The sequence below is a fragment of the Heloderma suspectum genome, chromosome 1 (assembly GCF_057233095.1).
Source record: "Heloderma suspectum isolate Gila_16-S chromosome 1, 16-S_ref, whole genome shotgun sequence".
NCBI classification, from domain to species: Eukaryota; Metazoa; Chordata; class Lepidosauria; order Squamata; family Helodermatidae; genus Heloderma; species Heloderma suspectum.
In genome coordinates, this window is record NC_139458.1 from 318,675,624 (window position 1) to 318,747,712 (window position 72,089).

General features: G+C 42.4%; 2 protein-coding genes across 7 annotated transcripts; both read right to left on the minus strand.

Moving 5' to 3' along the window:
- Positions 1–529: 529 nt before the first annotated feature.
- POPDC1 (popeye domain cAMP effector 1) lies at positions 530–28,269 on the minus strand. Of its 3 annotated transcripts, none has more exons than XM_084827194.1 (10): positions 27,988–28,269; positions 27,104–27,159; positions 23,913–24,146; positions 21,864–21,988; positions 18,258–18,445; positions 14,534–14,642; positions 9,320–9,487; positions 7,996–8,137; positions 6,106–6,208; positions 530–3,573 (listed from the first exon to the last, which is right to left on the minus strand). In XM_084827194.1, exons 1-9 carry the CDS (start codon positions 28,179–28,181, stop codon positions 6,141–6,143), a joined length of 1,284 nt encoding a protein of 427 aa, XP_084683320.1. In that variant the 5' UTR covers positions 28,182–28,269; the 3' UTR covers positions 530–3,573; positions 6,106–6,140. The 3 variants fall into 3 exon arrangements, with proteins under 3 accessions (XP_084683320.1, XP_084683321.1, XP_084683319.1); XM_084827195.1 differs by lacking the exon at positions 6,106–6,208 and adding an exon at positions 25,933–25,983 and having other exon boundaries at positions 27,988–28,264; XM_084827193.1 differs by lacking the exon at positions 6,106–6,208.
- Positions 28,270–31,420: 3,151 nt separating this feature from the next.
- Positions 31,421–58,762, minus strand: POPDC3 (popeye domain cAMP effector 3). 4 transcript variants are annotated; one of them, XM_084827196.1, is made up of 4 exons: positions 57,786–58,041; positions 38,657–39,409; positions 36,708–36,816; positions 31,421–34,900 (listed from the first exon to the last, which is right to left on the minus strand). In XM_084827196.1, the coding sequence occupies exons 2-4, from the start codon at positions 39,145–39,147 to the stop codon at positions 34,625–34,627; spliced, it is 876 nt and encodes a 291-aa protein (XP_084683322.1). In that variant the 5' UTR covers positions 39,148–39,409; positions 57,786–58,041; the 3' UTR covers positions 31,421–34,624. The 4 variants fall into 4 exon arrangements, with proteins under 4 accessions (XP_084683322.1, XP_084683323.1, XP_084683325.1 ...); XM_084827197.1 differs by lacking the exon at positions 57,786–58,041 and adding an exon at positions 58,300–58,762 and having other exon boundaries at positions 31,423–34,900; XM_084827199.1 differs by having other exon boundaries at positions 31,423–34,900; positions 57,797–58,041.
- Positions 58,763–72,089: the final 13,327 nt, after the last annotated feature.

Consider the following 72,089-nt stretch of genomic DNA (forward strand, 5'->3'; position numbering starts at 1 on the left):
ACTGAGGGAACAAAAGACAGGCCTAACTCAGCCTTTGGTCTGATCCAGCATAGCTCTTATGTTCTTAAGGAATCTCATCCTACTCTTTGAACAGCACGCACCTTATTTCCTTATGTCATAGAATCATAGAATGTAAACCACTCCCTTCACATGCATCTTCATTTTGTTCATCTTTTAAGTATCTCTAGTGTCAGTGGCAATCCTATGCCACAGGAAACAAGCTAAAAGGTTTATATCAGGCAAAGGTAGGCAGACTTCAGTGTTGGACTGATATCACATTGGGATAGTTCCATGGTTGCCACAAAGTTCTGAGGGCCTCTCAGCATAGATATTGAAGACCTATAATAAAATAAGCCTACAAATGTCAGCAACGGGTCCTCTACAGGCTGATGAGTGAGAATGCGGTCAGCACATCGTAAGAATGGCCAGACTATTCCCAGTTCACAATATGATGTATACCCAAAGATAGTAGCATCTAGTGTTTATGGCTGGTAAATGAGATGTTCACAAATACATACGTCTAAAAAATGCAGCTGTCCTATATGTTTTAATAGTTTTATTGTACAGAAAACTTAGATGAATCCCTCTTATATATACAATAATTTTCAAAAATTATTTGCTTCAATTTCAAAAATTTAGTCCAGTATTAACAGATTTACTCTGCAGATGTGATACAAAGCAAAGGTGAATTGTAACGGCACAACACTAAACTCATAATTGTTCTTATAAGCCACTTTGGTTGATCCAGTCCATCACATTCATTTTTTAAATGTTTGTATAACCGTAATGGAAAGCAGTGTTTCCATAATGAAAATTCCAGCAAAGGTGCATGTCTAGCTGCTTTACAAAAGCGAAATGACAAAACAAGGCTGCTCCTGAAGAACATGAGTTTATTTGTAAAGCTAGACGTTAGTTTTTAGCTACTGAACTTCACAGACCCCAAAAGCTTCAGTTGTGTAAATATGTAACCTCTAAAAAGTTCCCAGTTTACATAAATAAGCATTTGTTCTTTTTAGAGACTTTTGCTAATGACAAATGTATTATGTTCTCCCGGTCTTATAGACTTTTCATTACAGTGCCTGCCAGTATAAACCCCATAACATAGAGGTTTGTGGTTTATTTTCTGAATCTGCTATTTCTATGATGATATTAAAAATTCAGCTGAAATTAAACACTTTCAACTCCTATTGGTTTAACATTTTGCAGTTTAGAGCAATAGGACTGGATGTGTTTTTCTTTGGCTGAATGTACTCCTTAATTATCTCCCCAACAGATGTGAATAGAATCAAAAGGCACTATGCCACACTTTCCATCAGCATATATGCCACAGAATGCAATTTACCATTGCTGCCAATAATATTACATGTATTTAAAGCCCCAATGAATGGTAGTACTGGATAGATTCTATTTTCAGAAAAGGGATGACATCATAAATATACATAAAATGTTTCCTTATTTGTACATAACTTTTGGAGTAGCCTATATCTAGTCAGTATCAATGGCAAACTCCCACTAATTTTAATGGTTGGTTATTAATTTAAGCACATTTAACTGGGGGTAAGTCCCACTGAATTCAGTGAGTATTGGGTTACATTGAAAGCCTCTTTATTGTAGTTTAGGACTTAGGTCCAATAACAGTAAGGTAAAAGGTAAAGGTGTCCCCAACCAGTCGTGTCCGACTCTAGGGGGTGGCGCTCATCTCCATTTCTAAGCCGAAGAGCCAGCGCTGTCCGAAGATGCTTCCGTGGTCATGTGGCTGGCGTGACTGAACACCGAGGTGCACGGAATGCTGTTACCTTTCCCGCCGAAGCGGCACCTATTTATCTACTTGCAATTTCTTGCTTTCGAACTGCTAGGTTGGCAGGAGCTGGGACTGAAGACGGGAGCTCACTCCGTCACACAGCACTTGGGTCTCGAACTGCTGTCCTGCCGACCTTCTGGTCTGCAGTTCAGCATCTTAACCACTAAGCCACCGCGGTCCCTTCCCAATAACAGTATGCACCACTTATTCAAAAAATACAATCCTGTCACTCCTAAACATTACACATACACAAGGGCTAAGCAAAATAAAATGTAGTTTTACTTTATAGTTGTAATATTGGTTGTCTCAAGGGAAAAGCATGGTTAAAAGTATACTTCTGTTCAAGAATCAGTCCTAGCACAAAAAGGTAGCTAGAAGGGAGTGGGGCAACTCTGTATCCCTCCCACACACATACCAGAATGTGAAAGTGGCATAGTATACAACAGCTGATCAGAACTTTCAGCACTGAGCATACTTAGGATGCAATCCTATGGCTGCTAGCCAGTGGCTAGATGGTCATAGGATAGATCGGGTCTTGAACTGACCTCAGAGCCTGCGCTCTGAGGTTGGTTTCCTGAAAACCGACCTCCACCCTCTCCCGAACTGCCTCGCAGGCAGCGTGAATTGGCCCCACACTCTGCACTCATAAAAGCAGTGCAGAGCAGCGAAAACGGAGCATTCCTGGGGCCAGGAGAGCGGAAGTGCCTTTCCAACACTTCCTATGCATCAGCTGGCGTCTGCCCCCCCCCCCGCTCTGATTGGCTGTCTAGCCACGAATGCAGGGCAGCTGAAGTGTGGAGGGAAAGATCCCCTCCGCATTGCTCCTGCCGTGCATTGGATAAGCAGTCACTTCCGAGTTTGGAGGCAGCCGCCTATTCCGATAGGATTGCAGTCTTAATCACCTTAAGGGTGTGTGTGCTGGGGAAGATGCTGAACTCAGCCCAGGCAAACACTTACCAGGTGACCTAGTGCTGTCAGAGGTGTTAGGCAGGTGAGGGGGATATGTACGTCTGCTAGTACAGCAGCAGATGCACATCCCCCAGTTCCCACAACTGTGGAAAATGTAAAAAAGTATCTTGCAAAAATATATCAGGTCCATCTATGAATTAAAGCTGTATTCATTCTCTTAAAAGGCAAAACAATATCACTACTTTTAATGGGACTGCTTTCCATATGAATCCATAGAGTTAACTGCATTGTAAATAAAAACCAAAGTTTTGACCCAACAAGACATCTAGGATCTTCTTGTCTTGCTCCAGCTATATTTCCTCAAATTCAAGGATTTGCTGTGGCTAGGGATGCTCTGATGCACATATGGAGCTACAGAAGCTATGAGGATTTCCCCATTAATTTCAAAAGAAGTAATTTATGCACACAGAGCTCCCCACAATATTGACACAGATGGGGCACTCCACCCATCCAAGCACACAAACCCCAGCATGGGGCTTCAAGTATCACTGAAACAAAAAGGTAATATGGTTAGTGTTAGTCTGTAAAAGTTCACTTGTAAGGATTTTGTGGCAAAAAATATATATATTAAAACACACATAACAATGGTATCAGCTTTGACGTCATGTCAAAGCTGATTCCACACTTATGATGACAGCCACACTTTTGATCATCCTGTGATCATCACTAAATTTCTGTCCAGTGAGGAGGTCACTAGGGAGCTTTAGATGGTATGCCAGATGGAGGGTCGAAAACATCATCTTCCACACTTTCTTCTATTGGTTTCATTTTTGGCGATGTTCTTAAACAAGGAGATGGTTGGCCTGCCAATATTAAAAGAAAGCATTTAAAATCAACTTGTTAAAACCATAAAAAAAATCATAGGATGGTATCAACCACCATAGTACAGTATAAGGCTGAAGATAGTAATTTTTTAAGGTCTTGAAATGTTTTGGGTGAAGTTTGGATTAGTTGGAGGTATCCTGGATGCCACAAAGATGACCAAAAAAAAAAAGTCTCAGGACCACTTATGGTCCATTTTCATCACCATCCCTGACTGTGTAGTAGTATATAGACCAGCCTTCCCCAACCTGGTGCCCTCCAGATGTGATGGACTATAATTCCATAATGCTGGCTGGGGTTGATGTTAATTGTAGGGCAGCACTTTGGAGAAGGATGATATAAAAAAGGTACAGGCCATTGTCAGAGATTGGAGTTCTCTTGAATGTATCTAAAATATGTATAGTATCTGCCATCATGGCTCTAAAAAGCCCTTAGGGCAGCTTACAACAATCAAACATTACATCAGTTAAATTCACATAGTAAAACCAAATACAAACCACAAAAACAGCATTATCAAAATACAAATCCATAGCAGCCATCATTACTCCCCTTCCTCTAATACAAAAAATAGGGATTTAAGTTCCCTAGACACAGTTTTTCAGTAGTTCCTGCATTGGTTAGCATCTAATTCAGGAGTGAGCATCTTTGGAGAATCCGGGGCCACTTCCCACTCCCAGTGTGCACTCTAGCTGCTGTGCCATCATCATTTGGTGGGGTGGTGGCAACGGCAAAAGAAAAACAAAAAAACCCAGTGGTTTGCCACCAAATCTCAGTGGCAAACCACTGATTTTTTTGCTACCACTGCAAATTTCAGTGGTGGGGTCACAGCAGCAGCAGCCATACCAAAGAATGGGATGTGGGGTGCGGCCCACATGTTGCTGACCCCTGATCTAACGCAATGGGAGCTTGTAGTTGCTACAAATGCATACCTATGACCAATAAAATATATTAACTTCTTTCATTAGATAAGTAAACAAAATGTTTTTCCCCAATACATATTTTCAGAAGCTGAGGGCTACCCCACAGGAGTTAGAGAACTTCTCCAACATGCCAAGCCACTCACAGCAGCACCAAGTTTTCTGGTGCTTATAATCCTCCTGCGTGGAACCCAAGGTGGCTTCCATGTTCCTCCTCCTCTCCATTCTGTCCTCACAACAAGCCTGTGAGGTAGGTTAGGCTGAGAGTCAGTGACTGGCCCGAGTTTCATGGCCGAGTGGGGACTAGAACCTGGATCTCCTGAGTCCCAGCCCACCACTCTAACCACTGCCCCACACTGGCTCTTTTTCACATCCAAGGCCAGTTTCTCTCTAGGTGTTCAACTTAGAGCAGGTCTCACAAAGAGCAGGAGTTACCTGTGCCCTGTGACCCTGAAGAAGGACAGCCTGCTAGATATATCTGTGACTACTGAAGGACTACAAGTTCATAGTAATTACAGAAGGTGCACCTGACTGGTGGAAGGGGAAGGGATGGTTCAATAAATTCCCTATGGAGATCCGTTCAGATGCAGAGCTCTGCATGCAGAAGGTCATGGATTGTGCTGTTAATTTTGCACATGATGCACATCCTTGCTTTTGGCAAATGTTTGAGTTAGCCATTTTAAGATGTTTTCTGCCCTTGCTAGCCAGATACTCCAGAATCAGATATGGCCATTTGGTACTTTTGTCTTAAGTTCAAATGCCTAGAAAAGGGTTCTTTCCCTCTCCCGCACAATGCTGCCAGGAAGAACAGACAGAATAAAGCACACTGACTATACATCCCATCACCTTAAGGTTAGACTACTAGACCTTATGGCAGCTTTCTCCAACCTGGAGCCCTCCAGATGCTGTGGACTACACCTCCCAGCATTCCTGACCGTTGGCCATTCTGGCTGGAGCAGAGTGGAGGTGAAGTCCAAATCTGGACGGCATCAGCTTGTGCAAAGTAGCCCTATGGATAGGATAGGTTGGGTATTTTAAGTAACAGTACAGCTTCTGATGTTATGGAATAAAGAGACAAGTGTACTTCCTGAGCTGTATGCGTCTCCATATTATCCGAAAGAGAAACTTTTCCAATCTGTCCCTGGCATGAGCTGTCTCCACAGCTAAAGTTTCAGCACCAATAGCAGGAGATACAGAAGTTCTTCTTTGGATGATAGAGAGAAGTGTGGGAAGCAGGAAAGGTGAAGCACTTGCTCACCTCTCAGAGTGACGTTGTACATTATAATTTAAAGACCTATAAGTGGCTGCAAGCCACAGGAAAAAGTTTGGAGAAGAGTAATGTCTATAAGAGATTAGAAGTACTATCCAAAAGTGGATTCACCTACAGATCAACATTCCAAACTGATGTGATTCTGTAACACTGAAACTACATAAGGGAACATGAGCAAAAGTTACTGAGCTAATCTCTTCAGCAAAGCTCATGAATTTGCACGTAGTTTGCTATGTTAAGATTTTCATCTTAAGTTTTGCACACAAAAAATCCAATACTTCTGTGAATAATTATTTGTTTTTGTTTTTAAAGGACAGATTTAATACCTTTTTTTGAGAATGTTCGTTAATACGTGATGTTATTAACAGAAAACCTCATGCTGTAAAGGATTCACTCCATGAGCATTATAGAATTCTTGTTGGTTATTTCCTTAACATAGAAGCAGAGTTAGGTTTGTCAATAGATATTAAACACACACATGGTTTTATTAGTAGTTTGAGCCTTAGGCTGCAAAGCTATGCATGCTTATACTAAGAATAAGCCCCACTGAAAATAGTGAAAGTAGCATCTGAGTATGCTTGCATGAGTTCACACAGCACATAATTATGCTTTGGCATCTTCTGTTGCAGAAGTAAAGCTTTATTAAATACTGGTTGGTTGAGGGAAAAATAGTCCAACATCTACAGCAAGGTGAGGTACTGGATGAGGTTTAATTTCCATGAACTTTGACATTCTAAGATATCCAAAGGTGACGGGAGTTGCTGAGACCTGTGAGCTACGAACTCAGGCTCCCATACAAAAATAATGCCTGGGGAGGACTACTGAATCTACAGAGAGCTCCTGCAGTGTAACAGGTAAACCTACTCTTAAGATTGACAAACTGCTGCACTGGCTGAAAACCCATCTAATCTGCTATAACTTTTCTTGACTCAAAATTGATGAAACCTTTGATATTCCAGCCATTTCCTGTGACATAAAGACAGATTTTCTGTTCTCTCAACTAGCACTTTCAGTTGTTCCTGTTCAGATCAGCAAGTAATACAATGGGGTCCTAGACAAAAGCAGCTCATATGCACAGTATGTGTTAACTAGCAGCTAGGGCAAACTTCCCCACCTCGCGAGGTATCAGCAAAGAAAGAAAGGGGATTTCTACACCAGTCTAAAATCCTGCATTTGAAACAGGGCTTTCCGCTTCCGTTTTAAATGCAGGATCACACTGATTCCCTTTACACGTGCTTCCCATAGCATTATGTTTCTATGAAGAGGCATTACACACGCTCCAGGTTCAGCGACACTTGCTCCTGGGTTCCTGCCCCTTTCCTTCCCCTTGCACATTACTGGTGGATGGGGACTGACACGCGGACAGCCCCCCCGCACCGATCTCCCCAGGCCCCGCCTCCCCCTTCCATGCTTTTGGCCAGTCCCTGCCACTCAGCCTCTCTGTTGCTCCTCCGCTCTGCCACCTCCCCTCGCTGCCACTCTGCCATTCTGCTGCTCTGCTTCGAACAGGCAGGCTGAAAATGGCAAGGAGCCAAAACAGCGCAGGAGCGGGAAGGCTGAATGCCCATCAGACCTTCGTCACCACCTTCGACATCATGACCACGCCCCCAACAACCACACTCGGCACTTCATTCAGGCTAGGGGAGAAATACACGGGGAGGACATGGCGCTCCATTTGCGCATATCTGGAAAAATACCCCATTTTTTCCCGTTTGAGGAAAACATGGGATAGGTGGGAGGAAATAGTGGAATAATGACTGGACAACGACGACGTCATGTAATGGACCTGCACAATTCAGAGAGTGAGCAACCATGAATGCGCAATAAACTTGAGGTATAGAGATACCCTAAGAAAGATATACTGATTTTTAAAAAGTCTGGTCTGTGGAGTTTGATCTGTGATGGACCATTCACACATTATTGCTTAACTGGAGTCATTGGGCAATAAAGATGAATGTGGGGACTAACGCTATAGATAAATAGATACACACATTTTAAAAATACTCAGTCACAATGATGTATTCTAGGCAGCCCAAACTGAACCGGAACATTAAAAAGTAGTAATGATGTACTCCTATGAATGCTTTTATATGAATTCTTTTTCTTGTTATTGTCACAGAAATACATGAAGGTTTCCTAAAGGCAACATGATTTTTGCCACTAACGAGGATGTTCAGTAATGCCTGGAAATGTTGACTGGTTGGTTAATGACTCACGAAGAGAGGAGGCAGTCGAAGCCCCACGGAGAAAATGTTGCAAGCCATCTTCACCATCACTTGAACTAGCCATGCTGTTCCTCATTTGCATGACAGAGAGCTGAGAGCAGAGACTGGGCTGTCGATCTATTTTTTGGGATGTCTGTAGAGAGACAAATGGTATTGAATCCTCCATCATTAACAGAACATTTAACAGACAGCAATTTATTTATATTTATTTCCCATCTTTCCTCCTTCCAAGGAGCTCAGGGCAGTGCACCTATTTCTTCAATGAGCACTTTTTATTCACAACCACCCTGTGTGGCAGGTTAGGCTGAGAAATACTGAGCAGCCCAAGGTCATTCCTCTGCATAATTGGGATCAGCTACTAATTGTGACTTTTCAAGGGCTGGATAGGTATTTATATTCAGACCAGCTGTACTCTTGGGGGCTCTGCAATGGATCCAGTAATGTTTCTGAGCCTACTCTTGAGTTTCTGTGCCTGGCACATGCTGATGATATCACTGGTGTACAGTAGGGCCTATACAATTCCAAGATGGTATAGGCCAGAACAATGGTCATCAGGTTCTCCCTATAACTCTCCTCCCCAATCCTTGGATGACTTTGCAGCAACTGGAAAGGTATTACGGAGGTGAAAGATCTTGCTGTTTAATCCATAGCTTGCGCCAGGTTGCCACTTGGTATGCCCAGGCCTTCAACTTCATGAGAAATGGAGTTCTCATTGGAAGATGGCACCTGGGTTTCAGAGGAAGCTGTGGCCTGAACTTGGGCCTTACCCACATCTCCTGGCTTCTGTAAAGTCATTTGGAGTAAGGGAGCCCCATTTCAAGGCCTGGGGTGTCACCAAGGTTAGTCAGGCATTAGCATGATGAGAAACGTAGCTCCTATAGCCGGGAATCAGATAATATCTGTCACCTTTCCCTAATCACATGAGCATCAGCAAGCCTGGCAATGCTAGGAACTCTATGGGCCTTGGTAACGCTGATACCATCATAAGCCCTCCAGGAGCTATCTGTTATCTATGTCTCATACAGTAGGATCACATCAAGCTCAACATTCCTTCTACTGGCAGGAGCCATCCAGATGTCTCAAGGAATGACAATCCCCTGCCAATCTCCAACATCTAGTAGTCTCGTACATATACCGCCTTTGGATTTAAAGCTAATTGATCTGCATCACATTCAAAGGAAAGTCAAAAACAAACATTTTAGAAGAAATATGTTTTAAGGTGTAACATGGTTTTTCATGTATTTTTAAGGAGTATAACAAAGCTCATCAGGACAATAGCTATGCAGCATGTGAGAGCAGAAAGGAAATGGCTTGCCTTATCATTCAGGGTTGGATCATTTAATGAGTACAACTTGTTTGTAATGTCCTTTCCAATAAGATGCTTAAATATTTCAAAAAGAAATGGCTCAGATTCCAGGAAATATGCAAGTCTCTCTCTGGACCAGCATAAGAACTTGCAGTTATCATCAGCAGTAATGGAGACCTATGAAGAAAGCATGCCCATGAAATTAGCACTGCTTTAGTGGGTGTCACTGACTGCAGCGCATTTAGTTTGGATGTAGTTTGGATGTTCAACGAAGAGAGACTTAACACAAGTGTATCAATAGTGGTTTATCCTATGAAACACCACACCAACAATGCAACTCAGAATGTTCTTAACTCAAGTGACAGGTTGAGGCCAATATATTTCCCAAATTTTCGAGGAAGTTGTAAGGGACAACATTCTGGAAAACTGCTTTCTAAATCCATTTCAGTCCCCCCCCCCCAAAAAAAAAGTACCCTACAAAGAAAGCTATTGCAGGGTAAGGAATTAAAAGACAGAAATTCCAATGTCTGGGATTCAACCAGCCGCAACCTTTGCCATAGCACTCTAGATCAGCCTTCCCCAACCTGGTGCCCTCCAGATGTGTTTGACTGCAGCCCCATCATTCCCAGCCATTGACCATGCTGGCTGGGCATGATGGGAGTTGCAGTCCAACACATCTGGAGGGCACCAGGTTGGGGAAGGCTGCTCTAGATACAGGCCCAATGCTTTGCTGTTCCAAGACGACCAGCAATACCCCTGGACCCCCCAAATTATCTGTAGGCTTATCTGTGAGGGATGCAAGGCATCTTTTTTTAAAAAAAGAAGGAACTAATTTAACATCAAGATTTCTCCTCATATTCTTAATTGTCATACTTGCAGGTAGATTCTAACTGGTTTCAATGGAACATAAGGTAAAAATAGGAGCAACAATAACAGAAACACAGAAGGGGGAAATCCACTTCTTCGGGTTTGTTCAGGACAGCAACATGTCCAGCAGATGGCAGCAGCATACCAGGAAAACACACAAGCAAACCCACCTGCCCCCACCCCCAACTCCTACAAGAAAAAAACAATCGGCAATCCCCACAGAAAGTGAATGATAAATGTGTTACTTTCAAAATGAATTTATAGCAAGAGGCTATATGGCCAATACATAAGCATGCTAGGAGGCACTATGCACCATTTTTTTAAATCTTGTGTACATATTTCCATAAGGTATACTTCGATATACAGAAACAGACATTTGGGAGAAAAGTTTAGCAGTCAATTAAAAATTGACCTTTGTCATTCAGTGTAAAAGAAACCTGATCTAAATAAAAACTAAGTAACTCGTATGCTAAAGATTTGCAGCTAAAGGTTTAAGTGGTTATTACATAGCAATGTGTGATGTTCAGCCCCAAATACAAATGAACTGCTTGAGGTCCCTGGCTCCCAGTCGTCTTCCTCTTGCTTTGTTAATTACTTGTTTTGCTGGAACTTAAGGCTGACCTGCAGGATAGGAATACTAAGAATTACTCCTTTAGAATTCAGTAGTAGTATGTCCCTCTCAGCACGGAACAAATCAATGCACTGTGCTAGGAACAGTACAAGTATCCAATAACTGACTTACAGTGCAGAGAGGAACATATCTTGATAACTACCTCTCCTTGGCATTAAGCCTAACCCTTGACTGGAACATATTACATGAATCACTAATTTTAGACCAGCTTCCTCTGTCTGTTTTACTACTGAGTAGCTTCAAAATCCTACAAGCTAGGCTTCAGCAGTATGCGAACCGAGAACTACCGGAAGTACAAGCTGGGTTTAGAAGAGGCAGAGGAACTAGAGATCAAATCGCCAACATTCGCTGCATCATGGAGAAAGCAAGAGAATTCCAGAAAAATGTCTATTTCTGCTTCATTGACTACGCTAAAGCCTTTGATTGTGTGGATCACAACAAACTGTGGCAAATTCTTAAAGTGATGGGAGTACCAGACCACCTTACCTGTCTCCTGAGAAACCTGTACGAGGGCCAAGAAGCAACAGTAAGAACCAGACATGGAACAACCGATTGGTTCAAAATTGGGAAAGGAGTACGACAAGGCTGCATATTGTCACCCTGCTTATTTAACTTATATGCAGAGTACATCATGAGAAATGCCGGGTTGGATGAATCAGAGGTCGGAATTAAGATTGCTGGGAGAATTATCAACAACCTCCGATATGCAGACGATACCACCCTAATGGCAGAAAGCGAAGAGGATCTCAAGAGCCTCTTGTTGAGGGTGAAAGAGGAGAGTGCAAAAGCTGGTTTGAAACTCAACATTAAAAAAACTAAGATCATGGCATCTGGCCCCATCACTTCCTCGCATATAGAAGGGGAAGAAATGGAAGCAGTGACAGATTTTACTTTCTTGGGCTCCAAGATCACCGCAGACGGTGACTGTAGCCATGAAATTAAAAGACGCTTGCTCCTTGGGAGGAAAGCTATGGCCAACCTAGACAGCATAGTAAGAAGCAGAGACATCACCTTGCCGACAAAGGTCCGTCTAATCAAAGGTATGGTTTTCCCAGTAGTATGGCTGTGAGAGCTGGACTATAAGGAAGGCTGAGCACCGAAGAATTGATGCTTTCGAACTGTGGTGCTGGAGAAGACTCTTACGAGTCCCCTGGACTGCAAGGAGGTCAAATCAGTCCATCCTAAAGGAAATCAACCCTGACTGCTCATTGGAAGGACAGATAATGAAGCTGAAGCTCCAATATTTTGGCCACCTAATGCGAAGAGAAAACTCCCTGGAAGAGACCCTGATGCTGGGAAAGACTGAAGGCAAAAGGAGAAGGGGACGGCAGAGGATGAGATGGCTAGATAGCATCACGGATGCAACGAATATGAACTTGAGCACACTCCGGGAGAGAGCGCAGGACAGGAAGGCCTGGCGTGCTATGGTCCATGGGGTCACGAAGAGTCGGACACGACTGAACGACTGAACAACAACAAGCTTCTGCACATTCACAATAGTTACAAATATGAAGTTACTGGAAAGCTGCAGCCCAAGATTTGGGTGGGTAGTGCAAAGAAATATCCAAAATTCAATTCACCCACTTCCCAGCATGTTTCAAGAATCTGGGATCTCTCACAACTTGACTTCCCGGTCCATAGTCACTTAGCCTCTGAAGGTCCCTGCCCACCAACAGTATAGAAGGCCCATACATGAGAAGGTTTTTCCCATGACTCGGATGCCTCTATTTCCTGGCTTACCTCATCATAAGAACATGAGAAGAGCCCCGCTGGATCAGACCAAGGGTCCATCTAGTCCAGCACTCTGTTCACTCAGTGCAGACCAGGAAACCACAAGCAGGACACAAGTGCAACAGCACCCTCCCACCCATGTTCCCCAGCAACTGGTGTACCAGAGGCAGTGAGCCTATGTACTAGAGGTAGCACATAGCCATCAAGACTAGTAACCATTGATAAGCCTTTTCCTCCAGGAACTTGTCCGAGCCCTTTTAAAGCCATCCAAATTGGTGGCCATCACTACATCCTGTGGTAGTGAATTCCATAGTTTAACTATGCATGGGTGAAGAAGTACTTCTTTTTATCTTTCCTGAATCTCCCACCAATCAGCTTCATAGGATGACCCCTAGGTCTAGTATTTTGAGAGAGGGAGAAAAATGTCTCGCTAACCACATTCTCCACATCATGCATAATTTTGTAGATCTCTATCATGTCTCCCCTTACCCTCCTTCTTTCCAATCCTACAATCCTAGCATCTCTCATAGGGGAGATGCTCCAGCCCCTTGATCATTTTAGTTGCCCTTTTCTGCACTTTTCCCAGCTCTACAATATCTTTTTTTAAGTGTGGTGACCAGAACTGTGCACAGTATTCCAAGTGTGGTCACACCACAGATTTGTAGAGGGGCAGTAGGATATTGGCAGTTTTATTCTCAATCCCTTTTCTAATTATGCCTAACATGGAGTTTGCCTTTTTTACAGCAGCCACACACTGGGTTGACAGCTTCATTGAGCTGTCCACCACAACCCCAACATCCACATCCCACACACTCAAGTCCCTGCTTCTCAAGCCATCGCCTACACTGCCTCTCTTTCACTTGTTCAGCTGCCATGCCTCTGGATCATCCCCACTTGGACTGGAGGTGGGCAATCATTTTCAAACACTTTCAGCTCTCTTTCAGAAGGGGGCCTAGAGGTATGGTGACTGAACTACAGGGGTAGAGTTGGAAGGCATAATTTCCCTTGACAGATACACACACACACAAACACACGTTGCTTTTGCCCACTGTCCTCTTCTCCAAAGTTTTGGCAGGTTTTTGAAAAAAATGCAGAAGCGCTGCAAAATCAGAGAGGTTATGTGAGATAACTACAAGCAGCAATTCCCTTGAAAATGCCTTCAGCTCTCCGAACATACAAACACACGCACACACCGCCCCCAGAACTGTAATTTTCTCACCATTGTAGACTCTATTACTTCTTGAGCTCTTTTGCTCACTGACCTTTCCATCCCACAGTCTCTCTGGCTCTCATAGGCAAACCCCACAATAACTAATGCTATTTCTCTCAGCTTTGTCCTGATGGTGAAAAAAAAACCCTAATGGCTCTCCAAGATTCTCTTATATTATGAAGTATGAAATATGCTGGCTTTGGGTTCCATACACCATATTGTCCTGTTTTCAATGTTTCTCTTCAGATAATTGGAACTGACTGATGTTCCAGGTTTTAAGGCTAAAATTAATGTATCATTGGCCATGTGAAAGTGACAGGGTATCTTGAAGTGGTAGTTCCAATAGCAAACCAGCAATAAAGTACAAGTACACATATGTTTTTTTCAATTAGCAAAAGCAATATAAAATATAGAAGGAGAAGCAATGGCACTGTAACTTTTTTCTTCACTATTTCCTTTTCATTCCTTCTTCCCACAAGTTTCACCTGATTATTTTTTTCCAGCACCTCACATTACTATGTCTTTCAAATATATATAAAGTAGAAAAAAGAAACTTTATAATTTACAGCTGTCAGTAAGAAACACAACACTGACATTTTGCATTAGGAATTTATGTTCCAACATTACATTTTATGAAGATTTTATGTTCCAACATTACAATTTTAAAAGTCTATATGAATAAAGTTAGACAAGACAGTGCTTAGTTCACTGTAACACCTCACACTTTCTTCATCAATGAATGTTAAATCTTATTATATTCACACCCTATAGAACTGTCCCATACCTGGAACTTTTCACCCCGATTCATCTGAGTTGACCGGTATTCAGGAGAATCTATAAAGGCACAGGGGTAAATATTATGCAGAAAATGCCCTCGATAGGAGACCTTCATTCTGATGATAAAAATATTTATTAAAATCATTTGATAATACAAACAATTTAATCTGTACTGGAAAACAGTAATTATGGAGAAGGCATAATTTAAGGCTAATTCACACAACTTCTGTGATCTTGGGCGTTTGATTATTTGCTGCTCTTGCTAACAGCTGTCAGTTCAGATTCAGGTATGCCTGCAGTGCAGCTGTTGTCAAGGCACAGTGCAGATGCAGTTTGTAACCTGCTACCACAGATAGGAAATTGCAAGATGCCCTGGGTTTGCATGCTCCGTCTCCCTGCCTTCACATGCACCAATCCCCCCTTCCTGGCCTGGACCTAGCCAAGGCACAGGGTTAATTGTCATTCATCTCTAAGCATTAGCCAGAGTTTACAATTAGGTTTAAAAGATTATTTCCAAATCTTGGTTAAAAGTAATTATGGTTAGCATTAACATCAAATCCTGCATCATGATTAGTCTGTGTGTTTTTTTAAGGGAAAGAGTGGTAAATCTGCAGACAAAGGGGAAGGGGAAGGAACATGGGACCTCACCGCACAGTATTGCTTTCCCAATCCTGGTTAGGAGACTGGGAATGTTGGTTTTGCCACAGGCCAGCATATCACCACAGACCACAGTGAATCTGTGTGGCACAAGCCAGCACATGGTGGCTGTATGTCTCCAACTATTGGCTATAGCCAGGCAGCCATTGCCCACAGAGATACAAGGCACAGAAAGACCTGAACCATTCTTACTGGGTGGTTTTGATTAAATAACCACTCAGATTCAGTCGGCATCTGTAAAATGAGAGCAATATTGATCTACCTCATTGTATGTTTAAGGTAAGTTAATAAGGATGCCAAAGCACACAGTTCATTTGAAGAGCTATTGACCTGGTTAATAATAATAAAAACCTTACTACAAAATGATTGCAAACTGTAATCCTAAATTCAGTCTCTCCCTAGCATGCTCTGCTGGAAGCAACGTATTTACTATTGCCCTTGCAGATCCTAAATTCTGTAAACATTTCATTGTGTACATAGCCTCTCATTACATATCCCTTGGCTCATTTTTGAGATGACAGAATCCCAGCAGCATTAAATTCATTCCAGATAATGTTGATGGGCAGAAAGAAACTAGGTTGATCAAGTGAGCTTCAGTTAAGCCTCGTTTATGTAATCTCTTAGCTCAATATGACTACAACCCTGCCTCGCTTTTGTCCAGGGTTTAATTTGAATCAGGGCTCAGTTTGAACCAGGGCTCACCAATGCTTAACTCTGAAACCAGGGTTTGATATTAGGGATTGGCATGGGTCATGTTATTTACTGAATGAAGTAAGTATCCTGTGCAGAATACCTCTCCTCTCACAAACACTTCACAGATCTGGGAGTAGGGGTGAATCTTCCAAAACTACAGTCATGATTAAGAAGAAGTCTATTTAACTGAACTTTATATCAACATGTATTCCAGCTTCTGGACAACTAACCTAGGCTAAGTGAAGTGAGATTCTTTTTTTTACTATGGTACTTTTAGGCTGGAAAGTATGATAGGAAGGAAAGGCAGCTATTCTATGAATTTCACCCATACTGAGTTCTTCTCTTGTTTCAGCCAAATTCTTGAGATCAGTGAGAATATCTCTTGAAATCAAACCATAGCAATTTAAGAGGAGACAAAAGACTCTGTATTGTACATTTTTACTGTAATTTAGGATTAGAGGCTAGAAAATGTAAACAAGGTTTACAGATCTTAAGAACTGTTAAGGCATATTGGTTTGCTGAATAAGGAGAACTCAAGGAAGAGTCAGTAAAAAGTAGAAGAAGCAGTTATATCTATGGAGCCATCTTACCCTATATTTTCAGTCTTTCAGTCTTGACTGGCAGCTGTTTTTGAACCAACCTCTCTGTAGAATTCAGGCTGGACTCTTTCTCCCAGGCCTGATGTTACCCATGTAGTTGTCAGCTACAGATAGCTGAGACTGAACCTCAGTGTCAACCAAACACATGGTCTAACACTAAGGAGCAGTCTCTGCATAAGCAAAGTGAATAGCTACACAATCAGGGCAGCATAACAGAGTGCTAGAGCTCATTGGCAAAACAGAGGTAGGTGCGGCATGAAGAAGAAAGCAGCTTAAGCACTGCAGAGTAAAGTAAAAGTTAGCGCTTTCTTGAAGTAATATCCCTTTATAATAGATGCCTAGGATTCAAGTTGCATCAGAGTGTCAATGATTAAACTCAATTTACATATAAGATACACTAACAATAGAGTCATTTCAAAATATATTTAGAAATAAATGTTCCGTATATATTTTAGCTTAAGACGGATGGCATCCACAGTGGATCCAGAGCCTCCTTGTTGTTTTGCTGTTGTGCCTCTTTGCATCTACCCCTGTGCCTCTCTCTCTCCCCACACTCTCCATCCATCCATCCATTGATCTATCAGATGCACAGATGCATGCACACACACTTCTCAGAATCAGTAAACTTTGAACATATAACAGAGCAAATATCAACAAAGTCTCCCAAGAACCAAATTTTGCCTTGATGCACATGCAGACAAAACTTACTGAAATAAGAAGTTAGCCGATGTAATTACAAGTGAAAGGATAAAATATCATATATTTCTGAGAGAGGATGAAAGTTAATAGGCTGGATCCAGCTTTTTTTCCACTGGCAGTAACAGTTCTGCTCAGTAGGTTGTATCCAATGCTGTCATTTCACTGATGGAAGCAGTCCCATCAGCAGAACTGGGAAGGGACTGCACCCCACCACAGCTCCTTATGCGCCCTCAAAATTTGCTCTGAAGAGCTGGGAAACCCTCTGGAGCAGATTTTTGGGCAGTGAAAAGGGCTGAAGCGGGGAGGAGAAAAGAGGAAAGTCCAGTCATACTAGTGGATGTTTGCTGGCATGGAGTTGGATTTAACCCTTTGAGGTTGTTCATATGACATGAGAGCCCGCCATGGATTATTTAACCCACAGTGAGGCTGTGGTGTGTGCAGCCACCATTTTGATAATGCAACTCCTGCTCAGGGGTTGTTATCTTGTGAGAATCAGGTGAGCATGGGTTATGCGAAGGTTAAACAATCACTGCATAATCCATGGTCTGGTTTAGGGGGTTCTGTGAGGGATATTTAATCCTCGCATTGCCCACACTTGCCAGTTTCACATAACACAACAACCCGAGTGGGGATCGCGTATGTAATTTGGCCTGCGAGCGCCGCAGCTCATCATGATTTATATAACCCACTTTGCATGTCATCTGAACTCGGTCATTATGTTCCCAATGGCAGAAGTGTGGTAGGCAATCTTGGCAGATTCTCTCCTCCCTCTGTAGCCCCCAGCACCACCTTCCCCACTGTCCCAGAGGATCCCCCAACTCTCTGGGTCAGACCTGGGGGAGCACAGAGAACTGAAAGGGGGGAAGGGGTTAACAAAGATCCCTTCCTCCTCCTCCATTCCACCAGCAAGATTTCTCTGCTGGATCAGAAGCCTTCCATGGATGGAAGGAGGCCTTCTGTCTGCAGGAGGTAGCTTCTGGATCTAACCTGTTATATACCACAGTATTTCAGTTTTGCTTTTCTTTTTTCCACAATTAAGCTATAAAAAGGATAGCTCCTATTCAAATTCTTTCGAGCACATACTTTCCTTTGAGCAGAATACTTAGACGTTCATCCACTGATGTTTTATCCTCTGCAGCATATGCTTGACCTGTTTTTAGTGTCTGAATATTGCAGAATTGTCCTGTCAGTCTTTGGAACAGCTCTGGAGGCACATGGAGTGGTTCAAACATTCTCTTATACAGACTACTGAGCTCTTTATCTATCTTTATCTGGAACACAATAATAAAAAGTATTAAAGGAGGCAATTTTAAGACATGATTATATTTCAGTTAAAACATACTACACAAAATATCCTTTCTACCATAAACACAGACAGCCAGATCAGTAACCACCTATTCTAGTGTAGTGTCAAAGAAGCTGACAAGCGGTCTGAGAACTACCCCACAGTTATACATGTAACAGATGCTTTTTCCTATGTAAGAGTTTGAAGTTGCATTTTTTCTGTGCAAGGAAACACTACTGGTCAAATTTAAGTCAGGAGATACCAGTAAAGTTTAAAACTCTTAAAAAAAAACCCCTATAAATGTTGTAAATAAAATAAAAAATAAAACCTTCATGTTCAGGTATGGGAGTAACTTCCAGCCGTAGATGCACATTTTATGCAATTATTCAGAGATTAGTGTTTCTCTAACATTGTCCTTTTAGGAGATTGTCACTGGTACTCAAGTACAAAATATCCCAAAAGAACAGTCAATTACCATAAACTGGTTGTTTTCTGCAGATTAAAAACTGCACAGGGTAGCATGTGACTCCAGGTGTGAATGGGTCTTTCCATCTAGGGTAACAATGTATCCCAAGCCCATATTAATGACTGGGTAAGTTGTTACCTAGTTCAGTTTCAGCTTGTAGAGCTTGCCTGGATATGTCTGAACAGTTTGGGTTGATGGAACTTTAGGATCAGGGTTCATTCAAAGTCTGTTCGGACCTGTTCATGGTTAGAAATTGATGGTCATCTACACATCCTACTTTTGCAAAGTATTTGCAAAATGACCTTTTGATAACCGCTTTTTCCAGGATGCAAGATGATGTCACCCCTGCATCACCTTTGCCCCTTTGCAAAGAAATCACATGCCTCCCCCTTACATCACCTTTATCCCTGCATCAGATGCCTCACCTCTGCCTTTTGCAAATAAATATACTTTTACTGGTTCCCCTTTGTAAAAGAGCAAAGCCTGCAGAAGCATAAAGGAACAGCAGAGAAAAAGGCTGCACCGCTAAGTCTGCTTCAGTGCTAAGGATTTAATTCCCCTCCTCCTCATTACCTCTCTCAACGAGTCCCTGCTTACGTGGGTTTCAACCTGAATGGGCTTCAAGCCAAGAGGGGAAGGATGGGGAGGGAATACTTGCCCCTGGCTTCTCTGCCAAGGATGGTTATGTAGTTTTATTGGATACAAAATTACCCTATAACAACAACAATTATTTTTTTCACAACGTAGCTTGAACGTTAAATGTTCTATCTTGACACCACATTCATGGCTGCAAACAGAAAACACTGACAAAATAGTTATGGAGATATACACGCAAATAGAATTCTATTCTAATGAAACACATAGAGCCTTTCCTTTTTTCCCTGAAATATTTGTCTTCCTGGCGTCACATGGAAAAACATGACTAAGGGATTCAGCTATGAATCAGGAAGTGTCCAGTACAAATCCTGCCTTGGCTATGAACTCACTAGGTGGCCTTAGGCATGCCAGTCCATTATAAGGCACTTTTTCTAGGAAAGAAGAAAACAGTGTCTGACTAACACTCTACATTCATTTATGCACCAAAACAGGAAAGAGGGCGAGAAAGTTGGCTCAAATCTAGACATCCTCCTAAATCAATATAGTTACTAGCCAGGATACTCTGTCCTGTCCAATACAAAAAACATAGGCAGATTGAGCAAGATACCAATTTGGCTTGCATAGAGAGGAGAAAGTGGGTGTAAAGGAGAGCAAAAACAGGAAAGGTTTGAACACCAGATAAATAAGCATGGAAGACATAATAGAGGAGTAATTCAAGGGAAACAAGAGAAGGGTGAGGAAAAAACCATACATTACTTCTGGGGTTGATATTTTCTTAGTTAACTTTCCTATAATTTAGATTATTTTCTGATAATAAATAAGAAGGCTTGCAGGACAAGGTGAAATGGAGGTTTATGCTCTGTGAGAAAACAAGAGCTTTGTCCTTAGGCTTAAAGAAAGTTGTGAAGCTACTAATTTTTCACAAAGATGTTAGGATCTTTCATGCTGCCTTCTGTATACAGCAGTCTTCCTCTACCTGGTTCTACCCAGATGTTTTGGACTTCAAGGCCCATCAGTCCCAATCAGCACTACCAATGGTCACGAATGCTGGAAGTTGTCATCCAAAACATTTGGATGATCCCAAGTTGGGGAAGGATGGTATGTGGGATTTCTCTGAGTGATTGAAGTAAACCACACACCATGGACAGCTGCTTCTGAACAGCTATGTGCAGAAAGAAGTGCAAATCCCCTGTCTCTCCACATACAGCAAACATACAGCATATATCTTAATGGACCACAAAAGCTTCTGCACCTCTGACTGCAGCACTCCTGCTGCAAAAACTTATTAGAAAATCTTTGGGGCAACAAGAATAGGGTTATTCCTTTTAAACATAAAAAGCTGTCATGGTCACACATCACTCCAACACTGCTCAACATGATATTAAACACCCATTTTTAATATTCTGAGAGTGCAACTTCCTGTAAGTTACACCTCAAGTTCTGAGTTTTCCTGCCAAGCCATTCTGTTTCACTAGTGGTCTTCAAAGATGGCAAATTACTTCGGAGGAAAGGAAAAGCCTGGCGATTTTGTGTGATGACTGATTCATCTAGCTTGTCATGCTGTTCAATTTTTGTATTAAATCAGGACCAACTGAATTAAATGAGGCACTCTGCTTAAATATTTTAGGTTTGATGTGAATTTTATATCGATGATGAATAACCAAATTACAGAGTATGTTGGACCATTGAGTTACACACAGACACGGGTTGTTACAGGCAGAAGAAATGTTAATAGGCAGAAAGCAACTCCACGGACTAAAACAGGCAGGCATCCAGTCATAGTCCCACAGTCTCTTCAGAGGCTTCAGACTCGGAGTTGGGGCTTCAATGTTTCATGTCCCGCTTATGACAATAAGCATAATCTGGATTGCATGCTAGAAAATTGCACCAAGTACCTCAACAAGCCTCTGATAAAGGTCGAGGGCTGTATGCTTCCATTAGTGGAATAGGATAGGAGGCAATTTTTGGTGATTCCCTCTTAAAATTCTCTATTCTGAGAAGAAAATATTTTCAAGTCTATGAGAACAAAGCTTTGCACACATTGGATTCAACTTGAACCAAGACTGCAGGCTGTGCAAATGAAAAGTTGATGGCATGAACCACAGTAGACCCCCACCACCAAATTAAGCATCCACAAATGATTAAGGGTCTCTTTAAACAGGATTTTTAAAGAAGTAACTGAAAACAAAAGAGTGTAAAGCAAAGCTACTGTGTTTATAAACAAGGATGCATGTTAACCTCAAGTGTTTTACTAACAAGCTCATTACAGACTTGTTAGAAGCAACACCAAAGAGCATGGCCCTTGAACAATATTTCAGTAATTTAGTTGTGATGTACATACCGGTCTTCTCTTGTATAGCAAGTATATAAAATGCAGAAGGTTGAGAACAAGGAATACTGTATTCCAAATCATTACATCCAGAGCACAACGGAAAAGTGTTGCCCAGATGACAAAAAGTGCACATCCTGCCAAACGTAAAATGTGTCACATTACTATGCATACATACAAATACAACCCTTCTCCCCCTACCCTACCCTCAATCCAGAGAACTATGAGTGCAGAAGGCAACTGTGATTGTGGAAGCTGAAGAAAACCAGTCAGCTACTCCAAGAAAAGAAAAAAAATCCCTTTATTTATTACATTTATATCCCACCTTTTTCCTCCTTAAGGAGCCCAAGATGGTGTACCTGATCCTCCTCCTCTCCATTTTATACTCACAACCACCACCCTGTGAGGTAGGTTGGGATGAGAGTCTGTGACTGGCCCAAAGTCACCCAGTGGGCTTCCATGGCCGAGTGGGGACTAGAACCCGGATTTCCCAACTCCCAGTTCAACACTCCAGCCACTACACCACAATGGTGCTTTAGTTTAATTCATAATAATAATTTAACAATTATATATTTTTACCTCTCAGGGCAACTAAGTTTTTTTTGTGAACTGCCCAGAAAGCTTTGACTATTGGGCAGTACAGAAATGTAAGATATAAATAAATAAAAAGTTAATACACTACCCCTTCACTGCCATGATAGGGAATCTGGATTGCCTGACCAGTCTACCACCCCTACAGTATAACATGTGAAACGGTCATACATATGTGTGGACAATTAGTGTGACTTCTCCCTTAACAAAAAGTGTGGAGATGGTGCAGGACATCTATATGTATAAACATCCCAAACGTTACATTAGAGGCATAACAGGAAAATGCAGCTGTTCATTTACTTATTTAAAATATTTATAGGCGATTTTCTATTAAAAACAAATATCCAAAGTAGCTTACAAAAAAATAAAAACTATATCAAACAATGCAGTCATTGACCTGGTTCACCAGACACGATAACCCATGGTGGGTTGTCAGCTTTGTTTGTTTCAGGGTGGCTTGTCGTGATGTTTGTTAACCATGCATGAGCCACCCTGAGAACCCATGGCTTGCTGTTGGTTAGTTCAGGTTGTCTTGTTTTCAGGGTGGCTTGTTGTGACATCTAAACCTGGTAGAGTGGCTTGTGCATGTTTTCTCAGAAAGGGCTAGAGAGCCCCCTGCAACAGCTGCAAAAAACCTGGTCGCTCCTTGCAATCTCACTACTGCTATCCCCCCCTCTATTACACCTTGAAATGACACTTGTCAATTTACTCCTCCACTTCGGCACCTACCTAGGCAGCAACACCCCCCCACACACACACACCTTCAGGGAGATTTGCGCAAATGTGATGTTATTTTCCCCCCTCACATTCGGGGAGTTTTACACAAATTTAACAAAAAAAACCTTTTGGGGAGATTTGCGCAAATTTGCTAAAGCACAGTAACTACTTGCTCTAGCAAATTTGCATAAATCTCCCCAAAAGTTAAAAACATACAAAATAAAGTTAAATTTGTGCATTAAGTAAAAACACTGATCCAGTTTGAACGTGGCAGCAAATCATGCACGAGCGGGAGGAGCGGGCATGTTGAATGGGTGAACCAGCCACTTCCACTTTTGATTAAAAAAATCTATGTTCAGCTGGGTCATAGGTTGTTGAGTGTAAAGTGAGAACCCGGAACCCTGAGTTGTTTAGGAGCTAAACAACCCAGTGGTTAACCCAGTTTGTTGTTAAGATAAACGCTGGGTTGTTTAGCTCCTAAACAACTCACTGCTCCAGGTCCACATGCACACTCAACAACCTATGACCCAGACGGATCATAGGTTGTTGATTAATAATGGAAGTGGAAAGCATGTGGGAGGCATTCCAAATTGCGTTTGAAAGATATGGGAGTTTCAAAAGCAGCTTGTGATATATCATGGGAAAAAAGGGAGGGGTGGTGTTCAACAAAAACAAAACTGTTTGGCGTACAGTTTGGAATTCCTAAAGGAACTGAATTCCCAAGAGTCTGATTAATAATATTGCTTGGCCTACCTATTGTTAACATGGCTCGTAGGACAATCATATGAAGATGGAAAGTGGTTGGAATAACTAATCCAACTGCAAAACAAATATTAGCCATATGAAAGATGAGATGATGAATTTCTCTCCAGTTTTCACACACAGTTTCATTCAAAGGCACAGAGGTGGCATTTCTGAGATCTGGGATGAAACTCAATGGGGTCACTGTGATTGAACTGGCTTCTATAGTGCTCATCCTGAAGTTGCCTGTCAATATAAATATATATTAAAAGATAATGAAATAAGTAGAAAAATACAGCACAGTGAAACACACTTGCAGCTTGAATCAATAGTTTTATTTTTCAACAGATTCAAAAGTATTCAAGTCCTGGATCTATAATGACAAATCCTCAGAGCATAAAACTTCATATGCTAAACACACTGAAAAAAATTCAGTGGTGTGTCCATGCAGTCACTCTGTTTTTAAATTATATTTATTAGAACTGACCCAAGATATTTTGCTACAAGAAAAATAAAATGGTACACCTCAACTATCGCCTTTCTAAATGCATGAAATACATTCAGCAAAGTGATTTGTACACAGAAGCTGACTTCTGTGCTTAAGAAATGTTAGCATAAAAAGAAAGTTGTTTCACCTTATCTATCCCACACCTATCAAGCAGCCATGTAGCAGTGACATTAACCAGTAGTACTAAATATAGCACTTATTACAATACTGGAAAGCAGATAGTAAGAGGCAAAAGACTGCACTATTTTTCTGACAGCCAATTTTAAAGTGTGGCAGAAATAGGTTTACTTTATCTTCAAACATGACATAAGGGCAGATAATGCATTTTACACCTCAGCGGAGTTGCCCATGCATGGACATCAGTGAGGAACACTTCTTAACCAACTATACAACCAGTCCCTGGTATATGCCCTATAGAACGTTACAGAAGGTTTTACTGAAGAACAATGAACTCTAGCTCCTTGTTTCCATGATGTATTCATCTGAGACCAACTGTCAACAGTTCTTGTTCCGTTTTATTTTTTCTTGTTTGTATTCAAAGTGTTTAAAGTAGAGGTGCATCTCACTCCATGCAGTTGTATTTTTACTGCTTGATAGCAATGTTAAAATGTCACAAAAAGGGGAGAACAAATTTATCCATTCTAATTTGTATTTCCTAAAACTATGACTCCGCGAAAGAACGAAGGACGCTGCCTGATACTGAGCCAGGCCACTGGCCCATCTAGCCCAGTATTATTGACACTGACTGGCAGCGGCTCTCCGGGGTTTCAGGCAGATGTTTTCCCTGCTGTACCTGGAGATGCCAGGGATCGAACCTGGGACAGTCTGCACGCAAAGCAGGTGCTCTGTCACTGAGCTCCCGTCCTTCCCTTAGAAAACTTAGCTGACTAACTTAACTGACATGTAGTTTAACCTTTATTGGTTAACCAAAGAAATGTGCATAAATTTGCACAAGAGAAACATAATAGTTCTAACAAAGCCAGCATCCATTAGCCCTATTTAAGCGCTATTTAAAAATGTTTAACTCAAGACATGAGCAGGGGGAAGGGCCACATAACTGTCACCCAACATCCACATGTGATTTTAATGAGGAAAATGGCCCTAAGTCCCCCTCCATGCTGCTGCCCATCAAATTTGGAGTTCCCTACAGTTGCAACCAAGTATAAATAAAAACCGCAGAAGATGCTCCACGTATCTGCCACATCACATCTAGTTTGGCCCATAGCCCCAGTGAAGTCAAAAGGAATACTGCAGCATGACCTACCTCACACTATACAAATACATACATTATAGACAGATATGGCTAGATGATAGCAGCTCTATATGATTAAGTACTTCAGATATACTAGTTCTATGCAAACAGGTTTGCTGGGGGGGAGTTAATGATAAATAACTTTGGGAGAAGAACAGGAGAGAGAGATAAATTCTGAACTTTCTGTGCCATGAAATACTGATTCCTACACAGCATCACAGTTATACAGACAGGATAATTCCCACTGGATACCACTGTCTCTTTTGTATCACCTGGCTTTTTGTTGCCTCTGAGTGAGTGTCCTTATAAATTACCAACTTGTCCTGTAAATGAACAGACAAAATAATAAAATGTTCATCTTTTTTTAAAAAAACGACAGCAACAAAGCTCTCCATTCAAGATATTGTTAATGTTTGATGGCATGTTTAAAAAAATTATATTTGGGAAGGGTAAGGGATTATGAACCTACAAAATAGAGAGACACATATATTCATATAATTAATTCATATTTTTCCCCTCTTTATAGCTGGTCTAGCAAATATAAAATACATAATCTAGTATACCTATATATGAGCACATAGTTAAAAGAGGGTAAATCTGAAACCCACTGGGCAAAATCCATCACATGAGCAGCCTTCCACTCATGCTTCAGGACTTCTCCCCCTTTCTCTCCTCCACCTGCAGCTCCCTGCATTATCCCAAAGTCCAGAGCAGACATTGAGGGGGAAAGGGAATTGCTCCCTCCCTGTTCCACAGAGGGGTGTCAGTCCATCAGCAGCAGGGGTTAATAGGGCACCACCTGTTGCCCCAGAGGGCTATGAAACAGGGGGTAGCAGGAGGGTCCCACTATTCGCAACTGAACCTGAGAAAATAGGGGAGGGAGAGATAAGGACCCAGTCAGACTGCCAAATTACAGCTGGCATTCCTCACAAAGGACCAGTATAAGCAGAAAATAGCATGCAACACTTTGGGGACACGGACTGAGAAGGCTCCTCTCTGAAGTTGTTCCACATTCAGCTCCACAGCAGAAGAGAACCCAGGCAACCCCGGATGCAGCTGGACCAGAATGTACAAAGCCCCACGGTGGGGATAACAAAAAGCGCTCAATTTACACTGAGCCAGGCCTCAGCCAGACTTGGCCTTTTCTTCCATTTCAAGCATAAGGACTCATCCTAAGAGTCATGTGTTGGCATAACCACGAGCATGAACATTTGAGCATATGCAGAGTGCCCTCACCCGTGTTAAGCAAGGGCTCCACCCTCAAAGTCTCTGTTTATTTGTTTTAAAACGCAGGGTTCAGTTCAAGTAGAAAAGGAGGGAAAATAGGATATGTTATTAATATTATTTTGCTTTTTTCGCACTTTGAGCTCGGCTCCGGAGCATAAGGAATTAGAACACCTCTGGTATGAAGGTGATGCAATGACCTTGCTGAAGTTAACCTACCTGGTCTGGGTCTGCTGGGAAGACACCTAAGTATCCTGTGTATGTTTCTGTGATTTCTGTTGAAGAAAGAAGGGACATGAATATAAATTGTTGTGACTTATTACATTTATCAGACACTTCTCGGAAAAAGACTAAAGGTGCCTTATAAAAGGGATTAAAACACACAACACATTTAAAACAGCTGAAAACAATAAAATACTATGCCCTGCTCAGGGATTGCATAACTAGTTCGGAAGGTGTCTCTGAACATGTCCAAAGTGAATTTCTGCCACCACTGAATAAACTGCAGCCTGCTCCACAGGGTCAGGGGTTCCCGCTCGAGGGTAGTAACCAATGCTAGTCCTACATAGAGCACACCCATTGAAATGAATGGGACTTAAGTTTCTCGTAACTAACCCCCATTCATGTCAATGGGTCCAATATTAGCTACGGCGCGAGCCCCGGCACCTCTGGCCAGGGAGATCCGAACGGCCGGCTTGCCCGGGCCCGGGGTGCGCGACACTCAGGCACGTCCGAGTCCGGCCGGAAACGCCCCTCTTCGCGGCCGGAGGCAGGGCAAAGCGGGCGCATCAATGGCAGAGGCGGCCGAGCCCAGGAGGGCGGCCGGGCGGCCCGCCGGGGGAGCGACGCGCCCGCGCCAAGGGCGGCAGCTCAGCCGAAGCGCGCCCGCTTCTCTGCGCGAGGAAACTCCTCCACCGCCAGAGGAAGGCGCGCGGCGAGAGCGCGGGGCGCAGCGAGCGGCGCCGAGCGCTCGCCTCACGCGCGCCGCCGCCCTGCCCCGCGGCTGCTTCGGGCCGCAGCCCGGCCGCCCACGCGACTCCCTCGGGCCGCTCGCTCGCTCGCTCGCTCGCTCCTCCCCGAGCCTCGCCCCGTGGCGCCCTCACCTGCCCGTCCCGCTCGCTCTCGGGGCGCCTTCCCCAGAGTTTCTCTGCCCGGAGGCGGCCGTGCCAGCGCCAGCGCCAGTGCCGCGCCGGCGGCAGCTTCTACGGCGGCGCCCTCTCTCTCCCCTGCGCCTGCTAGAGGAGCCTGCGGGAAGCACTGGCGACCCCCGAGCGGAGGTTTTGACTAAAATAGGCATCGGGCAGTCGCCGCCAGCGAGTGGCGGGCGGCGCCAGCTCTCTCCCAGCGCCTGCAGCCCCCGAGGCGGAGGGCGGGCGGCGCGGCAGCGCGCAGGCGCTTCCCGGCAGACCCCCCCCCTCCCCTCGCCAGTGCCTTCCTGCGAAGGCGTTCGAAAGCACCGCGCTGTCCGGAACCGGTGCTGAATATCGAGACTCCGACGAAAGAACAGAGTGCCTCTGAGCACGTGCCGAGTGCTGCCTCTCACTACCGAGTGGCATAGTGGCCACTTCCTGAGCCAGAGAAACCCTACTCCCAGAAGCGTGCGTGGGATTTGGTTCGGATGGGGAAAAGGCGATCTGCTGTAGCGGAGGTTGCGCTTCAGGTCCTCATTCAGAGCGCAACTAATTGTCGCAGCGGGATATCCTTGATCAGATCACCTGCAGGTGTTTGTTTTTGAAGGAGAAGAGCGGGCGGGGCTGAACCCTTTTCCCGCAAACAACCCAAAGTTGTTGTTTATCTCGCAGGGCAAAGCATAAACATATACTCGTAGTACATACATGTTTTGCCCTATGGACGGGGGGGGGGGGGGAGAGAATCACTCCCCTTCCCAGCTGCATTGACCTCCCTTTTTAAGAAAATGCAGTATCTCTCGCTTGGCCAGTCATTCTTTCTCAGCCTAGCCTATTTCATAGGGTTGGTGTGAGGATACGACTCACAACGACTGTCTATGTGTGCTTGTTGTGAGAAGGGTGGGTCAGGGATATACATCATCATTACCATCTAATACCAAATTACTCTGCTCTTTATCCATACTCATTAAATTTAATGGGATTTACCCCTGGTAGTGCACGTATAGGATTGTTATTTATTTTGGTCTATGCTTCACAGCTGGGATTCATGGAACAAGATTGTCTTGAAGAAAATGCATCAAGATGTGATGGATTCTAAAGCCACCATGTTTTTGATAGGCTGCAGGACTCTTGCTTGCTGAAAGTACTGCAAGTTAAAAGCTTGCTGTGCTTTCAGCAGAGTTTTTCCCTCATACAGAAATATTACTGTACCTCCAAGTAATTACATTCCTTTTTTTTTTCACTCCGCATTTTAAACTACCAAGGTTATCATAGTTGCAGGAACTGTCTTACACAATCCACTGGTTGCCATCTCTGTTGCTTTGGAGGAATAAATACCTCTGCAGTTTGGGAGAGGGGGCTATTTCCTGCATCTGACAGGCCACTAGTGAGGTTGTATATTAAATTCATTTATCACTCTCTATCCTCCTCCTTCCATTTGAAAACCAGCCAGGTTCTTCCATAATTATTCTAGGGAGATTATATAACGTTCTTGAGATTCCTCTCAAATTTATTTGCAGGAAGCATCAATCATCTTACCATGTTCTCTTCAGCTTAAATTAACACTCCTACACTTTTATATTAACTTTCCAAGATGTATATACAGCACAGAGCACAAATCACAACCCAGCTCATTTTCCTTTTTTTGCTAGGCTGAAAAAGCTGTTATTTTAATGGCACTGCAATCTAATGAACAGACTCCAACTTCTGGTCAAATGCCAGAAGAATTTAAAGGTTTAGATACTGAGAGCAACAGTGTCCTTTTTACCCACCGATCTGTAGGTTGTACCAGATCACAGACTGCTTCCAGATATTCAAGCGAGCAAATTCATATTGTTGCTGCTGTGCATTTTTCTTTCTTGAACAATGTCACTAAGCCTGCCTCCTGCTATTGGGTGAGAACTGCATTCTATACTATTAAATGCATAGCAAGAGACACTGGATGACAAAGGCACTACACACACATCTAGGATCATGGAGAAGAACTTCCAGGTCACAATATATCTTCTCTGTCTCAGGTTCCAATTTAGATCACTGAAACGTAGTAAATGGTGGCTCTGCCTTACATTATTGTGAATATTCACAAAACAGCATTTAACTTCCATACATGTCTGTTCAAATGTCTCATTGAGTTTAATGGGTATAGGATTGCAGCTCAAGGACCTCAAGCCTGCTTAGAGTTGCTCACACATAACATCCAGAAGAATAAGTGGGACTTTTGCATAGGTAACTTTGTGAAAGACTGCTAAAAGCTACAGCAATTAAGCTGTTGTTTCCAAACACTTAGTAGGTATTTTCAACTTTGTCACAATTTAAAACTTTCAGGTGTTTCAAACTGTAAATTGGTCTTCACCTTCAAACTGTAAATTGGTCTCCAGTCTCTTCTGTCTTGTGCAAGTTTGTTCAGATCCTTATATGTCTCTACCCTTCCCTGCCACTCTGATTTGTTTTAGGTTCTTTTATATAGTCTTTCCTTACTTTTCTTCCTTCCAACTCCCTTCAGTTATATCTGAGGAGACTTTCCATCTCTTAGAATGTACTTAATCACCTCTTCTTCACACTTGTATAAGTCCTCATCTATCAGCAGCAGCAGCAGTTTGGAATGCTTTTTAAAAGAAAAGTTGGATATATTTTAGAATAAATGGTAATAAATAATAATCTGTTATTCACACACACTTGGTGGGTATTTTCATTTTTCCACTATCTAAATAATTGTCAGTGCCCATAAAAGCAACAGCAGGGGCTAAAACTATTAAAATGTTAATCTATGTCCAGGAAACTAAAAAAAAAAAAGGTAAAGGTAAAGGTAAAGGTGTCCCCAACCAGTCGTGTCCGACTCTAGGGTGTGGTTCTCGTCTCCATTTCTAAGCCGAAGAGCCAGCGGTGTACAATAAATTGTTATTCATCATATGCATCAAACATTGTCTAGAGAAAGGATCAATTTATCTCATTAATTTAAAGCTAACAAATAACCATTTTAAAGTATTATGTCTTTGTTGCTCTTAAAATATTTATAGGAATTGCTCGTTTTTCTTCTAACATTTCTGAGCCTCATGCTCTTTATCTCTTCCAGTACTAAAAGATAAAATAGGTAATTTTATCTTATATAAAAAAGGACAATACATACAAGTTAAGTCTGTCCTACTTTTCAACTAGCCCAACTCCTTTGCCTCCCTGAAGTATCTGGATAGATCTTTCCTTGGACCTATGTACTCACAGATCCAAAATCTGCATTGTGCTAGCAAATATGCACACAGCACCTGTTTGTTCACATCATTCCACATAGAGCTAGGTATCTATGCATGGAAGTTGCTTCTGCAAACATACGCTTACATGAATGACTGCCTGCACATGTTAGACATTCTTCCAGAATCAAGAGGCTATATCTTAAAATTAAAAACTATTTTTTCTAGAATCAATTTATTTATTTATGTGTGGACAACAGTGTAGTTGTAGAACAGACCTGCTTTATATAAAAGGCCTGACATATAATTTACAACTGAACATGCCTGCTGGCACCAATATTGCTTTTCATACATTTTTCAATTACTACAAAACTGTTTCTAAAACTCTCTACCATCATGTATTGTTGTGTCCTATACATTATATACAACTATTTTGAAATGCTAAGAAAATAGATGTTCTTACTAAACATATTCCAACATCCATAAAGTATTTTTCCAAGATTGGTCAGATAAGCTCAGTATAGAAAATTCAAAACACTGGAACATTTTTTTAAAGACATTACCACATATAAATCACCTTTACCTGTTTCTAAGCTTCTCCTGAGTATAAATATTATCTCTCTCTCTCTCCAAAACTCTTAATAGCCTAATCCAAATTCATTATGTTTCCTTATGCCACCGACACTGTGATGTAAACAACATTCATATTTTGGATTACTCCTAGTGTAATCAGATATATTGGACTGGATTTGAATCAATAATCCTAGAATTTCAATTCCTAGCAAGAAATAAGAGTGTGGAGAAAATAAGACAATCCATATTTTGCATGTTCGTGGCTTGAAGATACAGGCTGGAATGGTAAAATATAGTTACTAATGAACTAAATAAGATAAATGGCAGTAAAACTAAAATATGCTTAGCTAGGTGTTAGGCTGGGTAGACAACCTGGTGCTTTGCGTATGTTTTGGGCAACCTGACCATTGGCAATGCTGGCTGAGGTGGATGGGAGTTCTATCCAAAACATCTGGAGGGCACCAGGTTTCCTACCCCTTTGCTAGCTAGATCCAGAAAGGTATACTTTCATTTCAAAATTACTGGATACTTGGCTCAACATGTTTATAGGCCAGACTTTGAATTAATCCCATTCATCTAATAGTCTCTGGTTTTCTGATATGATGACAGAAATGACAGCATTTTTCTTACACAGTAAGATAATTTCTTTTCTGCAAAATAATATCATTGTTCCAGGACACACACCCCCCCCCGAAACAGTGAATCACAGACTTTTCCATCTCAGTTCAATATCGATTTTGACTATATATATTAAATCATGTATCATGCTTCAATATTGCTTCATAAGAAAACTATAGAATAGTCATTCCTTTTGGCATATGAGGCATGTAGACAGGAAAGCCTACAACCTTTTCCCTCTTAAAGAAAAATAACCCCTAGATTAATTTGAGCAGTAACAGCTGAGCAATAACAGCAGTAACAGCTGAGACCCGACCCTGTAACATTCATACAATTAAGCCATTTCACATATAATCGATGTGTGTACATGACTGCTTCTATTTTCATTATTATAAACTCTTGTAGAATTTTTTCTCTTTGATCTTCATATGTAAAATGATATAAATAAAATTGCATATGTTATATAAAAAATAAATGTTGGTCAAGTTCCAAAGAACAAGTCAACTGGTTATGCCCAAAGAGGCTTTGGCCTTGAGTTTCTCAAGCAGTTCAAATTGAGAAGAGTTTCAAAATTAGTCTGTGATATGGGAAGAAAGTGTGGTGTTCAAAGTAAAACAGTTCACCACACTCCACCTAACGCAGCTCTTCAAATCCCAACTAGTGCATCCAGTCCCCTTCTAGTTGTGCTTTATTGTGGACTGATATTAGCATGCCAATCCCCATCTATATTAGATGCATCTGTCAAGGTTTGTGGGGACTAAACAAACATCTGTATCAGCTATGTATGTGATCTCACTTGCTGCATTGGGATAACTGTCCAGACATAGATCACTGATTTCTATGACATTATTAAAGCTACATAAAGCTAGATAAACAGAATCTTCAACTAAAATTGGTTAAAGCATACAAATGAATGCTGTTTCATTCAACTCTGTGATGTGTAGAGCGTGACCCAAGAGGAAAGGCATTCAAGGCATCCTACCATCACCATCCAACTAAAATGGCCCTACCTGACATGGTCAACATGGTGCTTGAATTGAAACTTCGGGGAAATCACTATCTCAGTTCCTATGTCAAATGGAAATAATGAACTCTTCCGCAAAGCTGTTGCAGGCATGAGGAAATTCACAATTTAAACCATCCCCCTGCTTGACATCCTAGTGGGAAGATTCATATGCTCTACCATGTTCTGATGGTTTGCTTTGATACTTTGTGTGATAGAAACTCGCACTTTTTGAAGCCTAAAAACTGAGATGGTATTTTTTTGTGAGAGTTTTGATAGTTTGGGAGAGGGCATCACTTCACAGGTTGGCAGGTTCCTATAGTGCTTAGAAACTTGGAAAACCTATTTGACTAGAGACAACAGAAATGAATGTGTACACCATGGCTAATAATGCCTTTATCATACCACTTCCACCTTTCCTAAGAACTGTTGTCTCTCTACAGCCAAGGATTCAGCCCTATTTTCTATTAGAAACAGTTTTGTCTATGCATGTTGCAGCAAATAATGTGAATTAGACAGTCTTTGCAGTCAAAGTAATTATATTAGTGCCTTTTGTTTTCATGCATAGGCCCTCTGCTATACCCGAGAGTAATCTCAAGTCATTTTATGAAGGTATACAGGAAAGAAATTGTTAGCCTCCTTCCAGATTTTACAGGTTGCACAATTTCCTCTGTTTCTCGCGTCATCTCGTTTAAGACACGGCACACTAAGAAGACCAAATTATGCACTGTAATAATGAAGAAACAAGTTAGTCGAGATTACTTTTAAAAGATGGTTTTGCTTGCTGCTCTTCTCTAAGATAAAACCGCTTGCATAATTCTGATGACAAGGAGGCCTTAATAAATATGAAGAGCTCTGTGCAAATGTCATTTTTGAAAACACAATACACAAGACACCACAATTACAACAAAGCTTTATCCAATAATGATTCATATCTGTCCCCACCCCACCTCCAAAGTAATAACATGAGCAGAAGGAGTCAATAGAAACTAATCATAATGCACAATCAGTCAAGATGTACAACCTGCTGGCTCTAAACACTGTGAAAGGAACCAAACTTGAATGTTTTTTCTGCTAGAAAAAATGGGACTTTTATTTTAAAAGTTGCCATTATGACAATCCTCAGTTTGATTTTTATGATGTCACTGTAGTGTCTTTTAATACTTAATTCTGGGAGCAATGAAGTAAAAAAAATCTGTCCTTTTGTAGTAAGAGTTGCAGTTTATAACATTAGTTAATGTTGTCTTGAATTGTTCTGAAACTGTTCTGCAGGCTGTCTTTTAGATGTATCTGGTGTAGACACATTATAGAAGTTTGGTAAGCGGATGTCATATCGAAATCCTTTTCCCACGTTCACTCTGTTATTCAAAGCATAGAGCTTATCAGCAATGTCATTCCCAATTAGAATTGAAAACAGCCGAGAAACGAACCGGTGTTTAGCAAAGAGTAAATATAATTTTTTTCTCCTCCAGGCCACATATCGGCAGTCTGTTTCTGCTATGAGAGTTACCTGAAAGACATTCAGGAAAAAAGAAGATAAGATTCTATTTGTGCTGATGTTTTTATAATTAAGATTTATAAGGAAAATGTCCTCTTTTTCCTACCTTCCCTCAGTTTTCTTCGCCCCACACAAAAATGTATCACAGTAGGTAAGACTAGTATATACAAACAGTATAGCACCACCATTCCTGCAGGTCAATTATAGCACAAAATCTGTTCCTTTTTTTACCCTGACCTTGCCCCATCCCCTGCATTTCCTTGCCCTGAGCAAACTAAGGAGATCTTCACACATTTATCGCTTACAAGTTAAGAAACCATGAGCATAGATTAATGTACATACGAATGTTCATCCGAGTGTGGATGCTGTCTATCCATACGGCATTCCTTGTAATGGGGTACACATTTAGAAGTGCATCCAGAATGGCTAGAGAAGTGTGTTCAAATGTGTATCCTATTAAAAGCAAAGCAGTTCTGACAGGCTATATCTAATAATAAACTCATTATTATTAATTGTATATTGCAATCAATGTGCACAGTGCTTTACACAGTACAAGAAGAAAGGTCTGTGCTTTCTCCACGAGGAGCTTGTGCTCTAAAATTCAACACAGGGGAAACAATGCAGGGGGCGGGGGGAGGTAAACAAGGAAGCAATAAGTGGTTGTTTCAGTTATACATGCTTAGGCTTCGTTACAGGCTCAGATACAGTAGGACATGGGAAGCAGGGGGTTGTGCCAAAGGCTCCACTGAAAAGATTTGAAGAAAGGAAGAGAGATGGCATCATGCAGGTGTTTCTTAAGATAGTTCCAAGCATATGGGATATCAAGGGGGAAAGGCTGGAGCCTTTTGAGAGAGTAGGCAGTGGAGGCTGGTGGAGCTGGAGGAACAAAGATCTGGTTCACTTGTGTGATAGACTGCTTTTGCATGGATCCTTTTGCTTGAACGGGGCACCTGACACCACGCAATCCCTCTGCTCAAGCCAGGAAGCACCTGTGGGCATGCACTCTACACCTACACACACACACACACACACACACACACACCTTTAAATTGCAAGTGGACATTCATCCCCACAGTTTAAAGGATGCTGTGCATGTGTTGGTAGTGAGAAGAAGAATGTGTTCTGTACAGATGGCAAATCAATAGAGCTGCTTCCATTTATGTCAGATTAGGAAATGGCTTTATAAGAAGGACTGAAGACAGAGAAGGAAAGTTTTCAAAATGTTCCTCCTGGGAACCAGAAATGTTCTTGGTTTCCTCACCCAAAAAGTTTTAAAGAAATGCCTTAGTATGGAATATAAATGACCACTTCTCCCCCCGCTTTTTTCTTTTTTTGTAGATAATAGATCAAGGATCAAGTAAGAGAATGCTTGATCTTTTGCACTTGTAGCATCTTTCCAGTGAGCCCTAATGCTGGGCAAACTCCATTTGCTGGCATTGCAAGCCATTCCAGGTATGAGTCTGGATGTTACACCAGCTCTCATGCTGAGAGTTCTGCCTCCCAACTCCAGTGATTTCACTGCTGCTGGATGTAAGGGGGAAGAAGGGAAGAAAATGAGGTGTGAAGCAGGGAAGAGACCAAGAAAAAAAATGGTATCCAAATATATAATTCCGGCAAAGTTTTACCCCAATGTGTAACTTTCTTTAGTCATTTGGAAGTACTACAACATTAGGGTCCTCCTACAAGCAGCTTATGACAAAACAGGCTTTCAGGGAGACAGGTCTTGCCCCTAAGTTGAGCAGCTGCTGGAGTCTCTGTGCGTCGAACTCTAGGAAAGAGAGGATGTTAATTATTCAACAGATTTGCAAAATTCCCCTACCTGAAAAATGCCTTCTTCTGTGGGTCTTAGTGAATCCCATTCAGGTGAATCCAGAAACTGAAGGGGGAAAATATAATGCAGAAATTCCCCATCCACTGTCACTCTGATCCTAACAAAACAGCAATTTGTGTTAATATTGTTAGCATAGGAAAAGAAAATCAAGCCAGGATTGGAAGACCAGCTTCCTTAAAAAGGAAATGGCCAGCTCTAGACAATTTTTAGTTTCTGCACAATTATTTTATATAAATCAAGACAGCTTCTTTTCTTTTTTTGTGATGGGTGCATACCAGGCATACTGATGAATGTCATAACAGCAAACAGCAAACGTATCTCACATCATTCTCAAGGTTCTCATCTTTATGTCTAATAATTGTATGCAATCAGATAAAAGATTGCACATACACAAAGGAAGCTATTAATATTCACTTCTTTCAGTCCTTATTAGCCGGAAGGGATCAAATAGAAGAATGGCATTTGTACATGCAAGAGACAGAAAAGAATTCCAATTCCTAAACCTCCTGAAGAGTTCCTGAATCTCCTTTGCAGTTCTAGACTGAGCATTTCAGAACACAAATAAGAAGTACAGAACAGAGTCCTAGCACAAGAAAGAAATACAGGTAGGAAGGTCTTGGCGACATTCATTCTGCAAGATAAGCCTGACTCATAAACTGCAGTACTAGAAGGACAAGGTAGATGGACAAGGGAATTGCACTGAGGCACTGGGTGTCTGTAGGAACAACGTTTTGCTTTCTAACATTTTGCCAAGAGAACAAAGATTTCCTATACAATTCTGAATATGTTAAATTGTGTGCAATTTATGGAATTTGCTACCACAAGATGTGGTACTAGTTTAGACTGCTTCCTTAAAGAAAATTATTCAAATTTATAGTGAATAGATCTATTATCCATCATGATAAATAAAACCAGCAATATTTAAAGGTAGTACCAGATCCTGAGAACAAACATGAGAGGGCTTTTGCTTCATGACCTTCTAGAGCAGGGGTGCAGACCCTCAGACCCGGGCGTCAAATCTGGCCCACCAGGGGTCCCAATTGCCCTCTCTGACGCTCTCCAGAAGGCCCTGCTGAATCTGCTTTGAGGACAAATGTAGGGCTGGAAGTGGCTGAATTTAAGAAATTGTCAACTTTGCACAAAGTAAACCTACATTTTGTGTTCAGAATTATACAAGTTATATAGAGGTGTGTAAATTTTATACCTCATATAAAACAGCAGAAAGTAGGGGTTGGGGACACAGACAGGGCAATGTAAAATGGAATTAGCTATGAAGAAGAAAAAGAGAAATTCTGAGGGTATGGTGCATTAAGCTCTAGAAACCCAGTCCAAGCCCTCAGTTTTCAATCTTCTGAGCTTTTAATATCCTTAACATTTTTTACTACCATAGGTGGGTTTGTTTGTTTTTAACAAAAAAGACAAAGAGAAGAAAGCTGTTACTCTTAGGAAGATAAATCTTGCCACAAGATCCAGAGTTTATGCTTTTTGGCAATGGCATGGATTTACAGAATACAAGTGATAATTAAAATGCCATCTTTTTTCCCTTAAGCTATGAAGTCTTTGGTACTAGAAATGTCTTTACACTCCATTTTAAAGGGACAAAATGTTGAGCCTACTGGCAATATCCAACACTATGTCACTATGCTATTGCAAATTACATTGCATTAGCATTAGGGACCGTTAGCATAACACCAATAGCAGTAGCTTGCACAATGGGTTTTCCAGGAAGTCCTGTAGTGCAAGCTAATGCTATTGGTGTTGTACTAGAGGTCCCTTACACTAGTGCAACCTAATTTGCATTAGTGTGATGACAGTGTTGGATGCTGCCCATTGTATTTAGTTTAAACAGGAGCAAACCATGACCAGAGAAGGCCAAGATTTGGCATTTTTTCCCTGTTTTTTTAATTTTAGAAGCAGGGAATAAAGGTGATACAAACCTTCCTGACACAAGCAAGGACAGCTTATCAATTGGTGTTTTGCCTTGTATGGCGTAACAGTGTTCCTTCTCCAGTGTAATGACTTCTTCATCACAGCACCGGACGATCTTTCTAAAAACAGTCAGTGAGATTCCCAGGGGTTGGAACAGAGCAGTGTAAAGATCCTGGAATTCTTTGTCAAAGGCAACACTCCGAACTTGGTAGGTTACGTAAATAAACTGTATGAAGCATATCACAAACAGTATAAAATTCCAAGAGAAAATATCAGCTGCACAGACATCCAGCCATGACCAGACAGATGAGCAGAGAAAACCTAGTCCGAGCAAAAAGAAAATGTAGAGCAGGCCAAAAAACCCACTTCCACCCATGTAGCCAACAACAAACAAAATGCTAGCTAAATGATAAATAGATCCTTCTGGTTCTGACTTCCAGTTTACACAGATAGGGTGTGCAAATATCAGACTGTCCCAAAAACTTGAGTTTTCTACCATGGCTGGAATACTAGACTGATCACTGTCTCTGCAATTCCCAAGATGTTTGTTATATAAATAAGGTTCAGACAGAAAAGAGGTCCATCATTTTCCCAGGCTCGTCTTCGTTGTTAGCTGGTGACCATAATGCCATGCATTTCCTGGCTTGAAAAGCTTCAAAGATAAATGTTCATCAGCTAGGAAAATAGTCTTAGAGGTCCATACTGTTCCACATTGGTTCCTGTGAATTCCACATGTCACTTGGTTCCATAACATTACAGATCTGTCCAGGAGAAAAAAAACAAGGGTGGGAGGAGCAGTATAAGAACAGAAAGGAGCATTTATGCAACTATTTTGATAATAAACAACACAAATGTTTGCTTTGCTCCACCAGTAGGAGCATTCTCTGAGCAGAATTCTGCTCAGAACACTCCACTGGTGGAAAAAAAAATGGGAGGAGGGATGTTTGCTGATTCTATCATATCTTTGCAGCCCCCTGCATCACCTCATTGAAGATCACCTCCTCCACCTCCTCTATTCCACCAGTGGGAGCTTTCTATCCATAAGGCAGATTCCCCAAATTTCAAAGGAACAGGCAGACTAGAATTCAGCAATGCACTCCATTAAAAAAAAAAAAAAGCAATAGTATCAATTATTCATGTCTACAGCAGTTTTACAGCTTGGTGCTATACATGATTATTCAGAAGTAAGGCATGTCAGATTGAAGGGGACTTGTTCCCAAATAAGTGTGCACGGGACTTCAGCCTAAATGTGAAAATCTTTTAGAATCCAGGATCCCAAAGAATGATGCAGCTAGTTCTAAGCACCTAAGGGGCTTTGGGCTTGTGCTTATTATTCTGCATGGCAAAAGAACTTTTGAGATTGAGAAGAATTTCAAAAGCAGTTTTTTGGTATGGCAAAGAAGCCTGCTATTCAAAGTGTTGTTGTTGTTCAATGGGATTTTTTTGGAAACATCTCAGCTCTTGGGTACACCTAAAGCAACTCTTGAAAGCCCAGCTGTTGCCTTCAATCCAGTTGTAGTTGCACTGTGTCCAGCGATCCTGGGATGAGAGTATGCATCTTCATCCAAACCTGACAATTCCATCAAGTTTAGCAGGGACCAGATGACAACTGCACCAACTGTACATGTGGAATGCACTTGCTCTTTAGGAACAATCCCAACTCTAGGTCACTAATTTCCTTGAAGTTATTAAAACAGCATAAATACAGCCCTGAAATACAATACCAGGTATAAAAACAAAAGGAATTTGCACAGCCCTGGGCGGGAGGAAATAGCTAAACATGACTTAGCATCATCATTTTTCTACAGTAGCCTGCAGCCATACCCAACATAATTATGGTAGAATTCAAGGAGATCTGGGCACCCCATGCCCTCGGACCTGGAAGCCAGTCTTCCATGATGACTGGTTCTGTTTACTAATCAGAAGAGAAATGCTAAAAGTGCACATTAATTATTTTTCTTTATTTTATTAAATGTATGCCCTGCACGTCTGATGCTGTCTAATGCTTAGTCAGGAACAGAAGAATTGTTACATTTGTTCAGCTTTGGTAGTGTCGCATTGTACCCAACTGTAGAACTGGTAGAGGTACTCTGTTTGGTTTTTGTACCATTTAATGGTTTTTGTGTTCGTATGTTATATATGGAACTGTTTCATCATGGAAAAAATGGGGGGAAATAGAAAATAACAATATATTAAAAGAAGAAAAAGAGCAGAGTAATATAATAAATAAGCTAACATTTAAGAGCTTGCTTTTATATAAAGGAAATAATCAGCTAGGATAAATTTCTGCAAAGCAACTAAAAGGTCAAAATGATAAATGGAGCACTACAGTACATTATAAATTAACAATTCTCCCAACATGGAATATTCATTGTACTTTTAAAATATATTTCCCAGGAGTAGCTATTAAATATCTGAGTTTTTCCTATTCTGCAAAAAAAATGTGAAAACCACCTGCTAGCTTGTCTTTGTATCTCAGTTCTAAGAGTAAAATACACATATGCAAAATGACATCAGGCACAGTAGGAAAGCAAAACATTACAATTTACCTGTGGAATAATTACCACAAAAAATCTTAGAAACAGAACAGTTTTAAATGTCAGTGCTTTTCTGTGTTAAAAAAACCTGCAGTCATTAAATTCCACGGGGAATCAATGGACCTTATTTTCCAACAGTCACTCAAGCCAAGACCTGGTATCTGTATGCTGAGATAATTCAACACTTCAAAAGTGTCATCACTACAGTGAATACAAACAAAGATTCAAAGGGCATGGAAAACATCAGTATCATATTTCTGAGGTGATATGTTTCAAATCTCTTATTGGTTTCTCAAAGAGATGGTTAAGAGCAGGTTTTGAAGAAGCTGTTGCTTGGAATATGCTCACAAACATCTGGGTAATGAAGCACTTAACTCAGCTTCTGCTTCAGTTCACATTACTTCCCAGCACCTCTAACAAGAGTCAGTGTAGTGTAGCATACTGATCAGGGAGACCAGGTTCAAATCTCTTGTTGTTGTTCAGTCGTTCAGTCGTGTCCGACTCTTCACAAAGTAGACTTGGGCCAGTTTAATCTACGTCACAGAGTTGTTTATTGGGTGACCTTGAACCAGTTTAGTCTTACAGTCTATCCTACCTCACCAGAGTTGTTGTAGGCATAAAGGGGAAACTGAGTATGCTGCCTTGAGCTGTCAGAAGGGATAAAAAGCTAACCTAATAATGCCTTTATGCTTCCTGGACCATCTCAGACTCCTCAACAGTCTATATTCTCCCTGCTCAGCATTGTAATTATATTATACTGATTATATTGCATACTTTATGCTCATACTGTATAGAGCTCTGCATACATTTAGTACAAGAGCAGGACATATATAAGCTATTCATTTATTTATTATATGTATATGGGAGATAAAACCAACAACAGTGGGACTGATTTGCGCAATAAAGCACTCTTGGGCAGAGTATTTGTTTGGTGAGGTCTCATCTGATTTGCATCCCACATGTCTCACTCAACTTTACTGCTCTTTATATGATCCAACTCATTTTGCATCCTTTTATCACTAATTCACCATCTCCCCTGTGCTCTTGCTGCTGCAATTCTCCCTATATTAAACCTTGGGGGGGGGGATCCCCATAAATGGTTGTAACTTCACAACTGAATTCCCATGCTTGCTATCTCACAACTGAATTCCATTTATTCCAGATGCTTCCTTAATACCATTCCTACAACATACCATATCCCCATCACCCTCAAGTAGGGATGTGTGAGGAACTCGCTGATCAGGATTTACCCAGTTTGTACCTTCTAGACTGAACATGGACTTGGATGCAATCTGCGGTCAAAGTTCGTACGTTTCTCAGTTTGCAGTGTGATTCACGGAACAAAAATAATGCGTTTGACAGCATGCATACATTTGAAAAACATGCATGAAAAATGTGTACTTTTGAAAATGCGCACAAATAAGCATTAATGGCAGAAGAATATGTACATTTCAAAGATGGAAAAGGTACACACAAAAATACACATGGTTTTCATGCGAAAAGAAAAAAACAAAGCTTGCAATCTGATACGGGCTTAAGTCAGAACAAGCTTCAAGATGGAATTTGGAGAACTTGATTGTTGCCGATTCGCACATCCCTACCCTCAAGTACCCTACACATCCTTTGCTCTTGGAGTCCTGTATCCCTATATCCTATCTTGTTCCCACTCACAGCCCTTGCCCGTGTATCATTTTTGGTGTTTGAAAACACTCTCTCTATGACAACATAAAGTGTGGAGGATGCAACTCTTTAATCTTCCATTCTGAAAAATCAAACCAAATGTTGTGAAAATGAATTGAGGCTTGTTGAGTTAGTGGAAGCCCAGAGTAATTTATATGGTAATCAATACTGAAAGTACAAGCAGAGTTAGCTTCCAAGTGACATTACATTAGGCAGTCCAGCTCTCTGACCCAACCTCTGCATCATTGCCTCTCAGTTTAATGAAGACAGAATGTCATTGCAATGCCTTCCCCGCCATTTTGTGCATTTGAAGGCAATAGCCTAAACCTGTCCTTAATTCATGGGGAATCAAGAAATAGCTCTTTTTGCCACAAAAGCATTGTAAGCATGTTGAGCAAACCTTAAAGGAGCTGTTTAGGTGATTATAAATGGCTTGTGCCTCCAGGACAGTCCATTTTCATTGTATACTTTATAATCCTTTATAGACTTGTTTTTATGGTCTTTGCTGATTCTGTATAAACATTTCAGAGGTCTAGAGAGGTTTATCCACAAAGCAGTGAGGCACTAATCCAAAATATATGACCTGGTGGTAACCTAAACCAAAATTTAATGTGGAAAAACACAGTGGAAAATTGCTGAACATGCTGACTCAATGTATGTTACAGGGAAGTAATTTCCATCTGTCTCAGTTTGACTTGTTCCTATACAGAATGTTTAATATTTATTAGCATTTTGATATTTCCCAATCCCATCCTTCTTAATGCAAATGAAGAGAGGGTATTTGCAAGGATGAAGCAGGTGGAAAGAGGTGCTAATTCGGCCCTGCAAACCCACTGCCCCAAATTTTACAATGTTTTCCTTCCTATCTGGACTCTGAAACCAGATGTGAGCCCAGCTGGAGGAGCAGCAGCTCTTAGGGCAGCATTTGATGGGGAGAATCAATAGGACAGTTAAGCAGCCCTCACTCCACCTGTAAGCCTCAATAAGTGCCCTGCGCTTATCTCGCCAAATGTGGGCTTAGGCAAATATAATTTAAAGTTTGGCCTTCAGGATGAAAATACTTCACTTACATTATCTCGGTATCCTCACAACAGCCATGTAAGGTAGGCCAGTGTTATTCCCATATAGCAAACAGGGGGCTACATCTGAGAGATAGATTACCCAAGTACAATAAATAAGTGGTACATCAAAAAAGCATTACATGGATTTACTACAATCATTGCCCTTCCTTAAAGCACATGCATAGCAATTGAGACCCTCATATGTTTTATGGAGAATAGCTCATGCAGACACAGCAGTGTAACAATGCATATTTCTGAGTGCTATAAAACCTTTGCAACCAGTAGTTTGGGGCATAAAACCACCAATAATGTGTCCCAAAAGTTCCTGTTTGGGTTTTGGACTTTTCATGTTGTTGGTTTCAAAAACAAAAAAACTTCAGAGAACTGGTATTAAATACATTAACAGGAAGACAGTAATCACTGTGATGAACAAGTTATCGCAAGAAATTGTTGTTAACAACTGTGGTTATACTCAATGTTTAATTGAGTATAACCACAGGAATGCCTTGACCTATATGAATTTTGCTTCTTTGTGGACAATCCTCCCAGAGAGACTTGCCAAACTAAGTCAATTGGACTCTTTAGGAAGTTAGTTGAATTACTTTCCTTTCCTGTCAGGGTTTTGAGGGTTGCTGTGTTACATGCTGTTCTTGGACTAACACTGAACCAATATTTTTGGCTGCTATTTTTAACATTATGTTTTGGAATATTTTTATTGCTGATTTTATTTATATTATTTTGCAGGTTTATTCAAAGACTGCATTAAGATATAATCCTAAACTGTGGTTTAGTGTTATGAATCTCAGAATCATATGCTTTCCTACTTCCCTTTCTCTCTCTCTGTCTTTATTCCTGCACCCACAGTGATTAAACACTCCTATTCCTGGTTTAGCAACAAACCATTTTGTCTGAACCCACTAAACCAGGGGTAGGCAATGTGGTGCCCACGGGCAGCAATGTTCCCCCAGACATCTTCCTTGGTGTCCACTGAGAAATCCTACTCCTTCCATTTTTATTTTTAAAGGTTTTTGTTTTGTTTTTACTGGAAGCAGGGATTTGCTTCAAAGCAAAGTGGGAGTCTCTAGCTGCTGCCCTCTTAATTTCCCATGAAAGCCTCTGGGCAGGTTACTTGTCCTTTGTGATTAGCCATGCCCACCCATGACAGCCATATTATGGCTATACCCAGGACATTTTTTTAAATTTCCAAATGGGCCCATGGGGTCAAAAGGCTGCCTACCCCTACACTAAACTATAGTTTGCAGAAACTAGTTTGTCCACAAACAAAGACTCCAAACCACAGTTTGATCCTGACTTAGAATTTGTAGAACATAGTGTTCATGCAAAAAAGACAAAACTATGGTATGCTGCTAAATAAGGAACAAAAAACTCTGATCTCCCCATGTGATGAGAGAAGGGAGGCCTTGGTCACACATGAGAGAGAGATTGGAAGCTTTTGCTGCTCTTTTAGATTAACTACAGCTTGTCATGACATCTGGAATCATACTGGCAAACCGGTTTTGTGGGATCGGTTCCAGCTTCTTCCTCCTGATGAAATGGACAAGGTGCTTTCATCGGTATGGCCGACCACCTGCTTACTTGATCCTTGCCCATCTTGGCTCATTATGAGCTGCAGAGAGAGACTGGGTGAGGGGATCAAGGCGGTGGTGAACACCTCCCTTGAGGAGGGAGTGATGCCATCAGCCCTTAAGGAGGCAGTGATAAGACCGCTCTTAAAGAAGCCCTCCTTGGATCCTCAAGTTTTGAACAACTTTCGCCCAGTCTCAAATCTGCCATTTTTGGGCAAGGTGATTGAGCGGGTGGTTGCGGTGCAGTTGAAGGCACACTTGGAAGAAACTGATTATCTAGACCCATTTCAGTCAGGCTTCAGGCCTGGGCATGGGACAGAAACGGCCTTGGTCGCCTTGGTAGATGATATGAGGAGGGCTCTGGATAGGGGTGAATGCTCCTTCCTTGTTCTCCTCAACCTCTCAGCGGCTTTCGATACCGTTGACCACGGTATCCTCCTGGACCGCCTGGAGGGGTTGGGCATTGGGGACACCGTATCGCGGTGGTTCCGGTCCTTCCTCTCTGGCAGGTACCAGAGGGTAGCACTGGGAGAGGAGGTTTCGGACCCGTGGCCACTTACTTGTGGGGTGCCACAGGGTTCCATCCTCTCCCCGATGCTATTTAACATCTATGTGAAGCCGCTGGGGGCTATCATCAGGAGGTTTGGGGTGCAGTGTCACCAATATGCGGATGACACGCAGCTCTACCTTTCGTTTAAATCTTCACCAAGGTTGGCCATAGAATCCCTGTCCAAATGTCTGGAGACGGTGAGTGGCTGGATGGGGAGGAATAGGCTGAAACTGAACCCTGACAAGACCGAGGTACTTTTGGTGGGAGACAAGAGGAGGCTGGGGGATGTTGACCTGGTGTTGAATGGGGTACGGCTACCCTTGAAAGACCAGGTCCGCAGCCTGGGGGTCATTTTGGACTCCCAGCTGTCCAGGGAGGCTCAGGTGTCAGCTGTGAGCCGGACAGCGCTGTATCAACTCCATCTGATACGGTGGCTGCGCCCCTTCCTTCCCGACCATCTGCTCCCATCGGTAGTACATGCCCTGGTCTCCTCTAATTTAGACTACTATAATGCGCTCTACGTAGGGTTACCCTTGAAGACGGTTCGGAAACTGCAGCTGGTATAGAACGCGGCGGCTCGCCTGATTAAAGGCAGCTGCCGGCGAGATCACATCACTCCAGTGCTGAAGGAGTTGCACTGGTTACCAGTTGTTTTCCGGGCCAAATTCAAGGTGTTGGTTTTGACCTTTAAAACCCTATATGGTTCCAGCCCAGCCTATCTTAAGGCGTGCCTCCAGCAGCACTAAACAGGCCGCTTAACAAGATCGGCCTCGGATGGCCTTCTCTCTGTCCCATCAGCCAGGACAGCTAGACTGGTGGGGACGAGGGAGAGGGCCTTTTCTGTGGTGGCCCCCACTCTGTGGAACTCCCTCCCTAGGGAACTCCGTCACGCCCCCTCTTTAATGAGCTTCCGTCGTGCATTAAAAACGCTGTTGTTCAGGCAGGCATTTGGGGTGGGTTAGGGTATTTTAGAAAATGTTTTTATTGTAGAATTTTATTGTTTTAAACTGTTTTTATTGTATGTTGTACATCGCCCAGAGTGGCTGGGTGACCAGCCAGATGGGCGATTAATAAATTTAATAATAAAAATAAATAATAAAAATAAATAAATAAATACTAACTGTGGTTCTTTAAAACTATGGTGTACTGAAATACATCAAACTATGATGTATGAGGCTGGCTTGTTTTGACAAACCATAGTTAAGAGTAAACACAGTTTAGGGTTCGAACATCACAAGTACCTGTGATGTTGGTTAATCAAAAATGGACACATAAGCTTCCAATCTCCTCCTTTTGGCCGCACCAGAAGAGCAGAGAAGAGGAGTACACAAGTATGAGGTTCGCTGCCCCTCATCCTCATAATGTTAAACCATGGTTTAGCACTACTTACTAACACAGCCTAAACTATGCACAAGCCCTGCCCATAATGTTCAACTATGGCTTAGCATGACATTCAAATACTGCCTGTTTGTCATTTTTATTTTTAAAAAATTGTATTCTGTTACATCAGTGCCTTGAGGGTTCCTTGACATGGGTGGCTGGTTATAAACCTTACAGAACATATTCTATATGTGAAATCACATATAGAATGTGATTCACATCTATGTGAAATCACATAGATCGTTTCTAGAGCATAACATATTTAACAATTTTTAAAATCTCATTTTTAAATTGTAATATTTTGTTAAGAATCAGGTTGCCCAGAAATGCATATTCTGATTTAGTAAAACCCTAAATAGCTAATTACAATATTTTGGGAAAATACCCAAGATTCTCAAGATCTTAATGAAATCCATAAACACATTGAAACAGAAAATATTAAACAACTTTGGAAAATACAAAATAATTCAGCAGTAATTAAGGGAAACCCATAAAATAGAAGTAGCTTGCCAAGTTTTTCAGAGCTTTTTAGAAATATTGATTTAGCTGTCATGTCTGTGTTGAAAAATTTGTCTACACTGATCACTTATTATTTTCAGACACATGCCAACTGCCTAATTGACATAAGGTACATAAAGGAAAGCACAGTTCTTGGAGCTGAATTTGCAAGTGAAGGATCCCGTATTGCTTCAGTCAAACCCAACATCTAAACACAACTCCCTTCAGTGCAAACTGACTATGCTCCGAGAAATCAGCATATGTGTGGCCCAGTTCAGCATAGTGCTGATGGTGAATTTGTCCAGAAAAAGGGAGCAAGAAAGAGTAAGGGAGATACTCTGCTTAACTGTCCACACTACTGCTTACACAAGCAAATCCTAATTCAGCAATTTGTTGCAATCCAGTTTAGCCCCCGTCCCCTTACATCCAATAGTCAAAAGAAAGAAATGTTAACAACACCAAGTATGTCTCTCCCCTAATACTGAATGAGTAGGTAGAATCGCATTCTTGTCTGATAAAAGATGGCATCAGTCATTTCTTCCTAACATCTATAGCCAAGTATTCACGGGAGTATTAACTTAAACACAGAAAAATGTTTCTTTTCCCCCAGAAGGCATGACAACTTTTAAGGCAAGCTACCATTTTCATATATGGCACTCTGCCACATATTTGGAATAGAATATTTTACCTATGATGTTCTTCCTACTGTGAATTACCCACTTGGAATTAATTTTGAATAAAACACCTTCTGAAAAGTCATATAGATATGATTATAATATTCTATTGTCATTTTCCTTTAGTTTAATCAAACAGCAAAGCTAAGTAAAGCAGCAAATCTACAGCTACTTGCTCAAGAGAATCATATTGATTTCCATGGGGTTTTAAATTAAAGGGCTGATCAATCCAAACACATATTCTTATATTTGAAAAGCTGTGATGTTGCTATATTCTGTTAAGAACAGATAAAACAGATGTTGGGTGAGTTCACACGACATTAACAACCCCCCCTGTGAATAACCTACACTGTGTGGGTTATTTTCATAACCCACGGTGTATCCGACAAACAATCAGGCTCCCTGTGGATTGCTCTCCCACTCCTTCCCCCCTCAGTCCTCCACCTGGTATCCCAGGGTCCTGTGCAGCAGAGCCCATCTTGTCTGCCCGTCTCATCCCCGCCCCGCTCTGATCACGATCCCATTTAAGTTCCCTGGCTTTGCTTTTCTTAAGATTTGTGCAAATGGGGCTACAATTTTTTATATTATTTTTTCGGCCCCAGGAATTTGCACAAATGTCCTCATAGGCTTTTCGGGGTGTGTGTGTGTGTGTGTGTGTGTGAGTGTGGATTTTTGCAGTTGGGCAAGTCAAATATATATAGCCTTTCCTTGTCAACGTCCGTGTATATTTCATCTGTCAAAGGGAAGGAATTCCAATATGAAACATACAAGGAAATTGACAAGGCAAAACTGCATATAGGCCGATTTGACAGCCATTGGTGGTGACAGTTTGGGAAAAGGGGACAAGATCACCCACTTAGCAAGGTGATCATCAGGGTTTTAAGTGTTGAACTGAAACTTGTGGGTGCCCTACTTCCATTCCACACTGCCCTGAGTTGCCAGCAAGTCCTTTCAAGAGAGATCTAGGCTGTCCTGCTTTTCATGGCTCCAATTCAGAGCAGTTACTGCTGTGGTTACTGTGAAACTGGCCCCAAAACCAGGATGGATCAAAATAAGTTTAGAACAAATGCATCTGCCAGGATTTCTTGTGCAACACCAAGGTTGACTAGAGGGCGGGGTAGCCTTGGTCTAAAGGAATTGTATCCCCCTAGTCAGATGCCCTATCCAACAGTCAGCCAGTTTCAAGTGTCTGCACCTGATGTTGATCACCCAAGACTGGATAGGGATTCTTTTGGTGTACTGCCCACCCTGCTGCCCAACAGTCTCCCTGCCTGAGCATGACCATCATGCTCGAGACTCAAGTGGTCTCAAGCATGATGTTGAGAACCTCAAAGCTTATGATTTGGGTGGACTAATATTCATGCTAAGGCTTTGTCAGGAGCAGCTCAGGATTTCAGGTCCGCCAGGTCAACCACGGGCCTGTCTCAAATAATGCGGCAGGACACACTTTGGACCTGGCTTTCTGTGCTGGATTGGGAGAAAATGATCTACAGGTGGTGGAGCCAGTAGTGACTCCTTTGGCATGGGCAGATCATTATCTGATCAGTTTTGACCTTCAGGCCACCTGTAACCTCTGCAGGGGTGGGGCACCAAATGTGATGGTCCACCCCCATAGACTGATGAATCTGGAAGGATTTTTGAGGTCACGTCAGGATTCTCCTGCAGGCTTAACCAGAGGTCCTGTTGAGGTCCTGGTCACCGCTTGGAATGAGGGGATGACCTGGGGCATCGATATGATCGCTCCCAAACATCCTCAGCCTAGTCGTAGAACCGTGTCAGCTCCTTGGTATTCCGAGGAGCTGAGAGCAATGAAACGACTGTGTTGATGATTAGAGCACAAATGGTGGAAGACTAGGAACGGATACGATTGAACGCAGGTAAGAATCCACTTGCAATCTTATTCCGTGGCAGTGATGGTGGCAAAGAAACTACTTACTTCACTGTCCCCATTGCATCTGCTCAGTGTCATCCAGTGGAGCTCTTTCGCATAAGGCCCCTTGGGACCAGCTACACTAGTTACCGATGTGTTTCTGAACCCAATTTAAAGTGCTGGTTTTGACCTTTAAAGCCTTAAACAGTTTGGAACCACGTTAGTTGAAGGATGACCCTCACCCATATCAGCCTGCCCACACTTGATGATCAGAAAGAGAGGCCCTTCTCATTTGCCCACCCGTGAGAGCAGTCAGGTGGGTGATCACGTGGGAGATGGCCTTCTCTGTAGTGGTCCCATATCTTTGGGAAAAGTTGCCATAGGAGGTCCGCCATGCTCCATCATTGCAGACTTTTAAGAAGGCCTTGAAAATATATTATTCTACCATGGCCTTCTCTTGATATGAATGCTATGGTTGCTGGTTTTATTGTGGGCTTTTATTGCTGTTTTTATTGTTTTTATCGCTTTTAATATTTTAAATGTTTTTACATATTTCACTGCTATAAGCTGGCTTGGGAAGGCTTCTGCCCTGAAAGGTGGGCAAGAAATGTTTTAGACTATAAGAAGAGGAAGAGGAAGTTGGTAATTTTCAAAGAGAATTACATTGCAATACTGTACAGGTTTATTCAACAGTAAGTCCCACTGAGTTTAATTATGCTTACTTCCAACTAAGTGTGCATAGCATTGCATCCCAACAGTAATATGTAATATGAAATAGCAGGTGGGGGGTGTGTGTGTGAGAGAACAAAAAGAGTACAGTCTCAGATGTCTTCATGATAATTAGGTAGAATGCATTAAGATACTGTTGCAAGCATCCTCTAGAGATGTAAAATGCCCTTTCTCAAGACTTTTATATACCTTTTAGTAGAAAATGTTTGCTTAATAACATTTGCTGTCTAGTAGCTACTAGCGAGTGCATACAACAGATTTGGCATGTTTGAATGTACTGACAAAACTGAAAACATTGAGTTTTACTGCTGACTAGAAAGAAGACTAAGTTATTGCTACTGAATATTGATGTTGGTTCAGAAACCAGCATCATATGATGGGGAGCTTGCCTTCACACACCCTTGCATAGCTGCCAATAAGCAATTATTACAAGAAACTCCATTAAGGGTGCAGTCCTATGTGATCCACCCTGGGTACTCATAAGCCTCCAAACTTGGAAGCTTACAAGTATCCTATGCATAGCAGGAGGTGTGTCATGCCTCCCACTCTGCATTTAAGCTAGACAGGTGTTTTCACATCTAGCTGAGGCTTTGGGGACAGGGAGGGAAGGAGGCTGGGGTAGCCATGGGATTACTCATATGGCTGTGCCCTGGTCTCCTCCCCTCCCCGCCCCTGGGAATGCCCCCTTTCACCCCCTACAAGCTCCCATTCGTGTGCTCATAGCAGCAGCCAGCACAGTTCTCCTCATGCTGGCTGTGAGGGGGCGAAGGAGGAAGTGAGGAGCATAGTTTCCAGTCTCCAAGCTTGGAACCAGGAAACCGAAATATCCTGTGTTCCCCAAATGCTGCCTAGCAAAGGATTGCTCTGTAAGTCTCCAGTACACCATTCTCATAAGGAAATTAACTTTTTTTAAAGGAAGATCCTGCTACTCAGGGAACTGAGGAACATGAAACAATACAAACACAGTAATGTTAGGATGACCGAAAATGTAATTATTTGTGCTAATTCTACCCTTAAATTTGAATATGGGAATCAAACCAAGCATGCAGACAGTTTATAATATTAGCCATTAATTGGTTTAAAAATACATAGTTCTGAACGGCATTTAATGAACATAGCCTAATAATAAATGAAACTACCCAAAGCTAGCTATGAGCTGTTAGCCAATTCTTAGCCTGAGCAATATTTTATGTAACTGTTCCATTCCAGAGATATAGAAATCCAGGGCTGCTATAGTCTTCCTGCATTTTGAAAAGCTGTTTTCTGCTTTGGAACATCACAGCTTCTTGCAGCATTATGTTGCAAGAAGCTGTGATGTTCCAAAGCAGAAAGCTACATTGTCATAGGATTCTATAGGATAGATGCTGGGAGTTGTAGGACTTTTTTCTGACTAAACACGCATAGGATTGCGCCCTTAGTCTCCCAGGAAGGGGTGACTGAAATGTCGTTAGTCTCCCTACTGAAATGTAGGGGCAGAGGGCAACTGCTCACCTTACTCTGTCTCAACTCTGCATGATAGTGACACTGTCCATAAGGGTGCAATCCTATGCATGTTTAGACAGAAGGAAGTCCTACAACTCCCAGCATGCTCCAGCCAGAGATGGCTGTCTGGGGAATGCTGGGAGTTATAGGACTTCCTTCTGTCTAAACATGCATAGGATTGCACCCTAAAGTACTTATCTGAAAAGAACCCAGTTGAAGATCTGTTGTTATATGCACCAGTGTCACATAAGAGAGCAACAACTCAACCTTAATTTTGTTTGGGCCATTTCATATAAGTTCCCAAAGGGGCAGGCTTGCTCTGCATTAAGCCAAATACACATTCCCCACACTCCCCAAATCTATAAGCAAGTCAACTCACATCCAATCAGAGTATTGGCAAGAACTCTGGGATCCCAGATTTCCCTAGTGACATCTTTATGACATTACTAGGTGGCTCTGAAATTCAATCTTACAAGAGCTCTCTAAATAAAATGATAGCACATAGAATAAGTGCTAGATTCGGTGTACACAAAACTAGAAAGAACAGCTGACTTTGTAAACTATTCCATCTAAGGCGAAATCAACTTATTTTCTCACCCTCACGGATTGTAGTTTTTAATATTTTTTTCTTTTAAAAATCTATATTGGAGGATGTATTGCATTTCGGTTAAGAGGACGCATTTTCAGTATCTGGCATTTACGCTCGTCTTTATGATGAATGTCACCTTCTCTTGCCATCATCGCCATAGCGAAATGAGGTAAAAATATGTGCAGCAAGTTCGGTCTAATCATTTTGCCAAGTGCTTATAATTAAGGATGCAGTTGAATTGAGGCCCTACTACCTGGGAAGCCCCATATCAAGTATGGGCAGTATCCTAGTCGACACTACTGCTAATGTAAATTATGTTGCACTAGCGTGAGTGACCTCTAGTCTAGCACAATGCCAGTAGCGTTTTCTCCAGAAAACATGACGTGCCAGCAAATGCTACTGTGTTGTGTTAGAGGTCCATGCTACCATGGCATAAATTATGCTAGCAGTAGTGTCGAATAAGATACTGCCCTAAGTGCTGGGGAGAGCAATCCTATGGCCACTAGACACTGTCTAGACAGCCACAGGATCTTTTGGTTTCTGGGAAGCAAGGTTGTCCAACCTTGGCTCCCCGAAACTGCACTTCTTGCCTTGCCCCCTCGTAGCCAGCGCAGTTCTTTCCACACTGCAGTCATCTCCACGCTTGTAAGAAGAGCACAGAGAGGGTGAAAATAGGGTGTTCCCAGAGGCAGGGAGGGGAGGAGACCATGGAAACTGTTTTAGACAGCTTCCTATCTGGTCTCCAGGCCACGTTCCCCCACCCCCAAAGCTGCAGCATGTCTAACCACAAATGCAGGGTGGGTGAGGCATGTAGAAAGGATCTCCTCTATCCTCAGTCTGGATAGTCAGTAGCATCCAATTTTGGAAGCTACTGCCTATCTCAATAGGATTGCCCCTTACTTTGTTTTCTAACCTGGACTCCATTTAAAGTTTCCCAGACCTCATAGCATAGATACTAGCAACTTGTCACAAGTCTTATGTCTGATACGGACATGTCTCGACCTAGGACTACTTGCACAAGAGGAAATGTGACATTGGTTAAAGAAAACCACAGAGTAAAGTTATCATGTCCTTAAATCAAGCTGAGTGTCCAGTCACAAAGGTGATATCTGCAGTAGAACAGGGATCAAATCTTCCAGTACCTGGCTTACAACTTTCTGATTGATAATACACTGTACTTACCTTTATGTATTTAAAGATCAGTTCCCACCTAATAATAGATTGGTCAGAACTATTCTAAGAATCTGGTTGTTAAAAAGTTATTGTTGCATAGGTGGCCTGTACTCCAAGATGATGTATCAGTTATGTGCGGAAACCATGCAGAATCAAGTACAGAGGATATAAACTTTGAACCAAAGAAGTTAGTTTCAAATAAAAAGAACAAATTTGTGCCATGTCAAAGGAAAAACAAGAAAAGGATACAGAGTTTGCAGTGTGGATTTGGTCATCAAATATATCATTTTCCTGTCAAGACAGTACAAAGCTTTACAATGGCTCCATTCAGACACCACGCTATACCACAGTTTAGTGCAGAGGTGGGCCGAAAGTAGATCTCCAGGTGTTTTAGATTCCAAGTCCACTTTGGGGGGGGGGGGCCTGGAGACCAGATAGGAAGCTGTCTAAAACAGCTTCCATGGTCTCCTCCCCTCCCTGCCTCTGGGACCACTGGCCATTCTGGCAGGGGATTCTAGGAGTTAAAGTAGAAAACATCTGGAGATCTGCCTTCTTCCCATCCCTCATTTAATGTAACATGAATGAGCCTAGCCTCCCACTGGGCTCAAATGCTACCCACCCCCTTTCATGTCCCCTCTGCTTGTGGCTAGGTCCTGGAGACATTTGCTTCTGATTTTGCTTAAGCAGTGTTTGTCATTTTGTCTGAACCAACAAACTGTGATTATCATTAACTATGGTTTATTTTACCCTTCCCAGACCTGATGGTCTCCAAATGTTTTGGACTACAACTCCCATCAGCATGTTCAATGGTCAGGGATGCTGGGAGTTGTAGTCCAAAGCAGCTGGAGAGCATCAGGTTGGGTAAGGCTGGTTTATTTGTTCGAAACAAGCCAAACTGAAATGATAAAGTTACTTATATATTGGGGGGGGGGGAGAAATACTAGAAAATGTTTAAGTATCCCTGAACGATGCTTTTTAACTTTCTGGTTATTGAACAGGAACCATTTGACAGGAAGTGCTTCTGTCAAATCCTCTCCCAATGGGGTGGAAAAAGAGGGAGCTGGAGAACCACAGCATGTCTACAACAAGCTTCTGCTACTGAATCTCTCATTCTTGCTGTTGGTAGATTTCCCCCAAAGAAACCCCTTGAGCTTGTGACAGGACCAGTATCTTTCAGACTTTCCTTAGGTATGTATGCATCATCGCCATCACTATAGCACCATTAGTGTGGATGGCACTTTATGACGTACAAAAGGACAGTCCTTGCGCCAGGGAAGTTACAAAACAATCTAAAATCTGATGCAGGGGAAATAACGGAGAAAGCAAAGGGGAAAAGATAAACAGGGGAAGAATACTTGGTTATTTCTGCCAGTGAAGCTTTTGGCACGAGCCCCTACTCCCCATTAATTCTACTGTAATTAAGCTCAAGTTAGAATACTCACAATTCTGAATGTTTAGTGATGTAGAACCATTCTATCAATTCGTACACTTAATAAAAGCGTGCCTTTTAACAACAACCCCCCTCAATAAAATAATGCGTTCCTGACAAATACTAAATATTTTAGGTTGCAATCCAGGGGTGGGCAATATGTGGCCCATGGTCTGCATGCAGCCCCCACCACCCCCAGCAATTAAAAAAATGGTATCCATAGCAGCTACAGAACATCAAAAATGGCCACATTTTGCGGGGGGGGGTCCCCCCAGGGGGGCTGCAACCCAAAAATTGTTCCCAGACCTCCTGAAGTTGCCCACCCCTGCAAGACACTGAACACAATGGGGCTTACTTCTGAGTAGACATGCATAGAATTGCACTCTCAAACTGCTATTTAAAACTTCAGAACTACATTTTGTGCTTGTTACTCAATTCATCCCTCCATTCTGTGTTTGCATCCTACCAGGTTCACAAAAACTTAACTCCAGAACATTTTTTGTTATTAACATTCAGACATGAAGAAAATAATATCTCTGATCACATATAGAGTGCATTTCCTTCACCAGACCCCACACATCCTGAAACAAGGGCCAAGGTTTCTAGGGAGACTTAAGCCTCTGCAGCCATTAACGTTCTTCTGCCTCCTTTTAAGAGGTGTACATGAACAATGTCAAAGATGAATCTGGATTTAAGAGATTGGGATTGAAACCCCAGCTGCCTCTACTCTGTCTCAGCCTTGGCCTCCAATCTGTAGAAGTGAAAATATTGCTACGTTTCCTATTTTTAAATGTATATCCTGCTTTTCTTCCATCATGGAGCTGAAGGTAGCATACATGTTTCACAAGTGGCCTCCCATCCAGGCACAGACCTGACACAGACTTCCTTAGCTTCAGCAAGGTAGCTGCATCATATACTTTCAGACCATGCTCTTGCCCATATGCATACTACCTAGGAAGAAGTCCCCACTGAACTCAGTGGGGCTTACTTCTGATTAAACATGCATAAACCTGGACTGCAAGCGAAACTTACCCAGGCCAAGATTTGTTGCACCTTAAAACTTAACAAACATAAGCTTTTGTAGTCTAGAGCCCATGAAAGCTTACGACATAATACATTTGATAGTCTTTTAAGGTGCTACAAGACTCTGTGTTGTTTTTACTGCGACACATTAAGACGGCTACCTCTCTGGAAGTTAAGAAGTGTGAGAAAGGACTGAAGTTTGGGGTTTGGACTGGGCAGAAGCATGCCGAAACTTGTAGGATACAGTGTATATAGAAACCTGGTGGTGTTATAAATAAAATTTGGGGTGGTTCAAAGACTATTCTGGAGTGCAGTATCCCATGCACTTATTTGTAATTGCAGGGTGAATGGGACCCAACTGGGAATTAACTTCAGCCATATGACTTTGAGCATGCACAAAGTGGCTTTTTCTCCCTTTGCCCAGCAGGGAAAAGAGCTTTCACTTTCAGACAGGTTCACTTCCGGGGACATTTGAGCTCCTGCACCTCTCATTTTAGAAAATTAAAGCCCGGCTGGAGAAATTCAAGGTGATGCCAAGCTAATGCAAGTGCTGATCGTGAAGCCTACATATCTGAATTATTTCCCCCAACAACTAGCCAGTTATAACCTTAAATAAATGTACATATCGAAGTAATGTTTGTTCCACGTTAACACCCCCCTCCCTTCCAAATAAACATACCCATTCCATTGGGCCTGGACTGAATTCTCCTGCTTTATGGAAACACTTCATTTTATCTCTCTCTCCTCCACTACACAACTGCGGGAGAAACAAACTCAGCCGCCCTGCGTGGTTACCAGTCCTCTTTAATCTCCCCCCGGCAGACGGAAGGAGCCGATCGGAGCGGTTCATCCACAGCGCCCCCCCCCCCCCAATACCTTCTTCTTACTCCGAAGTAGGGAGCGGGGCGATTTGGCGTGCAATGATAAGACGTGCACGCAGACCGGCTGCATTCCCGAGTCGTTCTGCACGTGGGAGCGGAGGAAGAATAGGACGGCGGGGCGCCAAGACCCCCAGAGCTCAGCCCCGGCACCTCTCGTTGCCAGCCCCAACCGCGCGAAGGGCGACTTCTCGGGCGCGTCGGGAGAGCCTTCCCCTCGGCACGCAGCGCGGCACCCTCGCGCGTCGGAGCCTAGGGGTCGCGGGGGCTGCCAAGTTCAGAGGGCGCGGCTTCCAGGGCGCCTTGAGCCGCAGCACCTTTTTTGTTGGTCTTCTCAAAGCCGCGTGACTCTGAGCCGGGCGGCGAGTCTCCCTGGGGGGGGGGGGTCGAGGGAGGCGCCAGAACGCGCACCGGGGGTCGCTTGCCCGCCCCTGCGAAGCGACAGGAGCGGCACCAGAAAGAGGGACGCGCCGCGCCGCGCCTCCCCCGTGGGGAATCCCTCCGCCCCTTACCGTCGCCTGCGCCCTCGCTCCAAGTTTGCCTGCCAAGGGCCGGGAGGCGCCCTCGCTCTCCACCGCGCTAGCCCCCGCCCGCCGCCGCCGCCGCTGCTGAGGCGGGCAGCCGAGGCTTTGACTAAAATAGGCAGCAAGTGAGCCGCCACGAGGCGAGGCGCGGGCGGCGCCAGCTCCGGGGTCAGCCGCGGAGCGCGGCGGGGGAGAGCAGAGCGACCCTCTTCGCGCAGGCGCCGCCCAACAACTTCGGCCGCCGCCAACGCCAGGGAGTGACTTCGACGGTCCCTTTCCCGGGCGCGGGATTCCTTCGCCGCTGCCGCCTCCCGAGCAGCGGCGGCGTCGCCCGAAGGGGGATTAGCAGTTTGCCTGGAGGCCGGGCTAGCTGGCGGTGCCGCGCGTCGATGGCCTTCTTCGCGGAGCCCACGACGGTGGGGGTGAAGTAAAGCGGAGTCCTTTCGCCTCCGGGGCTTCGCTCTGGAATTTCCAGGAAGTCATAAGGGTGCAGGAGTGCCTCTGGACATGTGCAGAATATTTTTCTCTCTCCATGCTGAATAACCACGCATATCCGGTAGTAATGGAACTCCATGACAAGATTGCCTCCGGTCTGCCCCATTTAAAGATGCTCCGTTTGACGTCTGGTTCTTTTCCTTTCGCTTCTTTTATGTCTCTCAAAGTCTTCTGCAAGTTTTCCCTCATTTTAGGCTCATAACGTTTTTAACACTGTGAATCTGCGGTTCGTTTTTGTGTTGTAGAGCACGTAGTCTATTTTACACCAAAACTGTCACTCATGCTTGAACCCCCAACACATTACTTCTCTTCAGAAACTAAGTATATTGGGGAGATAAATGAATGGGTTAGTTTGCATGCTGCCTGCTTTTGCACTTTCCTTTTGTGGTGATACTTTGATCCTGCAATGTGCAAAAGAGGCACCTTCCTTGCCTGCTGCTAGGCCTTTCCAGTTCCTCTCAAACTTTTCAGACAGAGGAATTAAAAAGAGCCTTCAGTTTGTAAAGAAGTACTGTCAGCTGTGTCCAAGGGAGGATTCCCACAAGAATTCATGTTTAAATCATGTTGAAGTCTCAACAAAAGTTAACCTTTCAGAGATTTTGGCACATTCAGGCTTGTGTGAATGTTCTGAACATAAGAAGAGCCATGCAAGATCAGACCAAAGTCCTATTTAGTCCAGCCTCCTCCTTCTCAGATGCCTGTGGAAAGTGCCACAACCAGGACATGAGTACAACCACACCTTCCCACTCATATTTTCCAGCAACTGGTATCAAGCGGCTGGCATACCACCTCCAATATAGACATTATGGCTAGTAGCCAGTGAAAGCTTTATCCTCCATGGATTTGTTTAATCCCTTTTAAAAGCCATCCAAGTTGGTGGCCATCACTACATCTTCTGGTAGCAAATTCCACAGTTTCACTACGTGTTGTGTGAAGAAGTACTTCCTTTTATCTGTCTTGGATCTCCCACTGTTCAGCTTCATTAGATGACCCCAGGTTCTAGTATTCTGATAGAGGGGGAAAAAACCCTTCCCTCTATCCCCTTTTCCCACACCATGCATCATTTTATAAACCTTTCTCATATTCTTTCTTGTTGCCTATTTTAGAACCCCAAATGTTGTAGACTTTTTCTCATAAGGAAGGTATTCCAGTCTCCTCATCATTTTGATTGCCCTTTCCTGCAGACTATATAACTCTACAATATGCATTTTGAGATGTGACCAGTATTCCACATTTGGCCAACCAGACCGTATACTTGTATAAGGGCATTATGTTACCAGAAGTTTTATTCTTGATCCCTTTCTTAGGGTTCAATCCTATGGCTGCTAATCAGCGGCTAGACAACCATAGCAGAGGCCGGTTTCCAGGAACCGACCTCAGAGCCTGCGCTCCGAGGTGTTCCCTGAGAACCAACCTCCACCCCCTCCCACATCACCTCATAGGCAGCGCAGAATGGCCCCGTGCTCGGAAGAGGAGTGCGGAGCAGCAAAACCCTGGCATGCCGGGGTGTTCAGGGGGTGTGCCAAGGCGGGGAAGTCGGAAATGCCAGTACGACACATCCTATGTGTTGTCCGGCTGCCGCTTCCTGTGCTCTGAGGTCCCACAGCCAGGCAGCCGAAATCGGCTGTCTAACCACAAAAGCCGGGCAGGGGGAGCGAGGAGAAGATCTGCTCCTCACTGCTCCTCCTACCCTGCACTGGATAGGTGGTTGCCGCAGGACTCTGAGGTGACTGTTGACCCAGACAGGATTGCTCCCTTAGTTGCCCAAGTCTATTCATTCCCTCATATGGAATGGACAGTTTAAACATCTTACAAAAACATTATTATTTCCCAAACTGCCACCTATGAAAGGCTCTCCTTGGGCAATTAGGGGCAGGAAACCTCTATGCACCCCTTTCAACATCCCAATATTTGCCGCATAAATATTGATCCAACTGGTGCCAGGTGGTAGAGATCATCTTCCTTTATAGCTTAAAATAGCTTAAAATGGTAATTATCACATTTGGCCCCACCCACAGGTCCAACGTGGCTTTCAAGTCCTTTCTCATTTTGCAGTTTGGCCCTGGCTAAAAATGGTGATGACACCCCCCTGCCCCCCCGGTGTATAGTACACTGACTGGCAGCAACTCTCTGGGGTTCCTGAGACCTTCTGCATGCAAAGCAGGTGATGTACCACTGCCCTCCCACAGTTTATCCACATGGAGATTTTGTCCTGCATGGCATATTTTCTACTACTCTTATTTATGGCATGGATTTAAAATATCTTCATCTGTAACTACACAAAGAGTGATGTGTGCACGATTCAGAGATTCACTGCTGGGAACTGTGAACACAGCATCCATTTGTGTGCTCTATTCTCAATTGTTTTCCACATGTGTGTTGCCCTCACTGAATTGGAGCATACAAGTAAATCCAGTGTTACAAATGGTGTTGATTACATTCACCACCATGCTCCAAGAATTTGCTAATTTCAGCTGACACCCAAGATTAGTTTGGAAACAAAACCACAGGTAGCCATGGCATTGTTATATTTAATTTAATGATATGAAAATAGGAATACAGCCCATTTAAGAGCCAAGCAGGTTTATTATTTCCAGAGGGGGTTATTATGTTGCTAATGAATGATACAATTGATTAACATTGAAACAATGAACAGCTTTGAAACTACTTTCTAATGACGCACGCTTAGACAATGTGACTGTTATGTTACTGATAGATTTTCTGCTTTGCTTCTTTTCTGATACACAAGATAAAAATGCTTTTGTTAGAGGAACCCTGTACCGTAGACAGTGAAACAACAGACCTATTTTATTGTCTTTTATTTAGTTATAATTTGATGGAGCCTGTGCTGGAGTTTTGGGAAATACTGACAATGCATAAGATTTAAACGTTCTGCTCCTCTGAGTTTGAGATATTTATGAAGGATAGGAGACCATATTACTGCAGCAGTGTCGTGTGGCTCCATATTGGCCTCGTACAAAATTGTTGCATGGCTCAAAATTGAGCAGGGAAGGATACAAGAGCTGGACTGTGTTTGGCGGCTGATGTGCAACAAGCTCTGTTGGTGCAACTCCAAAGGTTAATTTGTGCCAGAGCTCAGCCCTAGGGTCTAATTTCATTCAATATCAGGACTGCTGGTAAGCTGCTTTGCACAGAGCATGCACAGAGAAAATGTATCTGGCAGAATACAGTTTGTTCACTTTAAGGAACTCAGCCTAGAACACAGCAAGTCAAGGTTGCAGATGTTACCGGACAATTTAGAAAGTGATCTCATCATGAGGGCAACAGCATGGAATTACCTACCTCTGAATAAGATCCAGATTTAGCAACACCACCTAATCAAATAGGACTAGATTTAAGTGCCCCATAATTAGGTTGGGCACAGCAATCAGGGAAGTAGATATGCATAGACCCCAGTCACAGAGTGATTACCCTCCAGATATGACATAATAATTGACAGGGAATTTCCCAGTCTTAAGCACTACAACTTTGGGCACAGAGCTGTCTTGATTAGATCTTGCTCATCCCGAGCCAGCCCTTTCAGGACCTTTGATGGCTTTAGAAACAAGTCATCACAATCTTTGGTTTGGTTGTCCAAAACCAATATTGATGCTGCCCAAGAGTGTCCCTTCTCCCTTCTTTTGTTCTATTTTCTTAATTGGACCCAGATCTCCCCCCCTATAAGAACCCCAGACATCAGGTCCACAGTGCTCCAATGACTCCAACCAGTCCCACTGTGCTGAAATCACTCAGTTTCTGACTTCCCAAAAGTAAGGTATCACTCTGCTGCTGGAATCACCTTCACCAAGCCCAGGTAGCCCTGTTTTGTTTGTTTGTTTTAGCATTAACATTTATATACCACTTCATCTGCTAAAAAGCCATCAAGGTGGTGTGCAACAATTTAATAATACCGAACAATAAAAACAAGAATAGTAAAAACATTAAACCTTTTTCAAGGCTAAATTGAAGAGACGTTTGTGTCCGTTGGCTCTCTGTCTGCTGAAATCACTCTTAAGTCATGGAATCTGGGGTTCTGTCCAAGTCTGGACAGACCCCTCTTCCCCAGAGGCCATCTGAAAGGAGGCTCCGATGAGATCCCAGGAAAGGTGTCTTTCAAGCTCTCTCTTCCACCCTGTACCCACTTTTCTATCATGTGCTTACATGAACCAATTTTTGGTTGGAAGCCCAGCCACTTTAGTACAGCCCTGCCAAGTCATCCAGCGGGAAGGATCATGGCCAGGCTTCCTCACTGTCTGGTCTTCCTTGACTTCCATCCCAGCCTGAGCCTATTGTGGTCAGCCAAGCATTCTAGAGAAGCTGGTTGGCACACAAGTAGTCAGAAGGAATTGCCTTGGATGCACCAGTGGGTGCAAGCCTGTTTCCCTAACAGGAAGACAAAAAGAAGTGGACTGCACACAAGGCAGTGTGAGTGGAAACTGGAGTGAGTGTGTGAGTTAGATATAGATAACCCAAGTCCTGCCCTTTCGTCCTATTACATAGACTGCACAAGGACTAGCCTTGGTGCACTGCCCCCAACTGAACACAAGCCCCATGAGCTCTTTTCTCCTGCCTGCCCTTGCAGCCTCATCTCTGACCCTTTCACTCCTTCTCTCCCAGCACCATTAGGGCACAATTGCCTAGCTCTAACCTCTGCAACCCCCTCAGAGCTATAGACCAATCCTGTCCACCTGGGCATTCAACACATGTGCGCAGTCTGGCATTCTGTGCACCGCAACCCTCGGTTTAGGTGCCAAGTGGATTTTTTAAAGGTAATTTCCCCACCATTTGAACCCAGTTCATGGATGTCTGCATTCTTCATTTTACCTTTGCTACATTTGCATACTATAGATGTGTTATGAATTGACTGAGTCCATTCTAGAGTTCATATAGGGCCTGTTGCCAACCAGCTGCTTCCCTAGAGTAAGTATTTGATTTTTAAAAAATATTATTCCTGTGTGTTCAGTAAAATTCCCATTTTCAAAGAGGTAGGTGTGTTGTGTGTGTGCATGTGCGTGCGTGCGTGCGTGCACACCTGCACATCATTGGATCACCTCTGCCAAGATGTGCTATGACCAAAGTTCAAAGGTCTCTTAGATGGGTGAATCTCTGAGTGTGTATTTGCTTATATAAGTGTCCGGAGAGGACATTCTGTAACAGGACTTAGCCCTAGAACATATGAAGAATAGGTGAAAGTGGCCCAGAGCAGGTACCTTTATTTCAGCCCTCAAACTACAGAAAGTCTCCACACATCAGGAATTATGAGGAAGGGGAAGGACCATAAGTAGAGCATACACTTTGGGCAGTATCCAATGTTAGTCCTACTTAGAGTAAACCCATTCATGTCAATGGGACTAGTCTAAGTAGGACTATAATTGGATACTATCCACTGAATGCAGAAAAGTCCCAGGGTTGGCCCCTACCAGTTAAAATGATCAGGTAAAATGGTCAGGTAGCAGGTGATAGAAAATACTGAGTGAGACTGTAGAGCCACTGCCAGTCAGAGTTTCCTGTGTTTCCTCCTATGCTGAGACCAGAGGGCAGCATCTCTTCTTAGCATCCTAGCATCTCCTCTTCTAGAAAATGAGCATTGTGAAACTCGAAATAGGGGAACTTTCCTAGGGCCTTAATCTTCCTAATGGTAGTGAGCACTGCTATCTGGAGATGGTTTACTGCAAGGGCATGAGTTATACAGCTAATGTATAGACGAGTTGTTATCAAGAAGATGAGTTATATGAGTTATATGCACTCTTCTTCTTGATAACATAGAACCAATCTATATGTGTCAGCATTTATAGCACATATGGGAAAAGAGAAGGATGTACAATGGGTAGATTGTGAGCTTGCTAACAATGTTCTTAAACCATATCTCACATTGAAATTATAGTTATTTTATTCCCACATGTCTAAGATGATTTCTTTTGTACACAGAAGAAAGCAGCCAGAAGCCACAATATCAACAGCATAGAAAAATAAAATACTGAAACTTTCAAGTTTTTCTATAGAGGCATTTTTTTCTCCCCCCTCCTAAGACATGTAGCTCGCCTATTTCCATTGCCTTTGGTCTTACTGTGTTTCCACATATTGGGAGCATCTCCGATGAACAAATGTCCCAGAACAGCCTGTACAATACACTCTTCTTCTCAGTACAAGCAAAATGGCCAATTAACAGTGATCAGAAAATATGAATCAAATAAGCCAAGAGGAGACACATCTTGAGTACAATATACTGGGGATATGGACTGTATCTCATATGTATGTTGTGTTAAGAATAGCATTTTAATCTGCTTGGCTCCATGGTGTATTTTTGGCAATTTTCTTCTTCCCTTTGGAAAATTTCTTTGATCAAATTTCTTGCATCACTTAAGAATGAAATAGTTGCCAAAGGAGCTGATCATAAGCAATGACGCGTAGAAAAAACCATTCTGATTAGTGAGTATTCTCAAACTGACTGAGCTCTTCAGAAAGTAGGAGTGCTTTTTCTCACTAGGAGAAAATACTTGAAGAAAGGGCAAGTCAACTATACAAGCATAAAGACCTTGTTCATACCAAGTGGGTATGGTATGACAGTGCCACAGTTTTGAACTGGGTGTCTTTCAGTTTAGAATCTAGGTGTGGGTTCTTGTATTCAGTGGGTTGGATCCAGAGTTTTATTCTGCTGGCAGGAGCATTCCCGAGCAGAGTTCTGCTTAGGAATGCACCCATTCATGTGGAAAGGGGAGGAAGGCAGCTCCCAGTACCACCCTTTCTCCACTGTTCCAGAGGGTTCCCTAACTCTCTGGAGCACATTTTCAGGGGATGTGTGGGACTATAAGGGGAGAAGGAAATTGACCCAGTTAATCTCTTGCCCCATTCACACATCACCCTCGGGTCTATGGTGGAACTTAGTCTGTTTCAAAACTGCAGACCCTGTTTTTCTCTGCTACACACTGCAGAGTATTGGTCTGCAAGATCCTACTCCTGCAGGTGATTTACGAGTTCGGGGGACTGTAAATAACATTCTTTTGTCAAATCCCTGACTGCAATCAGACATCACTTAGGCAAAACCATAGTAACATCCATTCAAAATAACTGGGTGGCAAACGCAACACATTATTTTTACAAGATATTTCTTGTTCTCTGCAAACTCTGTTATAGGTAATTATATTTTAGTGAAAAGATTATTTAAAAAATATATATCAACCCCCCCTTTCCTCCTGAAACAAACTGTTCTTCTAGATCCTTGCCAGGTATTTGTTTATGTAGGATAGTATATGCCGATGTAATTACATTTTGCCAGAAAGCGGATCAAGCTGCATAATCATTATGTATGTGTGAGCATCTGGAAGCATAAGGAAGAAGGTGAAGAGCAGCAAGCATACGAACATTTTAATTTATATTCATGATGACAATATTGGTGCTGCAAAATGTATGGAGAATAAATAGCTTGGCATGTTGATACTTGTGGGACAGATGGTTGTAGGGAAAGAAGCTGTGGATGTAAGGAAATATCCCACAGTGCCAACTATATATAACTGATAGAGCTGATAAGGCATTTTGCTTGAGACAACACATCTTTATTTACTCTTTTAAAAGCATCAATGAATAGCAAGAAGGAAGACAAGGACAAATTTTCATACCCATAAATTTACCTGTCAAGAAGCGTTCCATTTGCTTTTCCATTATGGCTGTTGTTAAAGATAACTAAATAAAGATGATTTGTAAATTTTCTGAGAGCCTTATGAGCTCTACATGGCTGGCCTTGCTGGAGGTTTTCTTCCATTTGCAATGGGTTCTAGCCACAAGTTGTGGTGGCTGAAAAAGCAACAGTAGAAACCTTAGTTCCAGTAAATGGGTTAGCCAGAACAAGCTACCATACCCTGTAGATTTAAGAAGAAATGAGAGAACGGGAACCTACAGACAACATATATCTGCACCATTCATGAGAAACCATATAGTTCAAAATGACATTTGTGTTATCCTTGTTGTTAAGGATATGCAGACCAACCAGTGAGAGAGAGACAATGCCTGACTATACAAGGAAATCAGTATGGGATTATTAAATGAGTTTCACAAGATAGCTGGGTTCAGGCTTAAGTCAATTCTCCACATAGAACCTCTTGTAAATATCAGAGCACTGCCTTAGTGCATGTACAGTGCAATCCCATGCATGTGTACTCAGAAGTAAATCCTCCTGTGTCCAGTGGGGCTTACTCCCAGATAAGTGTGCATAAGATTGCATGAAATTTTCCATGCATTTACATAAAGGTGTCTCTCGTGGAAGAGGAACCACATCTCAGTCCTTTTGACAGGGGCAGGCAACCTGGTGCCCTCCAGAAGTTTTGGACTACAAGTCTCATCAGCCCTAGCTAACATGGGTAATGGTCAGGGATTATGGGAGTTGGAGTAAAAAAAAAATCTGGAAGGGCATGAGTTCCCTACCCCTGGTGTAGAGGGAAGGAGAGGCATATGAGAAAGTGTGCATACAGCAGATCAGGTCACTGAACTCTATGGTAAGAAACATGATCCTTACAAAATTGCCTCTGGGTAACCTGGGGGCCATCTACGTGGGAGGTTTTCTCTGATGCTGCTGTAGCTTAAAATCATTAAGGACACATGACGTTGCAGTCACTCTGCAGCCACCCCGGAGTTTACATTTGGGAAGCCATATTTTTGCAAAGTACTTTTATTCCATTGTTAATCTTTAATCCTCCCACCCCATGGTTCAGCTGTCATGTGCCCATCCCTCTGCTTTACATTCAGTATGATTGGGGCATTCCTAGTGGTGTGTCTTTCACCTGGCCCTGCCCTCGGTAACCTAGCTAATTAAAGTAACTCCCTGGTCTTTCCAACACATCAAGCCCCTAGAGTGCTCTTTCCAGCCTTCAGAATTGCCCTGCACTTCCTTTTCACCAGTGGGACTAATTAGCCTCCCTGATGATGCACTTCTCTGATGTATGCATTACTTCGCTTCCCTAATGTCTGGTGAAATTGCTTCCCTGATTTGTGTAAAGTTGCTTCCCTAATGCATAAGAGCTTTATTGCCATAGAAATCAGGGGAGGTCTCAGGATCAAGGGACCCTGTCATTGCAAGAGGGAGAAAGTGCCTGGAGAAAGAGAAAGGGGTGGGGGTGGAAGCTATAACTCTGCGACAGTTTGCTGGAGTGGCGTGAAATTAGGGTGATGGCCTGCTCTCATTGGGAGCCTTCAGATGCTGTACTGGAGAATCAAGGATTTTGGCTTCCACATACAAAAGGGGGAGGAGCCTGGACAGGGGCAAGAAATAAGCCTCTCTCATTGGCTGAGCATCCCCTGCCAGGTTGATGTTCTGTTCTACTCCCTGCACCAAACCTGGAAGCATGTTCCTTTCAAGTACTGTGTAACCTGTGAAAACTGGATTTTAAAGATATGGTACACTTGGCTTTTCTTGCTTCGCATGTCCCTGACAGACCAAAGCCGATTCCATGGAAATCTGGATAATATTCCAACACACTTCTCATTCTGTTGTCATGAAGACACCCTGCCTGCCAGTAACACCACTCTTGCCAGCTAGAGCATGATCACCTGAAGCTGAGGTATGAATAAGGTTTATTCATACCAAAGGTCTCCAGGTGTGCTATACTACAACTGATGTAGGTAATAGAATATAGGACTGTGACAAGAATGAATGGAAGAGGCTGAAACTGCCTTTTCTTCCTCTTCAAGTGAATATTTAAGGAACAATAGATTGTATCTAGAGTTGACCCTCAGTGCATAACACTTTTCACTGGTGGAGTGAACTGGGATCCCGTCAATCCCCAGAGCAGATTTTGAGGGAGAAAGGTATGTATGGGGGAGTTTCTGCTCTGTACAGCTTGGATCCAACCTACTATTCGGTGTCCAAGATAAAAGGTGGCAATCCTAGGTTCAGAGAACAGCTGTGTACCCCAACCCAAATGATCTTGTCAGAATGCATCCTGGCTCACCAGGAAGTTCAGAAGTACTCTCAGATGGCAGAAGGTCCAAGGAAACGGAGATGGTAGAAACAACAGGTATGCCACTATCATCATGGCTCCGTGACTGTGTTGCAAGAAAAAACAATCTTTTTGTAGGACACTAATTTTGCCAGCAATAGATCTCCCACAAAGGAAAACCAGCAAGATCTATAGATTCATGCATATTTTACCATTATAATAATGCCACTTAATTCACATCCATTCTTTTAAATTATAGACCATGTTTTTGTTAAGTTTGAAATATAAACAGGATGTTCATAAAAGGCCCCACAGCAGCCAACATCTGTTTGCCACAAATAAAATGTCCACAAATATTTGCCACAAATAACGTTTGATCTCTATTATAAAAAGCATATAAAGGTAGAGGTTAGTGTAAAGCAGCACAACAGCAAAGCAACAAGGAGGTCTGGATCCACTGTGGATGCACTCAGGCTTAAGGTAAAATGTATAAGAAAGAGAGAAAGACTAACAACAGGAGTATTAAAAATATATTTTAAGCTAAATGTTTCAGCTTCCATCCAGAAAAACAGCTACTGATGAGGGCAGAAGCCAAAACATTTAGCTTAAAATACATTTTTAATACTCTGTTGTCTGTCTGTCTGTCTACAGTCAGGGCCAGAAATATTAGAACAAGGATAACTGTTTTGGCAGTTGGCCTCTGTACACCACATTGAAGTTGAAAGGAAACACACCCAGATGGGAGCGAAGCCAGGACTTTCAGCTGTAATTCAAGGGGTTTCACAAAAGTGGGGCACTAACCATTCAGGAAGTACAGCCAGTGGCATACACACACCCCCATCATTGGTCGCTCATAAGTAATGGAACAAACTAACATCATTTCAAAGTTAAGGATTGCTTTTAATACCTGGATGAAAATCCTTTGCAGTCAATGACTGCCTGAAGTCTGGAATCCATGGACATGACCAAATGCTGAGTTCCCTCCCTCGAGATGCTTTGCCAGGCCTTTACTGAAGCTGCCTTCAGCTGCTGCTTGTTTGTGGGTCTTTCTGCCTTCAGTCTTGTCTTCAGTACGTGAAAAGCATGCTCTATTGGGTTGAGATCAGGTGACTGACTTGGCCACTGAAGAACATCCCACTTCTTTGCCTTGATAAACTCTTGGGTAGCTTTTGCTGTATGTTTTGGGCCATTATCCATCTGCAATATGAAGCGGCATCCTATCAGTTTGGCAGCATTCGGCTGAATCTGAGCAGAAAGTATAGCCCTATACACTTCAGAATTCATCCTGATGCTTTTATCAGCAGTCAGGTCATCAATAAACACCAGTGACCCAGTTCCATTGGCAGCCATACATGCCCATGCATGCATACACTGCCTCCACCATGTTTGACAGATGATGTGGTATGCTTTGGATCTTGAGCTGTTCCTTTCCTTCTCCACACTTTTCTCTTCCCATCATTCTGGTATGAGGTGATCTTGGTTTCATCAGGCCAGAGAATCTTATTCCAGAACTGGGCAAGCTTTTTTAGGTGTTTGCTGGCATAGGCTAATCTGGCCTTTCTGTTCTTGAGTGTTACCAGTGGTTTGCACCTTGTTGTGAAGCCTCTGTATTTACATTCATAAAGCCGTCTCTTGACTGTAGATGTTGAGAGTGACATGCCTACCTCATCAACAGCATTCTTGACCTGGCTAGATGTTGTGAAAGGGTTCCTCTTCACCATGAGCAGAATTCTGCAGTCATCCACTTGAGTTGTCTTCCGTGGTCTTCCAGGCCTTTTGCTGTTGCTGAGCTTGCCAGGTAATTCCTTCTTTTTCAGGATGTTCCAAACTGTTGTATTGGCCACTCCCACTGTTTTTGCTATCTCTCTGATGGGTTTATTTTGTTTCCTCAGCCTAATGATGGCCTCCTTCACTCACATGGACACCTCTTTGGCCCTCATGTTGGGAGTTCCAGTGAACAGCTACCAAATGCAAATGTAACACTCAGAACCACCTCCAGGCCTTTTCTCTGCTTGATTGGTCATGGGGTACCCAGGAAATAGGCCACACCTGGCCATGCAGCTGCTTGTCAGCCATTTGTTCCATTACTTATGAGCCACCAATGATGGGTGTGTGTGTATGCCACTGGTTGTACTTCCTGAATGGTTAGTGCCCCACTTTTGTCAACCCCCTTGAATTACAGCTGAAAGTGCTGACTTCACTCCCATCTGGGTGTGTTTCCTTTCAACTTCAATGTGGTGGTGTACGGAGGCCAAATGCCAAAACAGTTATCCTTGTTCCAATATTTCTGGCCCTGACTGTGTCTGTCTGTCTGTCTGTCTGTCTGTCTGTCTGTCTCTCTCTCTCTCTCTCTCTCTATCTCTCTCTATCTTCAATACAATTATCATCTAAGGCTCACTACTCTCTCCATATATACACATTTTGTAAATGAATAGAATGTATACACATATAAATGAATTGGGAATATCCAATAGAGAATCATTTATGATTTTCAGAAAGATAGCTGTCCTCTCAGTTGATGGAGCTGAATGGAAGTAGAATATTTATTTGTAAGTATAACATAGAACAAGCTTCTCCTAGAAATACATTGAAAAGTTGACTAGAATTATTTAGGGTAGTTTTTCTTCCAGTTGCAGCATATTACGAAGTACATAGTAATTTCAGTACTAGAGTTTGGAAGGTGAGCAAAGCACAAGAAGAAACATCATGCATAAGGAGCAATCTAAAGTAGAATTTCTCCACTTTATTAAAAATGTATTGCTAACAAATAGGACAATGTTTGCTGATCAGATTTGTGCTAGCAATCCATCTAGAGAGAGAAAAACCCCCAGAGAAAAATGAATCCATTTTAGCACAGTTTTGTTAAACATTTTAAACAAAAAAAAAAGTACATTACACACAAAAATGCAAATGGATAATTTCTGAATACTTCAATATCATCAACAGAAGGAAACAGAACTATTTGTGAAAGGGAAGATAACATAATTTTTTTAAGTAAAAAGTGTTAATATTAGAGATCCAGTTGACAGGACTAGCTTCATCCCTCTTAGACAGGTAAGTTTATATTTTCTGAGAATGAGAATCCTTTGCTTGAGCTTCCATAGAACATATTAAAGGAAACCAAAATGGCATTGCATATTATTTCCTGGGTGGATCTCTGGCCATTTCTAGCAGCAACATATAGTGCCTCTAGAAGCAAAGGATAGGATGACCCCCACCACACACACACACACACAATTCCGTATATTGAGCAATTTAAATTTTATTGTTTATAGCCAATGGCCATTACAATATAAACATAGGAAAACATATTTATAAGACACTGAGGAGTCAATCCAATAAAACAAAAATAGA

Coding starts and splice junctions, on each gene's coding strand:
- POPDC1 (XM_084827193.1), bottom strand. CDS start 28,181: ATGCCTATTTTAGTCAAAACCTCCGCTCGGGGGTCGCCAGTGCTTCCC. Junction 27,160..27,987: donor AGAGCGAGCGGGACGGGCAG/GTGAGGGCGCCA, acceptor TTTCTTCAACAG/AAATCACAGAAACATACACA. Junction 3,574..7,995: donor TTCGACTGCCTCCTCTCTTC/GTGAGTCATTAA, acceptor TAATATTGGCAG/GCCAACCATCTCCTTGTTTA.
- POPDC3 (XM_084827196.1), bottom strand. CDS start 39,147: ATGGTAGAAAACTCAAGTTTTTGGGACAGTCTGATATTTGCACACCCT. Junction 36,817..38,656: donor TCCTTGCTTGTGTCAGGAAG/GTTTGTATCACC, acceptor CTGTTTTGTTAG/GATCAGAGTGACAGTGGATG. Junction 34,901..36,707: donor CAGAAGAAGGCATTTTTCAG/GTAGGGGAATTT, acceptor AATGTCTTTCAG/GTAACTCTCATAGCAGAAAC.